We start from the raw sequence: 60948 nt of genomic DNA on the forward strand, positions 1-60948 counted from the left end.
GGTCAATAGAGAAATGCTGCTCGTGGTCTTATTTCACCTTGGATGCAGTAAGCCCATTTTCATCTTAAGTACAACATATCTCTTTCTCTGTAATACACTACATAAATTTTCTCTCAAAATGGCAGTGCCATCAAAAATTAAAATGCATAGTACAAAGCAAACAATATTGGAGCTACAAAAGCATGCTGATAATTCACGTGAACAGTTTTCAGTATTTACAGAAAGCATTGACTGATACAGTTCGCTGGCCTCATGAGCACTGTGTTAAATCATTAAAGTGTGAGCAGTCTTTATTTGTATTGTAATAATATTCTGTATCCCCAGCCCAGAACCCTGGTGTGCTCAGTGCTGTGCAAACAACCACCAAATCATGATCTGCATTTGAGCACGATTTTTTTTTCCTTTAAGAACTGATTTTGTCTTTGACAAGTCCTCATTTTTCTACATATTTTCAATTATTTTGAAGCATAAAATGACCTGCAGGCTACCAAATGGAAGTCAGAATTCCTCCACACAGCTCCTGCGTGAAACATTGAAGTAAGTTGAAGGGCCTAATTATTGCATATTTCAGAAAGGCCACTAGCCTGTCTAAATTTCACAATACATGAGCAATTGCATGCTTGGCTTTAGCTGATAAGAGATACTTGGCAACAGGACTGTTTCGTGCCTCTTGCTCCCCAGGAAAATGAGTGTGAAAATGTAATGGAAAAATCTTTTCCCCCAAAAGATTCTGAATTTAAGACCAAAGCTTTTTTTTTTTTTTTGTAGCAGCTGGTACTTATCACTGCCTCTTTAAACATGAAAGAAGCTTAAAAACAACAACAGAAGTAACCACAGCTTCTTAAGTTTCAGATGCCAATAAGCAGTAGGACCAGTGATTCAATATATCCCCCCCTTCTGTGGGTTGCCTTCAGCTTAAATCTTGTGGCCACACAGCAGGGCCATAATTTGTACTGCCATTAGAAGCAAACCCAGAGGATAAAGAAAAGACAGTAAAATTAAGTAAAATTAATGCTGTCATGTCTAATGTGGCGTCTCTCCAAAGTATTTTGTCTCATATTTAATTACACTTAAAAGTAAATTATATTTATATACTTGCTACAATTCAGTCAGAAAACAGGGGTAGGCTAGGATTTATTACAGAGAAATGTGCACTTGCAATACGTGGCAAGAAATTTTCAAGCACCTTTTCCTTGCAGATAGAGTCAAGGTACATTTTTGGCATGTGAAGGAAGAACATATCACCTGTGTCATCTTCTACAGAATGGAAAAAGAATACTAGTCATCTCAGCCACCTCCTACTTGACTTCCTTGACAACATCACTCACTGCTTTCCTCCCTATATAGCCAATCATTTTTCCAGTTCCTAAAACCTTCTTTTTACAAAGATTTTAACCACACTCATTCAGTCTTTATCTCACTGACCCTCTGCGGAACTTCTTGTCCCCTCATTTAAACCTCCTCACTACTTTCCCCCGATTTTTTCTTTTCTTTTCTTGTGCTTTCTCCTGCACTCCTGGTGATAAATTCAAAAGCTGATCTATGTTTAGCCATTTCTCAGCCATTTTCATATTTTCATCCATGCTGATAATTCTGTGCAAGACCTCCCACTTGAGCCAATTACTTATACTATTGCCTGTCTCTCAAATTCCTTCTCAAATGAGTTTTTTTTCAAATTAACTCCAGGACTTTGAAGAATAGCTACTCAACAGCACATGTTGATTTTCTTCACTCAAACTCCTAGCTGTGGTAGAGGTTAATGTCACCTAAGTTTAGCCAACTGACCAAAAAGCCTGCATTGAAAGTCTACATGCAGTAGGCTAGAGCTTGGTAGTTTTAAACTTCTTTACAAAACAAAAATGAAAGAGCCTCTGGGAGTCATTTCCATATTCTTAAGACCTGAGTCATGACTGGAGACAACGTCCCTCTTTCCCTCCATTGACTAGGAAGCAAGCTCCTGACACAGGTGTGGTGAAGATGAGCTGATGACTTCAAGAGCTTTTGAGAAATTCTTGGTGCATTTAAGAAATAAGATGTTATATAAAAGAGAATCATCATGATACCAGACTTTAGCTGCACTAAAAAGAAGAGCAGAAGCAACAACTGAATTTATGAGGCACCCTATTCTGTCAGTCTATGTTAGTCAGTCTTGCATCTCTCCTACTGTGTCAGGGACATAAGCAGAGAAACACTCAATTTTCTGAATCCTGAAAAGGTTCAAGCACAAATAAGGTACTGGGATGCCTGGCACTTGCAAAATTAAAACAATTCTGGCCTTGCATTGAATGCAATTTTATAATTTTTAATTAACATCCAAAAATCAATAAACTTTTAGAGTGCAGGTATAGTCAGGTTTGGAGAGCAGCTGAGTAGGGCGTTTCAATGTGAGGCTGAAATACTTACTTTCTGGCATCTGTATGTTGACAGGCATAACTCATCAGCAGAGCACACTGTGGAAACGAGCACCCAGCCTGACCTGAGTGGGAGGAGGCTGTGGAGTCAGGACCACATCACAGGAGATGGAGGCAAGACCCATATCTGCTCATGCAAACAAAAGGTTAACAGCTCATTATATTCCCCTCCAATAAAGCCACTCTTGATAAATGCAGAGTGATGCATCCTTAGAAATTAAGAAAAAAAAGTTACCAAAACAAGTCGATTTCAAATCCTGGACCATGGTACAAACAGATTTACAATCAGAAAATGTTCACCTGGTCATTTCTAAAAGTAAAAACGCTTGAAGATGCTCGATGCTCCTATGTCACTAGGGAAAGGCTGTATAAAAAGTACTTCTGTTTATTGTATTAGCATCCATTTTCATTAATACCCAAGACGGTATCATTTCACACACTAGAAGAAGTAATTGCCAAAAACATGCTTTCAAAAAACCTATCAATTGATCAAAAAGTGCTAATGAGATGAATCAACTTATGCAGACCAAGGGGAAATATGTTCATAATCCCCTTGCAGCTGGAAGAGACTGAGTACACAGCAGCCTACAGTTGTAGCAAAGCCCTTTTTTTTTTTGATAGTTATGTTCAAACATTCCTGCACCACTGCCATCTGCTGGCAAACAGAAAATACAAGTTTCACTTTAAAAAAAAAAATTAAAAAATTAGTAGTGTTAACCATGAAGTTGTAAGGCTGGAAAGGGAAGCATGGCTGGAAGTAAGGCACTTGCAAGGTCCAGGGCTGCGGCAAGGCACCTGCCTTCACCACACCACTGGAGACACCCCAAGCTTGGAAAGCACATCGCCTTCCGCCAGCGGCATCAGCAGCACAGAGAAATATTACTGCTCCCTCTTTAAAAGCATTCTCCTTCCCACAAGAAAAATCAAGTCTTAAATGTTCCTTCATCAAGGACAATGACAAAGCTCCTATTGACTCTTGCGGGAGCTACAGGTGACATTTAAAAAGCACTGACCTGTTGGGTAACGCTTTTTTTTTTTTAAACTGTTAAGATATGCGATCAAAAGAAGAAACAAAAAGACGAAGTACAATACAAAGTCAATACACCACAACATTTTCTTCCTCTTGCTATTCAGTTTAGATTTTCCATGAAATACAGAGGAGTCTCTGGTGACAGGCACAGCAATACATGACAGAAACCTCAACAGACTTTCCTGGTAGCTTTCTGAGTGCAAAAGCGCTACCTCATTTGCTCAAAATGTTTACAGTGCAAGTGCTTTATGATTTGCCCTGGACAAAAGGTGGGTTAGCTGATCAATACAGATTGGAACACCAGCAGTCAGCTTTTCTATGCATTTCTTTGGGATTAACTGATGAGAAGGAAAAACATTCAGTTCTGAAAACCCAGTTATCAGCCCCAAAAACAGAGCATCCTTCACAGCTTTAGAACTGGTTAAAAATTTTCAATTTAAAAGAAATGAGCCTTTAGATAGGATAGAAAAATAATCATAATCATAATTATTATTATTAGCAAATAATTTAAGGCCAACTCTGGGACTCTTTTTTGGGAATGAATGTAGATTTTGTGATTTAAAGAGTTCTCAGGATTTTTCAGTAGAACAAGATTGTGCCTTAGGAAACAAACAACAACCCCAAAACTTTAATCTATAAATTGACACATCTACATTATTCATATTATGACAGGATCTAGGAGACTTGGTCATGGACCAGGACTCCTTTTAGCAGTAAGACAATATAGAAACCTACAGAAAAAAAAAAAAAAGCACGCATCCTTGCCTTACCATGCAGGGTTTCTAAGGTAACAGAAGAATAAATACAACGAAGTCACAAATGGTGGATTCCATCCATCAGTTGGCCAGTGAATCATCCTGGCAGCAATGGGAAGATACCTCTGACCTGCCTTGGTTTCACATCACAGAATGCAGCAAGGTGTCCTGATGTCTTGCCATGGACAGTAGACACTACTTGGGGATGACTACTTTAAACTAGGCAGCTGTATAAAAGCCAGCTGAACCTCAGCTCATGGCGAGGGAAGTACAAGGAAGCCAGACGCTGCAGGTCAGCATCAACCTTTCTGGTCACATCACCTAACAATCCTTTATAAAGGCACGGAGAAGATGAAGATTTTGAAGGAGGGTATGGACATAAGTTGGTAGAATGAAAAAGAGTAATGGTATTTATATGAAAAATTAAAAGATAGAAAGAAATTGGCATCTTAAGCTACTTCAGAGGAAAAAGTTGGTATATTCACAGTGAAAGAAAGAAGGTAGGTAGGCTGGGAAGGAACTGTGAAATGAAGCTTGTGTGTGATATGCTAAAGAAGTGATAAAGTCTAAGCAATGGCCTGGCGAAAAAAAAAAAAATCTTTTCAGCTGTGTCCTGCACATTTGAATAGAGTAAGGCTGCAATTCCCATGCCCAGATAGATGTTATAATAACTGACACAGAAAATTAGAAAAAAATTTACCTGTGTAATTGGATTGAAAAGACCTTCTTTCTTGGAAATACCAGAAAAATCTTCAACAATTGGCTGTAACATGCAAGAGAGGCAAAAACGATACCCCCAAATATACCTTCCTTTATAAGTCTGAATGAAGTAAGAAAGTAAAGTTTCCTTCAGAGATAAAAATGGGACGTGTACGTGTGAATATGTAACAGAAAGGAAAGTTTGTCTTCTTTTTATATATTACATGTGTGCTTTATACATGTATATATAAATAAAACATGTTTGTATTTATATAAATATAAAGGCTATAAATATAGACCCTTTGGGGATTTGAGTTAACAATTGGACATTCATGAAGAGATATCACAAAGATGGAATGAGGGTTTTTTTCAGGTGGGGAGGAGAAGGTAGTTTGATAACAGAGAATAAGTTTGCAAGTGGAGAAATAAAAGCAATCTCTGACAAAAACAATTTAACTAAGACACCATTCATTTAAAAAAAAAAAAAAATTCCAAATGACATGTAGTCAAAGTCAGTCTTATCACTGCTAAAAACAGAACTAGGAAGAAATCATCAGGAGCCTGTGAGAGTCACTTATGAGGAGTACAAGGGAAAGAAGCAGAATAGGAAATGGCCTCACACAGAATTGGAAAAGAAAAGCTAAAGCGATAGCAGATAGGACTTCCAGTGATCTTAGAGAAGCCAAAGTGAGGATGGGAGGGAAAAACCCAAGAGCTGAGATCAGATGAGGAAATCAACTCTGATAGATCGACAGTCAGAGCAAGAAAGGGAGAGGTACCCAATGAGCAGTTCTAGAGAAGATGCTGTGATGGCTGGAAAGAGGGAATAGAGCAGTGGAGACAGAGGACACAGTTTGCTAAATAAGTTAGGTGGATGATATTTTGAGGAAAATTTGAAACAGGATTGTAGATCAAACTAAAATGTAAGAGAAAGAAAGCATGCAGCTAATATAGAGTGGGTACTTGATACCGAAATTAAATCTGAAGTATTAATTCCCATGCGAGTCAAAGGAAAGAATATCTACGGTTTAGTTTTTTGGCCTATGATCTCGGCAGTCTCAAGAGATCAAGACTTCTCTTTGCCCAGCAGCCCAGCTTCCATGATTAAATATTAAAGCGTGTGTGTAATGGAACATAACTAGATAAATGGAGCATCATAGAGAAGTAAACAAGCAATATGGCATTGAGCAGAAATCTTGCAAATGAGGGAGGAAAAATGTCAGTATTTTCTTTCGGTTTGGGTCTGGAGTCTATCCTGAATTTGAATTAAGTGTCAAGATGAAACATGAGTGTAGTTAATTATTTAAAGATATGATGCTTTGGGGGAAAGACTTGGTTTTTTGATAATTTGTGACTAACTTTCAATCTTTAAATTTTTTTATTACACTTCCTTTTGAATAATATTTTAAGCAGTGCATCCTCTGAAGTTCCCATGAGCTCCAATTTGAGTGTGGTAAATAACATGCTTTGGAACTCAGAAATAATCTTCCATATTCCAAATATTATAAACTTGAAAATGTTGGAACACTTTTTTTTTCCTCCTTTGTGCAGTTTCTTTTTCTTCTGATAACCTTGGGGAACTGTTTTGGATGTAATGGAGAATACTGTATCTCACTTGTTGTCTACTCATGCCCCTAAGCTCTATGACCAATAATAAAACAAGTACAAAACTACATCCTGTATTTTGAAAGTGTAATAAATGTTACAAATGCTCATCTAGATTAAGTATATTTTTTCCTAATTCCCTTATCAGTGTCAGAGCAAGTATGGATTTTTGGTTGATTATTTATTTCTAACACGGTTCATTTGGAGGGATTAGTTCACTCCCCAAACTGTGAAGCATTGCCCTTCCCATTCAGAAAGTGGCTAATCTAAGGCCTAAAACAGTTAAGTAATAACGTGACAGCAAATCTAATGTAGAAATTGCATCTCATGACGCTTCAGCTTCTACTCTGTCATTGGACTATATAACCTGATATCCAATGCGATGCAACCGACTGCAGCTCTTCCATCCCACTTTTTGAAAAGTAGTGCATTACTATGCAAGTAAAAGGTCCCTGGATCAAGTATTTAGAAAGCAGCTATCCCGACTGCATATCATCAGTATCCTTTTTCAAGTAAGTAACATGAGATATCTATTGCAACGAGTATGATAGTACTAAGTAACATCAGATGCATGATAAACTCTTCAACAGTAACTGGTTTAGACCTATTATTTGTAGTTAATCAGAGAAAGAAAACAAATTTCTGAAGGCAAAAAGCCTCATATTGTGCTTGGCCAATGGAAAATCTAACTTTGATGGGAACTTTATTTCTACTTATTGTTTTTATACCTACAAATGGTCAATAAAATGGTCCAGTTTCAAAAACCTCAGAATTCTTTGAAGACAAGAATGAATCAAATTAAACCAAACTTGACTATAACCAAACATTTCAATACTGAAACTAGTAGCAGCCTCTGGGAGAAGTAAACAGACCCAAACTTCATGCAACTGCATCTGGAATTGAGGTAGCACTCAGCCTTCTTTAATAACATAAAAGTTGAAGGATATTAAAGATCACATTGCCAAAGCTTCTGAGAAATCTAGTAGTAGACAGCAGTAGCCTTTGATGCCACTGGCACAAGTGAAATCTCAGCCTTTCTGAGGAGCAACATAGATCTCCAGCCATCAGAGCAACATTCTATTTTGGACATGAAGGTCTAGCTCAAAGAGCTAACAGCACACACCAGCTCAATATCTACAACAGGGGACCATGGTTTATGGACCCAGACCCCTTCCACAAGGTGCCAGACCCCAGAGTGGACTGACACTTTCAGTGCTTAACCGATCAGTATTATTGTGAATATAGCCGCAAGTTGGTTTGTTCATTTCTTTATTTGGTTATGCTTTTCTTTTTAATGCTTTGCTAATAAGCAGCTAAGTTGTCAAAGTTTGTAGAGTGACTTCCAACCTGATGATCTCAGTAGTGTACATCTGCCCACAGGAATAAAAGTGCCAACAAGATGAGTTGTTTATCTCTGGGCCCCAATAGCAGAATACAGCTACGAAGGTCAGACATTACATTTGCAAGAAGTGACAGAGTTTCAGCATCAACTTCATAATTTTAGCAGCTATAACTGAAAACTATCTAGACATGTGAATGGCAATAAGGACGGACAATTACATACGGGAAGATGAAGGTCATTGTAGTGTATAATACTATGTTGTTGTGTATATTACTACATGACAGCTGGAACCTAACAAGGTCAACCTGTCACCAAAAAAAAAAAAAAAAAAAATCTTAAGAAAGTAATTACAATGGACAGACATGCCAGAGTGCCCCAGCTTTCATTTGATGCTCTGTCTAGGAATTAAGGATGGCATGATTAGTGCATGATTAGTTTGCAGGAAAAAAAGAATGATATCAACAAAACTACTGAAGTAAAAAGAAAGGTTCATTCTACTGTTGTATCCTGGAAACCTGTGTATTAACCCAAACGTTGTTTAAAATAGCCATCAAAATTCCTCAACCTTCTTTTCTTCTCATTTATGATTACTTTGAAGATTTCTTTTTTAACTTATATGCTTTAAATTAATTGCAAGTTCTTAGAACTTCAGGTTATTAGATTTTTGCATTTTCAACTAAGGAGCTGTTTCAAATCAACTGTAAAAACCCATAGACAACAAATGATTGCCATAATTCTAAGAAGAAAATGACAACATGGCCAACATCCACCAGCAAATGGGTAACTTGAATGAGTGAATGGGAGCAAGAGTGAAAACAAATGGTAAAGATGGTATGAAGGTTGTTTTAGTTGAAAGCACTCTCTCATGCCATAAACATACATTAAACTAAGAAAATTAAAAAAAAAAGATTTCTCTCCTTTTGCAAACTCCATTTTATTAGCACTAGAAAATTTTCAAAATAAAAACATCAAGGAGATTAGGAATATCTGTAACTTGACTTTTAAAAGGTCTTTGCGAGCTTCTGAAAAATAAAATACACTTCTTAAATGATACTCGAGGTTCAGGCATTACACATTTAAGTAAAACATCAATAATCTCAATTAAAGAATTAGCTGGTATAACAGGATTTGAAATATAATTACTCTACAGAATGTAAATTTTAATTTTGATTCAAACAGGGTCTTAAACCGCAGTTTAAAAAAATTATTATTTCTTTAACCTAAAAAACTAATGTCCCAAGACCTCTGCACACCCATTTGAATGAACAGCAGCAGAAAATCTGTTAAGGCACATAAATTCGTGCCATTAGATTTCAGAAGGAGCAGTCTTTAAAAGGACAGAAGCCTACTGCCCCTTCCTTGCTACTCAATGCAAAATTCCGTTAATTTACAGCTGTGGCAGAGTTATTGAATTAAAAAAAATTTAAGAGAACAGTCATTCAGCCCAGCTCTAAATTTTGATAAGCCTAAATTTCACGAGTTTAGATGTTAATTCAATCTTTCAAAAAATTCAAAAGCAAGAACAAGTCCATGTTTTGATGCTCTGATTTCAGAGCAAATATCCAAATCCCGGCAAAACATAAGATTTTGGTTGAAGAAAACATAAGATTTTATTTTGAAGTCAGTTTGAGTACTTATAGTAACCTAAAACTCTGTGAATGCCCAGAATCTTGATTCTAATTGACTATGTTTTCTTTTCAGAGCTCTGCGCGTACAGATTTCTTCCTGGAAGTGTCATTTTGTTGTTTAGAACAAAGACTAATAGATTCAAGAAAACTAGAAGAATTTTTATCATTTCTGTTTCAAGAAAGCGATCATCATCTGTGGGTACAGAAATATTGCAGGACCATACCTAACAGCACACATCTCATTAATTGTACTGGAATCCTGTTGGGAAGTATGAATTTCTTCCTCTCCCCGGCGATTTGTTAACATAGAAGTCAGGGCTGGACTTCTGGATTATTTTTGACTGCACATGACTAATATCCACTTTAGAATCTCTTTATCTGACAGTTTGTGGAGTTAATTTAGATGCACTCAATACAACAGATACTACAACATGAAATCTCACACTTGGGTTTCTCAGCTGAGACGTTCCAGACATCAGCATTGAACCAAGCACTCAGCTTCCCCTCATCACAATTTTTATCAGTTCCATAGGACCTCAACCTGTTTACCCACTTTTCTTGGGTCTGGGCAGCCACCAGCCCTACCAGATACAGGTGCTGTGTGGTTATATTGCTTATCATTTACAACTGGAAACCATTTTGGTATCTTCCTCCATCACCTTCTATACTTAACCCTTTGTTCACACTATGTCCAGAAATCCCTTGCTCTGCTTCTTCCAAAAACAATACTACACAGCTGAGCACAGACAGCCCCAAGATCTCATGACTACCCATTTAGCATTTGGTAAAAATCACTCTCAGGTGATCCAGAAAAGTCTTCTGTCCTCCGTATAACAGTACCTGATGTTTGTCTTCATCCTTCTTGATATTTTCCTATTCCTGAAAAACTTCCTAAAGGAAATTTTGAACTAAATCTACCCTCAAGGGTTCAAGAAGCTGCTCTTTGAGCAGCAGTTTAGTCCACAGTTAATGATATCCAAAGCTGACAGAGGATGCAGACCTCCTCTTTAAAATAAGCCTGGTTACCACCTTTTTGCAGACCTTTCACCTCAGTTAGCAGCAACCAGACAAATTAATCTTATCCCTGCTAGCGAGGAGGTTTGCTGTGGCTCAGGAACTGGCATAAGCAGCACCCTGACTGCCAATACGGGCCCTCTCCCAGATGCAAATGCAACACATCACTACACCATAGTCAGTGGCACAGGCTACTGTAAGAGCAATCCAGGTACAAGGACAATCTAAGGAAGCTCAGACACCAGAAAACAGAAAAGTATTAAGACAACACAAATGCTATTTAAAAATTCTTCCCTTTTTGCAACACCTCTGTGCTGTAGCTCTTGAAGGAACACATACCACTTCTCATCTACTGCACAAGGGCTTTCCATGGATCTGGAAGTTGCAGACAGCAGATTTGGTTATACAATGCACTCCAAGGAGCTCATATTATGTGTAAACCCTTTGGCAGCTTAGTTTCCCATCTTTCTATGTTTTAAAACTACTGCCAGAGCTGACATACAGGTGTTGACCACTGCACAGAAGTGATAGGGTCAGCAAATCTGTCCCTCTGTCGTGGATGGAGTGAGAGAGAGATGCACTTCACTCATAAGACAGAAGCAATATGTTTATTGATGTAAGACGGTGAGTTGACAAAGTTCAATGGTAAACGCAACAGTAGTTTAACAAGATTCGATGGCAACGTACACTTGATTATTTACTGCATGGAGGACAGGGTCAGACAAAACTGTCAGGGAGACCCTCCCATTGAGTCACGAAGTTCAGAAAGGACCCCCTTGCTTTCTAAACTCCTTCTCAGAGAGGAGTCTAGGTGCGGCTGCATCCAATCCTAGTCCCAGGCTTGGTCAATGGTTTATGTCTAAAGGATTATATACGCCCAACCAATCCATTATATCACTTAGCAAAGATTTTGAAGTTTAGCATGCTATTATCACTTACCGAGGATCTGTTGCAGCAAGGAATCTCTCAACCTCGAGAAGTAACCTCAAGAGGCATCCCTACTCAAGGGGAGATCCTGGCGTGCAGCCAGGAGAGCTCAAAGGGCTCTTGGGCTGCCCACTATTTATGGGGGTAAGATGATTGACTCATAGTCATATTTACAAACTGACTGCAAATGTTAGTTTCTTCCAAACTTGGCTGGAGTCACACATTGATGAGCACTGTGGTTAGGTGAACGCATTGCCTATTGTGTTGTTATCTGCATCCATCAGATGCATTCATCACAGTCGCCACAGGTGATTATCGATTGAGCAGGGTTAGGGAAAAAAGTCAGGTCGGGGGCAGGGGGAGCACACCGTCACACTCTCCTTACAATACATTTAGTCTATAGGTGGTAGAGAACCAGAAATGCTAGCATGAAAACAACATCGAGCTGTCTGGCTGCAATTAGGGTTTCTAGCATGTCCATGAAGTCTCACTCCCATATGCATTTAAATTGTGGACTCTCATTTTTGTGCGTGTATATACAAGCCTAGGTTTTCTAAACTCAGAACATAGGCTTTGGTCCTGAATGCATTTTTATCTTCAGTTAAATCTCTTTCCACTGATGCCTAACAATCTTCAGTTAAATCTTTTCTTATTAAAGAAATATTTAATAATTTGCACTGAACTCTGGACTGATTTCAAAGATCTGACAGATTTATACAGATTTCTGTGCACTGGAACAATGACTAGGAACCATTCTTTAAGGGACATTGAGGTTTCCACTCTTCATATCCAAACACTAAGAACCTTCAGTGCCCTTTGATAACAAGATGGATCTGCACGCAGTCTGCCCACATAGGCAAATGTTAAAAGAAAATAAGTTTGTCGAGGTCCATTCCAACATCCATGTGTGTCAACAAACATCGGTAGCTCTAGAAGGTATACCAGAACAATTGTGAAGATGGGATGGCAAGAAAAGCATGAAACAGAAGTCTCCCCTCAAAAACAGGAGTAGTGTTCAAACACTGAATCAGCATTGTATCCTAGGTGTTTTCACGCAAAAAAATAACCTGTGAATTGAAGAATACCTGCTTTTTGAGACTGATGTGCATTCAGGATGTAACTAAACAGGAATCATCATGAAGAGTATACGTGATACTCTCACTACTCTCAAAACTAGAGAACAGGTATTGCATTATCATCTAGCTCTGGTTTACAGGAACTAAGATGCTTGGAGTAAAATCTCAACTGGCATCATCTGCTCCAGGCAGCTAGCTTCATCTTCCCACCTCCGCTTTCTCCTCCCACGCCACAGTTTATGCCGCACCGTTTGATTCAGGGAGCACATGCCTCAATATGTTTGTGGAGACGGCACGTAGCACTATGAGCTGGCATTTTTTGTTGTGGTTTCTAGCAGGTAATAATAAGAGTCAATAATAAGAATTTAAATGCCTTTTTCTTCTTACCTGTTTGCCACAGTCTATCTGTTAATAAGTTTTTTTAAACATGAAAACACATTTTGTGCACACATAGCTTGCTTTTGGAAAATTCTGTTAACATTCTCGCAAAGCCCACACAAGTCCAGGCACTGTGCAAACATATGGGAATATATACACTGAAGAAATACAAAACAGTAGAAAGAAATATCAGTGGATATAAAAGTGAGGCCAGTAATAAATACAGGTTAAAAATAATGCAGGTTTATAGTACAGATTTTAATAAACAATATTGCACATTCTAGTAGAGACTGTGTGCATGTGACAAACTGATGTCATTGATTGCTCCACAAAGTTACGTTCTCAGAATTTTAGAAAGCTTCCCAGAATGCTAATGTAATCAAATATCTAGCGCATCTCAGTACCACAAGTGGCACTCGTGTAAAATGTGTTGAACTACCATGGATTTTTTTTCCCCAAAAATTCTCATCTGTCTATTCAGCTAAATGTGAAGGGGAAAAGTTCTCTATGACGTGAAGTCCGGTGTGGGTTTTTTTTTTTTTCTCCTTAAAAGAGAAGCAAACAAACCGAATCTCAATGGCTCCCTCTGCTGTCACGTCTTAGATGTTTCATTATATTTGAAGTAGGTTTTTTTTTTTTTCCCCCCTGCCCCAGTCAGCGAATATCTGGTATTTTCACACATCATATTGTGTTCCAGCTCTGAAGAGTCAAAGACACCTTTATCCAAAAGTAAATTCCTCAAAGTGCAATTAAATACCTGCTTATCAAGGCTGGAACAGTACCATCCCTTCATGTTTGCACAGCAGCTATGCATAGTATCAGGAAAAAACGTTTATGAAGAATTTACCATCTTCGTCATCAGCTTTGGGGTCGAGCTAGATTTAACTGCAGAGAGAGAGATGGATTTTGTCTCTAACAAAGCCAGATCACTTTGCATGAAGCAACAGTATCAAAGAGTAACAAAAATTTCAAAGCTATGGGAACAGGTCCTAGCGATAGAACACGTTTCTCTTAAAACAAAAAATACTCCATAACCAATTATACAAGCTGGAGAGCTATACTGTCTCTAGCAAGCATTTTGTCTCACTCTTTGCCAGCCCCAAGAGACAGATGACGTTACCTGGCACAGGCAAGTGGCAAAGCAGGAATATCAAGGTGTGTCTTGCCACACAGCTGAGGAGGACTTGTCAGCCTCTTAGCATCATGGTAGGAAGCTTAATGACAAGCACTCCGTCGGGGACCTACCTCCAAGCCACAGAAGTCAACAGGTCCCTCAAAAGAACCAGAACCAGATGCCAAAATCTGCCCTCGCACTTAAAGAAATGAATAAAGAACTCTGATGTCATTTATTCCCAGCAATGTTAAAAAGGGAGTGCAATAAAAATCAAGTTTTCTGCAGCGCTCAGTCAAAACACAGAAGCGTAAGTTTAAGAGGAAAGCAAAATAACTTGAGTACTCCACTTTCTAGACAGCCTGTGAAAACCACCTCCCCAGGCACCCGTCGTGGGGAGGGAGGCGGCCGGGGGGGACCCGCTGGGCCAGCGCAGCGCTTCCCCTGCAAGCGCTGCTGCCGCCACCTCGGCCGCCCGGCAGAGGCACAGGCTGCCGAGACACATTCCCCTAATGCTTCCCTAAAGTATATTTGGTGCCTGAGGTTAATGGAACGACTGCAGGGAACATTTCCATACTAGTCACAGAATTTGCCCCGATTGCTTCCGTCTTCCTTCTACTCCGAACCCGATACCTCCCAAATCGGGAGCTATATTTACCCCTCGCACGCTGCAACATTTGATGGTCTCATGGTTCTAAATTAAGCAGCTTCTGTCATGCCCAGGACCAGCTGAAACCCTTCTCTGTCGGGTCTCCACATCAGACTTCTTGGTGCATTTGTGGTGTCCTGTCTAAACCATGCTTAGATGCACAGACTTAAATAGCCAGCGGTCATCTCGCTCATCTGATGGTAAAATTGAGATCACTGGATGTGCCACACTGTACTTATCCCACTTTTCATTTGGTATGTATTTAAACTGGTGGATGACAGTCTCTCTCTCTCTCTCTCCAAACTGCTAAGCTAACACTAACAGCTACAGTTTAATTTTGCCTAAAGATTATACCAGCTACATCTGTCTCAATCACCTTTCTCCGGGAAACATGCTAAAAATCATCATGTTTCCACTCTTTCCATATCCTTGGCAGAGCAAAACTATCCTCTAGGTTTCAAGTTTTGTTTTCTTTTTACTTTTTCCCAATACGTTTTTACCATTATGGTAGGCTAATTCACCTACTGGAAGCAAGTCTAGTTTATTCTTTGAAAAGCTATACAAACACCCTAATTTACTACTCTTTGTAAAGCTATACAAGCACTCTAATTTATTACTAATAAGCTCTCAGCATGAAATGGCTTTGCTCTAGACTAGCCCAGTCTCTAGGCTGGGCTCACACATCAAATTCTACCCATCCAAACTTAGATAATACCTCTGTCATCCCAGATTTAGCTTGAGGGTGGATCATCCTAATCTAACAAGAAAAATCTGAAAGAGCGTTTGAAATTTTTCAAGTGAAAGATGCCAAATAACATTAAGATAGCTCCATATTTAAAATCTCCCAGATGCCTTCAGTTAACAATCATGGTTCTTTGCTATCAAAGTCTATATCCAGTGAATTTAAGTTTGGTCTAATTTACCTAGATTGCAAGGACAAATGACTTCATCAGTTTATTACAGAGGTAGATACTATATACAGGCATCAGTGGAAAAAAATAACTTAGAATATCCAAAAAGTTAAAGATTCCTCATAAGGCACCTCATAGTGCTACCAAACACGTGAATATAACAGAGTGGTCCACACATTTACTTACTCCCCAGATTAAATCTTTGGACACTCATATTTGAAAGAAGTTGCATCTTTATTTCCTCCAGTTCTGCCCGACTGTTGCAGGCTTTCCGGTTTACTGGTATTACTTTTCTGACTGGCAGGCCTGGAAGAAGCAATTTTCATACAAGAATTGCTGATATCACAAAGCCAAAAAAACTTTTGGCCCCCTCATACCTGCCCCTTCACCATATCTGATGCTGGAAAGCAAGGGGGTAGAAAAGGAATAAAATTAGTTAATGCAAGCAGTTAGCAAGCCCATCCTCCGTGCTTTTTTATACAGGAGAGAGAACACAGCCTCCTAGAGCTCCTCTTGCATCTATTCCAAACTCTGCCTACAGAGCTGGAATAATTATCCAGACTTGGGATCAACTGAGTGTCAGAAAGTCTGAAACAAAAGAAGTTTGTGAAACTTATCTTTACAGTACTTGCATACTCAATTACTTTATTCCCTAACCCCTGCTAGGTCAAGAAGTGCCCACATGACTGACATGAAACCAAGGCATGAAGATTAAACGATGTTTGCTGTTCAACAGAAAGTCTGAGGTACCAAAACCAGAAGGCCAACTGTATCCTGGGCTGCATCAGAAGAAGCGTGGCCAGCAGATCAAGGAAGGTGATTCTGCCCCTCTGCTCTGCTCTGGTGAGACCCCACCTGGAGTACTGCGTCCAGCTCTGGAGCCCTCAGCACAGGAAAGACATGGACCTGTTGGAGCGGGTCCAGAGGGCCACGAAAATGATCAGGGGGATGGAACGCCTCTCCTATGAGGACACGCTGAGAGAGTTGGGGTTGTTCAGCCTGGAGGAGAGAAAGCACCAGGGGCACCTTATTGCACCTTTCAGTAAGGGGGGACTTACAAGAAAGATGGGGACAAACTTTTTACTAGGGCCTGTTGCAACAGGACAAGGGGTTTTAAACAATGGTTTTAAACTAAAAGAGGGTAGATTCAGACTAGATTTAAGGAAGAAATTTTTTACGATGAGGGTGGTGAAACACTGGAACAGGTTGCCCAGAGAGGTGGTAGATGCCCCATCCCTGGAAACATTCAAGGTCAGGTTGGACGGGGCTCTGAGCAACCTGATCTAGTTGAAGATGTCCCTGCTCATTGCAGGGGAGTTGGACTAGATGACCTTTAAAGGTCCCTCCCAACCCAAACTATTCTATGATTCTATGAAAATAGAAATAAAGACAACCCTGCCTCCTCCTTTTCTATAATGCTGTTTATCAGTGAATTAAGGCAGAAAACTGTGGATACCAAATCCTTTCATTTCACGACACTACAGAGGCACCTGTTGTCCCGCATAGGTATCGGATGAGGCAGTCATTTTGTTTGCTCGCCCGGTGGAGGTGGACTCTTGCACATTTGAACTGATCCTGCCCCAAACTCACCAGACATGAGCCAGCTGTCAGTCAGAAGCCTGCAGCAGGCCAGGGGTGCTGCTGAAGCTGGTCAGTCTGGCTGAGAGCAATCTGAGTAGCTAAGCTCATTGCTCTGACCCACACCCATGTGTGGATACTGCCCTGTAGGAGAAGTGGGCACACAGGCAGCAGAGGTGCATAACAAAGTTAACTAGATGAGCACTTGCACAGATAACAACCTAAGACCACAATGTATAAAAGGGACTTTTTCCATCCTAGCTTTCACTCTCTCGTACGTAATAAATTAACTTGGGTACAGACATCTTTATACCAGCATTAGAATAATCTGAACTCTGTGTAAATTATGGTACACTTGAAATTCCCAATCTGTTACAAAAAGGCTCTACCTCTGTAAATGAATGCTCAGGTTAAAATCTGTAGACTATAAGAGAGAATATCCAACAGCATCTCACCTCTGTTCCGGAAACAGAAGTTTCTGGAAGGAAAACCTGGATTCTTAAGCACCATTTATTTATTTCAGGAAGTATTTCCTCCAGCAATTATACTTCAGCTAAAACCAAAGGATTCAACTTTCCCCTGGGAACAGGTTTTCCTCTGCTAACTCCTGCAGGCCCTGACATGAGCATGAGGGAAGAAATCAATAGGGAAGAGCGAACCCAAGCCATTAACTAACCCCAAGTCAAGCACACTTTGTCTTTGTACAGGGACAGAAGCGCTTGATTCAGTGGGAGTGCAGCACCTGCCCCCATCTAACTCCTATATTTAGTTCTCTTGTAGGTTGCTTTCGTATGCTTCCTCTGGAATACCAAACACATTTAAAGATGGAAACTTCGACTAAATTCTCTCCAAAGGTAACTAATTGCTGGAGCTCGGAGGTGTTTTTCCAGGGGAAAACAGAGTGTGGAAAGTCTGCGGATAGTCCTTCTAGACACACCTAGTAACTGAAACTTGCCAACCGCATTTCTGTTGTGCAGTACAGATTTAATTTTGCAAAGTAAATGCCATTTTACCTGTAGAATAACATTCCATTTACCATCTTGATAATTTTTCGTATTTGGTTAAAGGTTCTTTTTAACAGAGAAAAATCCATGCTTAACTTAGTCCTTTTGAGGAAGTTCTCAATGGACTCTTTTGTTCCTGGCTGTAAAATGAGTCATGTTTCTACTGCAGATATATTAACAATTTAAAAAAAAATGTTTTGCTGTAAGATTTTCCTCCTTTTAAAGATTTTCTGCATCTATTCAACTTGCATTGAGCTATTTATATAACTCACAAATCATAAAGCAACTGAACTAATTCATCGAATTAAAAATCCAGAAAGGGTCCCGATTTAGAAAGTTGCAGCTAGCTGGAGGCTAGGAGAGCGCGCCGGAGGCAGCTTACGCTTTCCTTGCTTTTACGCTGTTCTTGAAGTGTTTCATCACTGGCTGTGGTCAGAGGCAGGATATCAGATTAGCCAGATCTTTGGTCTAATTGGCATATCCATTCTTATATGACACAATTTGTGGAATTTTTGATAGTAAAATATCTGCAAAAAGGGCTGGGTTAAAATTTCAAAATATTTTTGCAATGAACTTTTTGAACTTGTTAAAACTTAGGACTGAATTATCTTTTCATACTTTCTGGATCTCAGTTCAGGCAATAAAATGAAATTGTTTTATTTACATATTTCACGTATTTATTTTTAGGATCTTTTTTGAGCACAATGTTATGAATAATAAGACACATGAAGGTGTTTAAAGTACTTTGATTTAGAAAGAATCAGGAAAAAAAAATTGAGTGCAATTTAATACATCTTTTTTACATCCCACATTTTGGTTCATTTCTTTAGTTAGTGGGGTAGAAGACTCCTACACAGTTTTTTTTGGGTTTACATTACAGAAAGATTTTAATTTGAGCTGTATTGGGTATTAGCCTTGGTGACTTCACTGACCACAGACTTTGGGCTACACTTAAGCCTGTGAAGCTTTGTAATTAAAGAGAACATTGCCCCAGAACTTTCTGCAATATCAGAGAGTCCCATACAGATTGTGAGAACTACAAAATTGGATCCAAATCAGCCAACAGTGAGCCTTTTACTATTAGTAATGCGAGCTAGATGACAGGGGAAGGCTAAAACTGTCTTAAATCTCTCCTGCAAAATTTCATACTCAGAGGTGTAGTCTCTCTTAAGACTCAGCACTTCTGTTCTTGTCTTTGAAAAGCTGCACAGAGCTCATCCTTCTTTAAATTTTGCTAGCAAATTAGTGGGTAAATTACTTACCAACCTGGATCTTTCCCTCTTGACTTCCCTCCGCAGGCAGAAGTGATTCAAGGTCAAGCTCTTACCTTTGTGCAAAAAGGTGCAACCACCAGAGAATCGCAGCCATCCTGGGAGCAGGCACCCATACTTTCAACTCTTTCCTCCTACCTGCGTGATGAACTAACCGTGCTACTCTCCCAGTTCTTTTCTCCCAGTTCAATCAATCTTAAGACTGAAAAATCCCTAGTCACTATCAACAAATTTATTTCAAGATCCTTTTGCATCCATTTCTACACCCCCTCTATCTGCAGTTCATCCTGTACCTCCCCCACTAAACCCTTTTCAGTCCCTAATACTCCTCTACCTTCAGTGTCCTTTCCCTAGAGTTTCCATGTATCCCACCCATTACTGATTTCTATTTAACCCTTTTCCCTCTCCACAAAAAAAAACACCAAACAAACCCTAAAGAACAAGGTAATATATTTGCTGCCAGCACATTCTTCCCTCAGTCTGTCTTAATTACAAGCTTTCAAGTCCAGGGACACCCGTTTGTGAAGAGTCTAGTGCAAGTGTCTTACCCTTGGCATGTCCTTCAACTCTCCTGTAGAAATTGTGATTTATTATAACAGGATTATTACATTATCAATTAAATATAGATGAGTTGATGCCTGCTGGTCATTAACTAGGTATAAATGTAAGAATTACTGCATTACATTTTGCATTCTAGTTGAAGATCTGTTTCTCTAAAAATATGAACAGGAGAAATTTGCAGACGTTGTTTGCAGAAAGAAACATTAAATATCACATTCAAGATTACCTTTTGACTGCCAAATTAATAACAATTGCTTTTTCTCCAGCAGTGTTTTGATACCAGCATTTAAGAAAAATTAGCTAGCTTATTTAAATAAATCTTACCACACCGAATGACTTAAAAGTACAGCACAGTAAGTAGCTATTCTGTTTGGTACATCTCATCACACTATTATCCCAGTGCTTCATTAAAACATTAATTCCCAATCTATACCCATAGGGTATTTTTCTCCCTTGTTTCTCATGCATCGTTTGAAAGACAAATACTCTGCAGCAGGGATGGTCTCATTTGGGGTCTCTGGTAAGTCTCTGCCTCAGTGATACCTTAACTTCTGAGGAGCACAATTATAAAAAACAGCAGCTCATTTGATCTGAGATCTGATATAGGCGTAAGCTCTGTTTCAAGTCTCTTTTCACACGCTCATTTTGAAAAGTCAGCTGTATTATGTTCCAGGGTCACCCAGGTAGCAGCACCTCAGACTTGACAGTTCCCGTTAGACATTCCTTCATGGGCTGGTAGATGGCCTCTAAGCTCGCAAACTTCAAAACTCGTTTGTTCAAATATCTGCATTACACAAACTTTTTCCTGCACTGCCTGTAGATCTGTCTGGGGAATTTGAGGACGGAGGAGGAGGGAAGGACTGAGAAGTACTTTCCAACTTTAAAAAAAAAAAAAAAAAAAATTTGAAACTGAATTTCTCCCAACTGAAAAACAGCTTTTTATTCTTTGTAATCTTTAGAACTGTAGGTTTAAGATCAGCAAACTCCTTCAATTATTAAAAAAGAAAAATAAAACAAACAAACAAAAAACACCCCAAAAAAACCAAAGAAAAGCAAACCCACAACACAAACTTAGCTCCATACTGAACCAACATACAAATGCATAGTGAAAGAGAGCACATCTGGACAGTGTTTCCTCAATTTTTTTACCTTAGGCTTTGTTGGTGTGTTTGCTCCCTGCAGGTGGAAATATCACACAATTCCATCTGTTTCTCATTTTCTTGAAAGATTTCCCATTATCCCTCCCACTTGTTCCAACTGAATAAACCAACAGCTCATTGTTCTTTTACATGCCATAGGTATGATTAATTGAATTGCATGGAATGGGAGGAAAACATGAAAAGAAAAAGAAGGTAGAAAGTCAAAGTGTCCTTTCAAGTGAATTTTCTGTTGCAGAGAAAGCAGGTAGGCTTACTGAATGAGATTCAACTTCCTCAACAGTCACAATCTTACTCTTAGATCTAAAGAAAGACACTAAGTGAGAAACTCCATCATGGTGAAATGCTGCAGAAAAGCTGTATTTAAACAGAAACTTTTTCAGTCTACCTAAAAAGTCTTGAACACCGTTAAGACAGATTTGGCACAGAGAAAGCTAACTAGAACTTGCAAGAGAGTAAAGCAGTGAAAGTGTTCAAAACACAGCTTGTGTGGGAAACCTTCAGTATTTTTTTTAATCTACTGTAGAACTAACTTAATTGTATTTCATTATCATGTCATTTAATCAGTATGAGGATAAAAAATGATGCAACTTATCAGTATAGCCTGCTCCAAAGACTAGTATTCACAGAAATAAACTCGTAACTGCATAACTTCTTCAGATAAGCAACTTAAAATAAGCAAGACTAGAAAAACCACTGACCATGAAATCAGCTGGGGAAGTCTAGTAAACAGCAATGATGACTTGGGGCAGGGGAATGGCCTATGCACTGAACACAACTAACCTTCAAAGCCTTGGTAAATGTATGGCTTATTTAAAGAAAATGTGAAATAGGGAACCTTATACTGGAGCACAAATTAACTCTAAGACTGTAAACTGATGCAAGGCCAAGAGCAAAATCATAATGTTAAAAGTGGAAGAGATATGAGATAAAAGGAAGGGAAAAAAAAAAAACAAAACAAAAAACCAAACAAAACCAAACCAACCAAAACCCAAAAAAAAACACAAAAAAAAACCCCCAAACCCCAAGTAGACCAAATTAGGAGTTCAACTGGACTATATGAACATACTTAATTTTAATTCTTTGATCAAAAGATTCTTCCAGCATCTGAAAAGCTACACTGAAGCACAAGTGAAGAATCAACCTCACAACACTCTCTTGGCTGTTTAACATCCTTTGTCTTGTACAGCTATTAGTTCTCTTTGGTGTTCCAGCATTTCATCTACTTCCCAGGACAAGTATTCCTGTCTCCACCTTTGACTTTCAGTTTTCCAAAAAATCATCAATACTCACTAGCAACCCAAAGAGCGGATATGATAGTTATTTATTAACATTTAAAAGAAGCGTAAGTTTCAGGAACTAAAAACTTCTCTGAATTGTTCTGCATGTGGTATTCTTGAAATTAAAGATGATGATCAATACAACTGAAAGACCAAGTGTTATCATAAAATATGAAGTTGAATGGAATACAGCTCAAGTTAATAGCAATTAAGTTACATTAACTTGAAGAAATTAAATACAGTTTTACACATTTCCTGATGAAGCACCACACTCACAAGACCCAATGAAGCATCTTATGAGAAGTAAGCTGCAAACCAGTTAAGCAGTTCAAAACAAATTGGCAGCCAATTTAAGTAAAAAAAAAAAAAAGAAAAAAAATTACGGTAAGAATTTAGTAGCAATGTTTTCCAGAGAACTAGCAGAAGACGGATAGATTTAACATCCAATGTATTCCAGTCACACAGCACAAACATCTGAATTTTAACCAATTTAACAATTCTGTATTCCTGGAAAAAGAGGTCTCTGTCCTTTCATCCTCTATTTTACATAGCTGCTAATCTGAACTGATGCAAATACTTGTAAGATTCTTGGGTAATATTGAACAGCAGCTGCATATATCAATGCTTGCAAAATAAGATTTCAGCTTTTTTTTTTTTTTTAAACAGTAGATATACAATTACAGTAGATAATGAAAGATCCACAACTTTTATCTTACTCTTTTGCTGAAATCCAATAGCTTAGCTCAACCTAAAGCTAAACCTCCATTGAGCTTGCTCAAAAACTTAGTTTGGGAATTTTTATTCCTGGACTAAGCATAAAGCAATGATTTCTTTTTCTAACATCTGAGGTTCTTTCAGATGTTTGCAGAACAGGAAAGAAAGGATGCATAAATTCAGAGTTCAAGATTAAAGTGTAATGCTTCACATATAAGGGCACAAATCAAGACAGCTTGTTCACCTGAAAGCCCACAAGCTCAGCTTAAAATACAGTCATCAATCTAGAGTATCTAATTTCATTTTACATGAACATCCACTTCATTCTCAAGATGCACATAAACTTGTGCAGGCAGATGAAATGTTATAGTATCTCCGAGTGGATGAAATTCAAAACAGCAAAAAAAAGTAAAGTTTTTAAAGTGTTACAAACTAATTTTACAGGCAAAGGAAGTTAATTCAGTATTAAGATGACAAGTGCAAATGCACACAGGATATGCAAACAGCTTATAAGCTCTGACTGTTAACACATCGGTTATCACCACCACTAAAATGCAGAAGAACACTTAGAGTGGACCCTTGTATTTAAATAACTGTATGCCCTTTAAAATTCCAATGAAATCATGTCCCTTTCCACCTTCTGAACTAAAATGCGGCAGAGTTAACTTAAAAAACAACAACGGCATACACCACATGGGAGACTGAATTCATCCAGTTATTAAAGCAGTATTTCTCTATTTACATTGTGGCAAACAGGCTGAGACAGACCGAGACAAGTTAAGCTCAGCCAGGAGATTTCCTCTGTCCAGAGAAGGAAATAAGAGAAGTCAGGAACTTTTTTGTAGATTGTGAAAACAGCACCCAATGCCAGGCCTCCCTCATGGGCATCCAAAGGAAGCAGCAGACAAAAGACATGAAAGTGGAGTCTTCCCAGAAAGGGTATGGAATTGGGAAGGAATGCTTACTTAGATGGGAGAAAGAACCTCACTGCCGCTTGAATGTCTGACTAAGAACAGATTTCTGGAGGAAGATACTTAAAGACCCACCCATTTGCACTCTGCTTGCAGCGTGGCAAAACAGTTTCTTGTGAAATGCGTCGGGAAATTGATTGGAGTAGACATCCAACCGGTGTTTGACTTCTGTGTGTCGGATTTCCACTTGTGGGGAAGGACAAGGTCAGAAAAGAACAGGTAATACAAACATTATGCATCCCCTTATATTAATAAACAGCAAGTTTTATTAGTAACATTTGGCTTAGAGATCCCCGGACACTGAAAGTATCATTAATAAGAATGCTTCAGGATTATTATGTGACAAGAAATACTGTCAAAAGCCTGGATACAAATTTAACTTTGTGAACTGAAAGGTCCATATTCATCATATTAAAATGCACTTTATTAAAATATATAAAGTAGAACAGACAGTATAGAATAGATGTTTTGAGGAAAACATGTCAGCTGTATTGTAATTTTATATGAGGCTAAACTCATTTACTTAAATCCATAGAGAAATTCTTTCCTCTCCCATGCTAAACTATGGTGGACGTATCAGGCTGAAAATAGAATAAGTAAGGATGTGAACAGGTTACTTTCACTGAAACTTTCAAACAGATTGATAAGACCAAGCAGTCAATTGTCATGCCAAAGTATTCTCATCTAAGTTACCGTACTCTAATGCACACAAAACCAAAATTTAAATCAGGTTTTGCCGCAACTGAATGGAAAAGAACCGCTCTCAATCTCTCTGAATTTATCAGTATTACATGGCTCTTCACCTGGCAAAAGAATAAACAAGACACTGAAAAATTGGTGTGTATTTCCTTAACAAAGTGGTTGAAAAAATGAGTTCAAATGGCTTTGAAAATAACATAAAATACATTCCCAAAGGATGATTTGTATTTGAATGTCTGGAATTATTCGTTTAAAAATCAGTGCTGCAGAAAATTCAAAGACTGTCCACACTGGATTTTCACTGCGCTAGAACCAGCTTAAGTATTTAAGTATCCTTCTGGTGAAAGAGGCACCAATAATTTTGAAAAATTTAGGTAACTGCTACTTATAGAACTCAAAACACTGTTGCTTCAACTCAGTTTCAGCTAGGAAAGATGCACCAATACCTTGTACATCAAAATAGTTTGTTTAAAACTTCTTTTTTAAGGAATAGATTTCAAGTGTGTAAATTCTTCTATGATATAGAAAGCAATTCAAAAATAGAAGTTTGACTAAACAGTGACAAATATTTAAGATGCTTCCTCCTAAATATTAAGTTATTTGCACTTGACCAAGAGCTCAACATTATCTTTTGTTTGGTGCCACAGATTTGTCTAGGACAAGAATCATTTTGGCAAGGAGCTTTTGCATCTAAATTTTGCAGACAGTGCATTATGAAACTGCCAGAGTATCCAAAAAGAAGAAAACAGAGCAAGAGGATGTATAGAAGCAAGTATTTGATAAATTAAGCCTAGAATAGCAAAAGACATGAAGCAGTGAAATTTGTCCAGTTGTGAATATCAAGTTTTTCCCAATCCAAGTCCCTCAAAAGAAAGTAGTATCCATGTTTTCCTTAAGCCAGCAACTTGAGCATTCAACTGACAGGAATTATTTCTTGTGAAAGTCAAATACCAAAAAACCTATGTTAAAGATGCTGATGTTACAAAGTCAAGAGACACTCAAAGGTTAGCAAAGCTCATACAACTTTAATTTGTCCCACTTACATTGGTAGGACAAGCCTTTCAGCAATAACTTTTCTATATGAATTCTCCGGTCTCTTCAAAGTGGAAGAAGAGTCAAAATGGAAAATACTCGGCATTTCTTCCCTCCTCCTGGTATCACTAAATGTGTCTGATAACATCATATCTCACTGTACACTACCGAAATCTTACACTGAACACAGAATTGATTTTTTTTCTTGGGGAGCCTTTCCCAGTTTTAAACATTCTGCTGCATCTCTGGTTCATCAACCCACACGTGTGTAGTTATAGTGCAGCTAAGCCTATTCAACAGTGGGTACCTGCTTCTCAAAGGACAAATCTCCTTCCTTCCCCTCCCACCGTCTCCCTTCTAAACATCTAACCTCCCAGAGAACTGCTTAGACCATTAAACCAGCAAAAAACGTCTTGAACTGGCTCGGTATGGATCACAGGAAGACAAATGCTGACACAAAGGAGGAGGCATCAGGAACAGAAAAGGGGTTCCACTGACTCCTCCGTTAGCAAGTTAGCAAGCAGCCATTACAACAACTTCACTGTATTGAAAAATCAGACCAAAAAAATGTATTTCTACATTTATTTGAGATATTAAGCACCATTCCTTTTCTTTCTGGAGGAAAAGAACTCGTGCATAAGGAAGCTGAAGGCTAGAAGTTTCACATGTCCATTAACTAGTACAGCACTCCATAGCTGATTTTACAATGTTATATACTATTTTTACAGTACTTTATATGCACATAAAATTCCTTTTAATTTCAGCTGCACAAACTAAACCCTCAACAGTCGGCAAATCGGTCGCAACATGACTAACACCATCAGCAATGAAACTCTTCTATTTGTAGATCTGCTAACAATCCTGGAACAGTGTAAGAACTGTCACAGTTCTCTAAATGTGATCACCTCCTTCAGTCACAATCCTGTCTCATTTTCCAAGCTTTCAAAGTCTGCAACAGAGTGATGAACCCATTTTATACTAACCTGATTCAATCCAAGAGCAATGCTCATGCTATTAGAATAAAAGAGGGAAGGGGTAAAGCAGGAAATACTAACAAAGCCTGCAAACATATGAATACTGCAGTGGAAGCAAACTAAGGTTGCACATGCAATCAATTCCTGAATGCCTGACTCTAACAGTAGCTTTCTTTTAACTGGAAACTTCTGTGCATTTTCATAAGATATTTTTGTAACAAGGAAGCAGAAACATGCTGATCCTTTGAAGGATCATCAGAAGGATTACATTCTTTGGACTCACAACACTGACCTTTGCCACTTCAACTGATCAATGACAGTTGGAATAATAGGCAGTAATCCATAAATCAGCCAACAGAGGGAAACAAATAGCTATAAAACCTGTTAGCAAGAAACAGAAATGCATGGAAGCAGCAATTTTTGGGCTCAGGCCAAATTTCATAGGGTTTGGGCTTGAAACCTTTATCTCCTCGTCTCCTCTCACCATATGCATTTTGCTTATCCCTCCCTTACCCACTTGCTATTTGTTACACATCTGCATTTAAGTGAGATTGCTTCTTTTCTCAAAATACGGGAGCGGCTTCCCTTTTGAGCTTCCAGAAAATTGGCCGTAAAAATTAAGATTCATATCTTCTACTCCGCAGTCTCAAACAATATTTTAAATAATGAGCAAGAAATAAGTGTGTACTGAACTTTTTGTGTTTGCAAGGTTAGAAGAGTGCAAGGGGCTTAAGAAGAGAGAAAGTAAAATACAGCAAAATAGTCTGTATTTAAAACAAACCTTTGCCACTTAAGCTCCAGAACTTTGATTGCCAGAATCTGTAAATGTAGGACTCGAAACACAATACAAACATCTGTGTTGGACAGTAAGACATGAAACATGTTCAAATAATATGTGGTATTGCTATTTTAAGCTATAACATATCTGACTTCTACATTGCCGTTCTAAAAAGAGAAAGCTATCCCTGGAGTTCGGTACAGGCTGTTCAGTATTTTGTACAGTCAATACACCCGCTTAACATTTTTTTAATATTTTCTTCCAGCAGATAGAATGTGTTGCTGTATAAACTGAAACAAAAGATATAGTTTTTAGAAGTTAAGAACTAGTATAGAAATTATCCAGTTTAATACGCATTCTAAAATTCTTGTTGCATGGTTCTAACAAAAATCACGTTAACATGGCTACGAATATGTCATCTCCATGGATCAATTTTTCTCAAAATATTTTCGAATAGGGGAAAAAACACCTGGATGTTGGGACAATGAAACAAAAAAATTTAAGAAACAGAGTATATGCTTGCTAAACAAGAATTATGTTTATTTAGCTAGTGAATCACCTAGAGGAGTAAATCTTCACTTTCATGATAGCAATCTGTCAGGCTTGCAAACACCCAGAAATAGGAATTAAAGATTATTTTAAATGTAGTTATAAAGGTCATAAAAAGTCTGATTTAGACTGAGGTACATTTACTCAAAACTGAGATTCATTGAGTGGTAGCAAACAAACAGTTCCTCAGACAAATGCACTCTTTTCAGTATACATGTTACAGAAAAAAATAAAGAAATGTGCATTAACTGGTGGTGTCCACCGAGCTGCATATTAATATTCTCTTACACCAAACAGTTTGAAACAAGGGAAATGTCATTCTAATATAATTTTATGTTATGTTTCATTTGGCTAAACTGCAGCTTAAAGTTGCTTTGCCATATTAAAAGATTACTACAATAATTTTCACATGAACATTTAGACTTGAGTTTTACTCCAGGACTAAATATGGCATGATTTGCTTTTAATCTGTTGAATAGCTAAAAACTGACAATTAAAAAAACTACAACAAAGAAAAAATTAAGTTGAAGCAATGTGAATCTCACATCATTGAACCACTTCTAATGGTTAAATGTTAGTATTTAACAAATTCAAAGAGTTAATGAATCCTTGCATTCGTTCGGTCTCCTGTGCCTTAGCTAGGATGCATAAATACAAAAGACAGCAGATACTGGTAAAAGCTTCAGGACAGAAAGTGCTTGACGAAGGTACAGTTCTCAAGTGTGTTTGGTGAGAGAGTATAAGGGCAGATGCACTGATGAGAACCATTACAAGAAGAGTCAATTTTGTGTTAAAGTGTTCAAAGATGTCACCTTAAGCAGAAAAAAGCTTTAATAACGTCTTCTTAGACATATTAGGCATTTCCAGAGTCTACATCATTAGTGTTGTAATTCTAGCAGGACATCTCCATATAGTTATTGTTTGTTTCTATTTCTTTCCTGGAAAAAAAAAAAAACAACAAAAACAGAAAGGAAAATCATGTTAATACACACAGTTCAACATTATCTGCTTTCCTCTCATTAGAGCAGTTGCATTGCTTGCAACTGCAATTTCTCTAAATCAGCCAACAAGCATTCAAGGAAGAAGCTTCACTTTTTTTCTGGAACATGAAATATCTAGTTCAAGTCAACTTCTTAAAAAGAAACCCAGAAGCATACATCAAACTAAAAGGCAAATATGTTCCAAAAAAAAAGCTATCAAAAAGACGTTTTATAATGTTACTTTTAAATCACTTCCAATAAAATATATTGCACAAAGTGAACTGAGTAAGGAGACCAAGGGGCCTACAAACAAGGCAAGAAAGAGGGACCCTAAATCTTCTGCTTAACTTGTCAAAAAATGCTCTGCGTGAATATTTAATGTTCTACTCTCCATTCATTATATTCCTGAAAAAGTAAAGATCATATTCCCAGGTATCTCATTCAAAGCCCACTATAATAAAATGTTTCAATGTCCTTAAGATCAAAAGGTAAAGGAACAAGTTGCCCCAGTACCTCCTCCTCCATACAAACACATTGCTCAAATGGCGAGACAAAGAATTTAAAAAGAAAAGCCATCCATATTTTGTTTAGAAATTACTTTTAATAACAAAATGCAAAACCAGTAAGGTAGGAATGGCTGGAAAAAAACCACTTGAATGCAAGCCTGAGTTGCAGACAAGACCATATTCACTACAAAGCCCTCACAGCATTGCGAGATGGTGCATTTGGTGTAAAGGAACAAAGTGTGTTACTGTGTAATACAAACAACGATAAATAACTTTGTACAGTTATGGGCTAAAATACTAATTGCACTGTATCTCTATCAGGGACTAACAAATTCTTCCTCTGTATTACAAGTCTAACAGCGTAAATAACATTTTCAGTGTTTTATCATCATCCTCCATTTTCTCTTTGTTAAACATACACTTAGGCATTATGACTATCTCTAGGAAAAAAAAAAAACAGATCAATAAACTATATCTCATTGCCTTCATTACGTATCTTCTAGACTGTAAAAAGACACCATAGTTTGACCCTAAGAAACTAAGAATTTATCTTCCAATAGCATTTCCTTTCTTAATATGTAAAACTGAGCACGTTATATACATGTTTTAAAATACCTTCATGGAAGAGAGGTAGGTGCCCTCCCCCATTTAAAAGAGAACAAAAAACTCATTTCCAGTATTTTTATTATTATTGCATTACACAGCATGTTATAAATGGAACATAAACATAGCAGGGAAAACCAAAATAAACCAGGAGGCATTTGAACAATGATTTCAAAAGCACTCTATCTGATACCATGCTGAAATTTTATTATGCTAGAAACTATTTAGGAAAAGTGCAAATTAGTATTTGAACCCAAATAAATTCTGCCAAAAAGACACTATAATGAAAGAAGAGGATACATAACATTTATACTGGTTATTAGAGTAGAGCTGATGATCTAGTCCTCTCCAAGACAGACCTCCGAGTTGCTTCAAGATGAACACCAAGAAAGTAAAGCTCACACAGAGTTCTTGGTTACAATAAGCAGCTCACGGTCCCAGCAGCTCTACGTCTAAGACTGTACATTCTCTAGGGCAGAACTTCAACACATTTAAAGCGAGAGTGATACTTGCACTATTCTGCTAGAAATTATTTTTTCCTAGTTCAAAGAGACATGACTAATATTTGCATACTAAGATACTGCTCTTAAAATGTGAGATTGATAGTATCAGTCATTAATACAAACTGATACATTAACAGTGCATGTCTAGGCTGAAAACAGATGATCACTGGCCTCATGCCTCACTATGCATGTAAGGCATTCAAAAATAGCCTTCTCAGATTATTCCTCTACTATTAGGAGACTTCAACTGAAAGAACTGCACAAAGCGCTGAAAAACACTGTGGTATTAAGTAGTAGCCTATGAAACTGCGATGTTAAATAATGAAATATCAGTATTTTAATAATTTTGAATACTACCTACACACAAATAAAATCATCGGTTCCTGCCCATTTGGAAGTATTACATATGTAACCATTGAGTCAAGCTGTCTAGAAAGCCTCTCTGCAACTGCTGCACAGTAAACTGACCAACCTAGTGCTCAAAATGCATTTAAGTCCATAAAAATTGAAAGTAGAAAGGGAATGAAATCCTGACTACCTGCTTCCAATAGATGAAATTTATAATACTTCCTTTATTTCAAGTCCATTTTGAATTCTACAGAGGAAAAAGGCTTCAAAACAACACCAGCACACCCCTCCTGTAGTCTCAAAGTTATATATTACTACATTTATATTTAAATACTTAAAGCAGACATACAAAACTTGACATTTTTCAATGCAAGTGAATAGTACATTCTTCAGATATTGGTATCAGTGACATCTGGCACTCTGCACAGCAAAACGGACAGAGAGAAAACCCTATTTATTCAAAATGCAGGTAGTGGTATTGCACTTAAAAGCAAACTAAATCCCCCCACAGCTTCAAGTCAGATCACACTCGCTACCACTGCCTTTTCCTGTCTCAAAAAGTATTTCTCTTGTAGCTTTTGTTTGATTTTTTGTTTTTGTATAAACAGTGATTATAGACAAATTAGCAGAAGACTTCATCCCCAGCAGGTTTCTACCACCAGAGCAGGGGAAGTTTCCAGCGTACCGATTGGATTTCACTGCATTTCTCTTTCACCCAACATCTCTTATTTCTTAGATTCAGATGAGCAAAACCTTTGCCACATCTCTTGAAATGCTCTTGGATAAAAAGCCTCTCCAGTTAATTTAAGTTCCCTGCCAAAGGCCAGCTTCACTTCAGAACTCGCAACGGTGAGGTTACCTGGCTTTAGAGGGAGTTTATGAGCAGGACATGGAAATTAAGTACCATTCGAATTAGAACAATGTGGGAATGCAGCAGCTGGTTCAAGGTACCTGCCAGCTGCAGACCATGCAAATAACTTTCTACACAAACTGACAAAACCAAGTGAAGGTGAACCTAAAAATGCTTGGGCCTCGGAAACATGCATCAATCTAGTGCAAACAAAAATATGGAATTACCTTGGTCTGAACTGCGAGGCTGACTTACTTCCAAATTTCAGTTCTCTGAATTCAGGGCATTAACCGAATGATGCTGTGCTGAAAAGTAGCTGCAATGTAATTTATCCTCAGATTTAACAAAACCTCTATGCTATCAAAATTTCAAAATACAAAGCAATAAAAATGTTTCCTGATCCGATTTGAAAAAAAAAACTACCGAGATGCACACAACACTGACTTCTGGAATTTTTTTGTCAAAAAGAAAAGAAATTAAAGTGTCTCATTATTAGTAGCAAAAATGTAAATGGTAGCCTAACAACAACAACAAGCAGCAGCTACTACAGTCCTCAGCTGTATTTTTTTCTTCCCCAAGATCCAACACATTGAAGCTCAAGGTGAGGGAAGGTAGACCTGAAAGAAGGACTTTTGCTTTTTTTATAGCAGTTGCAAGTACAAGCATTTCAAGGTGTCCATTTTGAAAGCTATGCAGGATTGCAAACTTGCACAAGCAAACTGCAGATAGTTCCCACACACACTCACTTCCAGCACAATCAGCTATACTTGCAAAAAAACCCTAGAATTTTGCCAAACTTTTGCATCTTACTGCAATGTTTAATATGTTCATGCCTGAAGCTGAACATGCCCCTCTCCCAAGAGGTAGCATTCTCACAGCAGCTTCAGAAGGGAATGCGTAGCACATCTTAGTTCCTTCACGGCAAACTGCAATTTAATCTTCAGCTTAAAAGCCCTGCTCATCTGCAATGTAAGCTAACATGTCAGACTGCATTCTGTGAAGTGAGGCACAAGCAGACATCTCCTCTGCCAACTCCACTGCGTGGGCAGAAACACCTGGCAGAGGCAGAACAGACAGCTGTAGAGGTGGTGAGAAGAAGCCACAGCAAAGTTCATGAAAGCTCCTTTACTACTGGCATCAGCCATAATCTGCAGTTTATTGCACCCCGGTGTACCATTACAGCTATGACAGCGTAAACATTGACCTCAGCGCTTGAGAACCACAATGAAAAACAGATTACTGAGAAAACTGAGAAATGCTAGGAATAGTTTACTCCATTTATGACACAGATCTCATTGGCTGTTGACATAAACTACATTACTGAAACTTTAAAATTGTGTCAAATAAAGGTCCTTTTTAACTTCGCACTCTTGAATTTCAAACTAGAGGGGGTAAATCTCCTGAAGACGGAGATTACCTTAAAACCAGATAAAAATATTTAAATACATTTTTCTGAGAAGCACTTCTGGGAGTTCTGGGAAGATGGGAAAGAAGGATCAAATGGGAAGGATATCTAGAAGCCTTACATGGACCTAGAAATTTTTCCTGTGTAGATGCCATCCCCTCCCTAAACACTCATTTTCTCATATTCCTTATCCCAACATGAAAACGACAAGGCACAAATTAAAAATCAAAGTCAACATAGGAAGTTAAACGAGGTTTTACAACTCCAAAGCAGTTCCTTCTCCTGGTAAGCCTTATGAATTAATACTCATCTGAGACGCTCCTGCTGCAAATCATTTGAACTCCAGACAGTAAATAAGGCTTATATAAAGCATATAAATATTAAGACAGTCTGAAAAGCTACAAGACCTAGACTTCTAATTTATTTATTCTTCCTATTAGTTTTGATAGCGTTTTAATTATTTCAGTTTCTGAAACATACTTAGTAAAAATGTGAACACGTTACAGTAAAAAGGTAAATAAATTTAAATTTGAGCAAACACATGCATTGTTAGTAGAACATGGACAGACCATATTATTTTATTATGGTAACAATAAAGGCAGTAAGAACTTAATCCACATCTGAAATTCCACAGCACATTAAATAACAGGGTACGAACATTCAGAAGGCAGAGTTGGGGAAAGAAACCTAACTACTTTAAAGATACCATATGATAACACACAACGAAGAAAGGCTCTGCAGAAACCAAGCTTGAACTGCATGAGCCAGAAAAGCCCCTCCAATCTTGTTTTCCCAGGTGGATACTCTCAGTGATAGATTGGCCAATTCTAACTACAAGTAGCAAGTACTTCCTTTCAGTGCTGTACATTGTTAAACACTGAAATATAAGATTTTAATTAGCAGCCATTTCAGCAAGTTCATTAAAAAGTAAAAAAAAAAAAAAAAAAAATCAAGCTTCTAGATCCTCATTATTGTTTATTAACAATGCTGACAGTATAACATCAGCTTTTGAAGACTGACAACATATAACTTCTAACTACATTTATGGAAATTGCATTCAGTGATGATCATTGTCCCAGCAAAACGAGCAGAAAGATGACTCCGACACTTTTGTTAATTTTTCTCAGATGCCCATGGGCAATAACAACACGATCTTGTTTAATTGCTCTGCTAAGAAATCTATAGTAGCCTTGGAAGGGAAATGACATCCACTGCAGGGCCTACAAAATACACGGGGGAAGAACTTCTCAGACAATTTTTCTTTAAGCCTCACCACTCATTCTCTTTGCACATGTGTAACTCAAATTCCAGTCTGCCATGAGGAAACATGAACTTATTTTATCTTAGTTTCTCATTATATTCTATATGAAAGTGCAATGAACATGCAAGCTTATGTTTACTTTTTCACAACTGACTATAATCCCTAGGTACAGCAGCAAAACAATAATTATAATTACCTGTCAATATTGAGTACACTACCAGGCCTCTGAAAAGGTGCTCACAAAGAACTGGGCTCTAACAGCTCATCATCTGATATGAATTCTTATAATATATCATTTCAACTAGATGAATCTGAAGGTTAAAGCTGATCAATTTTGATACAAAACTTAAACAACCCTCGTTCAACTGAATCTACAGAAACAGCTGTACTACATATGCAAGATCTGTATGGTTTTGAAGTGCCATTTTTTCCAGCAAAGCACCACCAGCAATCTTCACTCAAGTTTCTGCTAACTAGCCCACCTGTGGCATGAATCAGTGAAGCAAGGATGAAGTACTGCGTGGAGAGTCACACAGGGTGCGACTTCCTTGCAATATGCAGGCATATTTCTTCCCTGCAAACTGCAGGAAAAGCACCAGTGTTCTAGTCAATTGGTTCTTATAAAGCAGTGCAATCTGAGGAGATGTAGCAGGAAGCAGAAGACTGCCGCATGAATTTTAACAGCTATTCATGTATACTCAAGGTTCTGTGGTTTTGCTCTGGAAGAAAAGATTTAGAATTACTCCTTTGCATTAAAAACCACACTTAAAAGACACAGCATTTAGAAAAGGTGGAGTTGTCACAAACCAAGCTCAATTCAAATTTGAAGTCTTGCCTTAGGTAGCTACCTTCATATTTAAGGACACTAAAGAATTAGATTCGAAAAATGGCTGGTCTCTTACTCGTTAAGGTAAACCATTTAGTTGATGTTCCTAGCTTTTCCAATAGGGGTCCCTATTTCACAGGAGAAATTGGTCTTTGAAATCCCAGAGTCAGGGAATTGAAAACCACTCCATAAAAAGGACTCCGTAGGCTTGATTTTGCAGGTAGGAATTTCAAGCCGAAAAGAAAAACATGACAAGATCCATACAAGTGTCGCTATAACCTAAGACCGCCTGTGAGTTTAATTACATTCCATCTCTTTCATTCAATAGTCCAATACCGCACTTTCCCTGTTGCAGCATCTTGTCCCTTACTAGAGAAAGGCAGGCCACACCACTACTCAAACTCTTACATAGTTACTCTATGCTATACCATATTTTAACATCGAGACCTCTCCGTACTATCCTCATCCTGTAATAAATTCTAAACACTACCTCTGAACAGAAATAATTTACCAAACGCACAGAAAACAGGCACATTTGAAATCCATGTGACTATAACAAGAGAACTTGCAGGTCATTTTTAAATGTCTCGAAAAGACTGAAGATGCAAAAGCAAATGAAGACACGGTAAATAAGCACACCATCATGGGATGAAAATTCTGGATCAGTATGTCTAAAATTATTCTAGCTCCAAAGAATCCTCTTCTCCCAAGACGAGGGGTACACAGTCATCTCACAATCATCAAAGGAGTAAAAACGTATCTTCTGTTTCTACTTTCTGACCATATTGTTTTTTCTTAAAGCAGATACGAGACCTGCAATATCATCTTCATTTATAAAGATGAAACTGTAGATAAACATCAAGTTCAAGGAAATTGTGAAATAACGGCCCTTGAAACATCATCAAAAGCATACAGGAAATGCACAAGTTTCTCAGAAGATATTACATAATCTGTTTTATTTACTGTTTTGAACCTCTTTTAGATGTAAATACACAAACTTTAAAAGGTTGTCTGGTACAACTATCATTTAACTACATAAAAAACACTGGTCAACTACTTTCCTTGACTTGTATGTATTTCCTTGACTGTGGATGTATCTATACCTGACTTTGACATCATAACCTAGTAGTTGATGGCTGGGGGCTAAGGGGAGGAGGAAATGTCTACAGTTCACTCTTCATGCATGTTTTCTCACTTCCCTCCTTCCTTTAAGATATTTTTAAGAAATATTAAATCAAGCATAAAGTCAGCAATGTCCTGGAGCAGAAAGGAGTTACACTGCTTAACACTGCAGCCTGATTATGACCCAATTATCAGAGAAACAGAAGTTACATTAGTATCAGAATGAGGGGAAAAAAATGAAATTACTCCTTTTGAGAGTCAGAAAGTTTTAGCTATATCAGCATTCCTATTACAAGACATGTAGTACAACAGGAGAAAGCTAACATTTTAAATGCTTATTTACCTGCCATTTAAAGGCTTCCTGAAAAGTAAAAATTCCAAATGCAAATTAGATATACACAAATATACTGAATTCCTCTATCTTCTCCCGGAAAAAAATTAATTAATTTTCTGAACTATCTCACTAAGAAAACCATCTAAAGTATTCTACAGTTACGTGGCACCAATCTTTTTTTCCATTATATGCTACAAAAGTAGAATTCTGCACTAAAAAGCACCAAACGAAGTCCTAGGACAACAGGTAATTGCAGGTTAACAAGCCATCATCTGAGGGTGAGGAAACTGTAATCTTCCAACAACTGTGTTTTTAATCAGAGCCACATTTCATTTTGATCCATATATTTACTGAAGATCAGGCACAAAACTACTAATACAGTTTTTTTTTTTCTTTTCAATACCTTTTATTTTCCTAATGTAATTATGTGCTCTCAAATGGCATATTTTAAGACTTCTGTTCCTTTTTTTTTAGATCTTATTGCTACTGCTTTCTGTTGAAAGACAATCAAACACGTTTTTAAATAATCTGCACACAAATATGCACATTTACACAAAGCAGCAGCTCCAGCTAAGCACTAATGCAATTTCAGATTATTTCAATATACTACTGACAGAACTCCTGAAGAACATCGCTGATTTCTTTGCTCCTTTGGTGAAAGAACACAGCACTTTTACGTTTAAAATAGGACACTGGAACCTGAGTCATAAGAGAAATGTGAATGACTACTGTACAAATTTGTTTCCAACCCCAATTGTAGATACTTTACCCACACCAGGGTCACACCAAACAGTGGTAGACACTAGAGTTCTAATATTTACGCTTAGAGAGACTATTCATAGTCATTTGCAAGTAACCTTTATCAAATAGCAAAGTTACTGAAGTTTCATGTTAATCACAGACTATTCATTGCACTTTTATAAGTATACTGCCATATTTTAATAAAACATACTGCTAGGTCATATTGGAAATTAATTATTGATCCTCCTGAGTTGTTAAGATTAAATTTTTACAACCAATTATTTTAAAATAAGTTAGCTGGAATGACGAACAGTTATAAAGTAAATTAAATCCATAAATCATATGCTGTTTACTATGTTTAGATCACTGGCTCTATGCAAGTTTCTTACCACCTATGCAACAACAAAACATTAATTGAACTTTAAGGAACATGTAAATGACTACTGCTGCTTGATGCATTTAATATTTTATTAACAGCAATAAGCACATTTTTCATGACAGAAACACTAGAAACAAAGTGATTGCCACAGCTGCTACAGAAAATGGGCATGAACTTAATTTACACGGTTCTACTGGCAGTAGAAAGTGCTCTAATTTAAATACAGCTCCATAAAAGCCTAGCTGGCGCTAGGTAATAAAGGATTATTCAATTAACCATAAACCCGAGCTGACAATACTAACTGTTGCATTTCCAAACTATTATTGAATCATAAAAGAGTTAACAACTGTATATTTACAATTTAAAGACAGGTAGTTTGTACACTGTGTGATAAACGAAGATACCTACAGGTTTACAATCAACACTCAATCGTAAGAGAATGATAAAGATGAACTCTTAGTAGCTGTCATTAGTTTAATTTGGTCTTCCTATATTTTAAGTACATATTCATTTGCTTAAGGCATATCTCAAATCCATCTACAAAGAGATAACCTCACAACCAGACAGGCAGCTCTAAAGTAATTTTTTATAATTTGTCACAAAATTTGTATGATGCTGTAGAAGAATCAATGTCTATTTTGCAAGTATCTTGACAAGTATGTTTTCTCCCAATAGTATTGGGAAAGGTAACTGTTAACAGAGGAATGCAGCGTTCAGTGCTTGAGTCATACAGATACTGTATGTTTCCCTGTAGGTATTAAAGGAAACAGTAATGTTACTTTATTACACAAATATGCATAATCACAGTCATTTAGTTAGGCCCCTACTAAATGCTGAATTTAGTACTTTGAATTTTAAGTTTAGCATACATAGAAACACTAGCAATAATCTATGTTCCCCCTCTCCATTATATTTTGTGGCTTTCATCTACTACAGAGGGAACAAAACCACAAATAAAACACATTATCTCCCTGAGTTGCTAGGGCATGTCTGAATGCTGACTCTTTTGATAAGTTTTTTCACAGAAGTAGATGCTTTAGAAGCAAACCAGTTATTTGTGCAGTGTCTTAAAATATCAAAACTTAAAAAAATACTGAAACATGACAGCTACAGAGAAACATGATAACCTTAGTCCTTCTGAAACATTACCAAAATCACAGTGAAGTTGTACTAAAGCCTGAAAAAGTCAAAGTTTTCCCCTTACATGGAATATTAGTTAAGAATGTGGCCTGTCCTCCCACCACCAAGATGGCAGGAAGTAAAAATACTGATTTAGGGCATATTCAGTTTTCTTTTTAGAAAAAAAATTCAAAAGGCATTACAGACCCCACTGGGATATTCATCTTGCCACCAAACAATAAAAAACTTCCAACGTGACAATTTATTGCAGAGCTGCGCAATAAAACCACAAAATTTATTTTGGGTATGCATGACACTGGTCTATATGAGGTGCAACATGTGTGTTGAAGGATCAGGAATGTACAAGAGGGGTGGAACCACTGCAGCACTAGAAACCTAAGAGCAGTAAGGAGGCTGTGAAGCAGGTGAAATTCTTACGCAGCCAGAATTATGGCAGTTTCAAGAAGTGAACAAATTCAGACTTCACATCCCACAAGGCCCCTAATTAGCATAAACCCTAGACTTTTGGTTTTTTATTCAGTAGGTGGTGTGACAGGATGAATAGAGAGCACTACCACCAAACTGCAAACTCCCATTTCTGAATACTTGCACATCATCTAACTGGTACAATAGTTCCTGAAATGTTTCTAACCATGAAACAAATCATACATTTACAAGCAAGCCTGGAAAGAAAATAAATATAGCAAAAGTAAACATTGTGGCCAATGGTGAACATAAGTGTTATTAGTAGGGAGAGTACACACAAGACAAAGCAGACATGTACTATAAAATAACTTGAATTAAATGCCTTTTTCCCTTGCCTGTTTTTCTGAAATACTGACCTCCAAAACTAAAGGTTTCTCTACAGATTTGTCATAGGTATACTTTTCTTTGCAGAAATGAACTACACATTTCTTTTTTTAGGAAATGCACTATGAGAAATGTCCCAAAAAATTATTCTGACACTGTACAAGTCATCACTATATCACTTCTGTGTTTCACAATTGTACAAAAGAAAAATTGAATTACGGGGAAAACCTTCTTTTCACTGTAATCATGCTGTTAAGATTTTGTTAAAGCAGAATTTGAATTGAAATGTTACATAAAGTAAGCTTCTCCTGTAATTTCAGGATTTTTGTGATATCCAGAAACCATAAAAATCTAAACTAGAAGACTTCAATTACAGATAATACACTCAATTCAGTTTTTGTTTACTTTGAAGAGTAAAACATGTCAGAAGTCCCTTATGCAGGCCTATGTTAGTACTGTGGTTAAACACATGCCTGTGTTAACAAAACAAGTTACAAGAACTGAAATCTTTTCATTAAGAGCCAGCTATATCAAGTACAGACACCTTGGGTAAAAAGCACCACTTTCTGATTCAACATTCACACACAGAAATTCTAGGTGTATGAAAAACAAGGTTTCCAAAACCAGAAAAAACAGGAGAGCTACTATAACGACATTGATTTCTTACCCTACGCATGGCTTCCTCCTCCTCTTGACGCTTCTCATAATGTGCAAAGTCATCAAAGATTGAGGTGGTATGCTTGAAAGTAGCAATTATTTTAAGCACTTGCTTGGCTTTTTCTAGGGGTACCTCTTGAGTGTCCCTCGAATTGGTAACCGGTTTGTTGTCATTGTTTTCCAAGCGAATATGCCGCAGTTGGTTATTGGGAACGTCTTTGACAAAGATCCATTTGACATCAAACTTCCCCTTCCACTTATCCTGAGACCAGACACCAGCATATGCATTGTAGTCCACAACAGACTTCATCTCAGCCACTCCACAGAAGTGTCCACTGCCATTCACACTGAAGAGTAAATAGAGTGGGCCTTTTCCATTCAGGGAACGGTAAGCAGCATCCAAGCGCTTATTACCATGTTCGGTACTACACCAGATAGAGTACTTAATGGAGCGATGAATATCGTCCTCTGAATAACTTTTGATTATAAACACACGTCCATTCTTCAGATTCCAATCGAAGTCTTTGGGATTGTAGTTGTTTATGGCCTTTAGTTTCTCCAGCACTGGGTGCACTTCCACACCAGAAGGCGAGGAGCTGACGGATACAACACCTAAACCAAAGTTCTCACTACCAGCTCCATTGTTCTGGCTGAAGCCCACACCCCTGTTACGAGGAGCTACCCAACGGTTTTGCAGCTGTTGCTGCTGCAACTGGTGAGGCTGGGCCTGCTGCTGAGGTCCTTGTTGCTGTTGTGGTTGCTGTGGCTGAGGCTGCTGTTGAGGCAGTTGGCTTTGCACCAGTGGTGGTGGTTGAATTAATGGCTGAGGCTGCTGGATTATAGTCTGAGGAGGCAGTACTGGTTGGGCTGGGGGTGCTTTTACCACTGACCCTTTGTCATCCCAAGTTCCAATATTCATGTTGTGTTTTATAGGTGGTGGTGGTACAGCAGGGCCCCCAATGCCCACATTACCTTTAGGCTTGAGTTTCGGCTGAGGTTTAGCAGGCTTCCTTGCAATGGCAGCCCATGAGGTTGGTTTAGGTGCTGAACTGCTAACTGGGGGCACGCTGTTTGCTGCAATGCTTGTCATACCTGTACTGCTCAGAGCTGAACCTACAGTTTTTGTTACAGCAGCCGTCATATCTCCACCAATTTTCAGTCCAGTCATGCCTTGCTCAATGCTACTAATCCCAGGCACCTTGCTCAGAGTATCACTGCCAAATCCAGCCTGTCCATCTGCTATGGCTCTCCCAAGAGAACTGGGTGGATAGCCATAGCTGCTGCTGTAAGCAGAGCTTTGCGTTGATTGTCCCTGAGATCCACTTGTCCCCCATGTAGAGAAGTCTGCATTCCCAGGAAAAAAATTAAATCCATGCTGCCCGAGAAATGGAGGGGTATTTCCTAATGCCCCAGGCTGACTAAATACACCATCAGGTATGTAATGATGTTCACCATTACTCATCTGTCCATAAGTTGTCAAGTATGGCATTGGAGGGTCGCCTGCAGTTGACCATGCTGCTTCGCCTAAAGAGTATGGAAATCCAATGGATGGAGCATAATAACTAGGCATATATGGGTCTGACATTGGTGGATAGCTGTTACTCTGCAAGAAAATAAAACAAAAATTAGCAATATAGACAATTATGCTCAGGTCAAAAAAAACTGTAAAACATTTTTAAGGATTATGAATGCATTTGGAACTTCCACCATTCCTCCGAGCATAAAAGATGAACAAGGTATGTATTAGATATGGTCATTTTTTCCTCAAGAGACGTTTTCAAAGCACTAAAGAGCCCCATTTTTTCTAAGATATTATCTTTATTTTCAGTTACTGAGCTAGGCTTAAAATGCCTCCATGTCAACAGTATCAAGAAAATAATAAGCTACTTTAAAAAACAAGTCATAACAACTGTAGTTTCATAAATACAGAAAAATAGCTGTAACTATGATTTAAAGGTTTGGCATTCTTAGTTTTTTGTCAAATTTCTCATTTCTAATTGGAGACACCTGCCAGAATATTACAGTGAAAAGGATGCAAGGATGCCTGTTTGTTTCAGGAGGAACAACAATCAAACCATAACACTTCCACACTATTGAGAATGGGCATTAAGTATAATCTGTGGCCTAGTAGAACAAAGTTTGCTAGCTAAATTCAAATTCCACTCCCAAGACTCCTGGAAAAATCACAGCATTTACTTCTTGAGAAGATAAAGCTCCAAGACATTTGAAGGACTACCCCCATACAACTTCTGATGATGTTTTGGGGAAAAAACTGCACATTATCATTCTCTAGCTGATGCCTCCTTAATGTTGTATTATTTGGAAAAAAATGGGAAGGCAAGCAAAATTCTCAAAGCCTTTTAATAATTTGCACTTTCTCCCTCTCTCAAGACAGCTACAACTTACAAACTTAACGAATATTATCTTTTGACTACAGAGACAATTCACAGCTCTGAAAATAAGTCATTAACTTCCTGGCAGAAGAGTTATACCAAGCTGTAGTAATATTAAGCTTCAATCTATCATGCCATCAACTGTGAGCTACTTCTACCAACTTCAGAGGAAATCATGTCCAAGCAGTTAATATTTTCTCAGAGCCAATGAAACTGTTGTTTTGAACTCATCCAATATATGATGATTTTGTCATAAATTTAAGGTGCGGGGTTTTGTTTTGTGGTTTGTGTTGTTTTTTTGGGGTTGTTTTTTTCCTCAAGCTTCTTGTAACTGCATCCTTCTGAAATCAGAGCACAAGCACAAGAGCAGGAGACATCAGAGCATACTTTTTAACTGAATCTTTTCCAGAATTATTAATAAGACTTTACCTGTTTAAGATACCGTATGATAAGACAAGATACAATATTCAGGCAAGTAAGCATTGCTAAGAAATATCATCCAAAAATTAATTAAGTCTGGAAGTCAGTTGAACTCTAAAATTAACTTCAAGATAGTAAACAATGTTCACTTACCTGATTTGTCTGACTACTTAGATATGGCTCAAAATCATCATCATTTACTGCATCCTTTTGATGAATCGAACCGTTTTGTACTGAAACTAAAAGTAAATCTGTATTAGGTATACTCTCTGGAAGATCTATGATGCACTTTTAATCTAGACAACACTTCTTAATCGCCTGTACATTGAAATACTTCTACTTGTGCTTTGTTGAGACTTAACATATTATTGTTAAGCACCGCTTTGTTAAATTTAAAGAAAATAGCTCATTCTGTTGATGACCCCGATCAGATCTCAGGAGAGGTCTGGAAAGATGGCAATCAGAGCAGACTATTCCTGACTATTCTTTCCTGAGCTCCACAGACAGAGGAAAAACTATTGGCACACCTTATTTGCACATGCAGTAAATCCAGCGTTTCCAGAAGTACCAGACCAAGTGCAAATGTGCAGACCAACCAGATTAGACATATTCAATAGGTTCAGGGAAGGTTGCAACATACAGCTTTCTCCTGCCAGGAGGAAAGTCAGTTACCCACCAAGACAACCATGAAAGGCACCACTATTCAGCTATTTAATTCTGTATTTCCTACAAATATTATACTGTACTGCATTAGTGGCATTTCTGAAGCTCAGAGGGTACAAAGCAAGACAGAAACAAGAGCTAAAGTCCCCAAGGGTGATTACAATCCTTTCCCAACATATATGCCACTACATGCTGGAATCTCTTCCTACCTGCTCTTCTTGGCCTCCTATTACCTTTAATTTCATCTAAGGCATTACACCTACCTGGGATTTTCCAGCTGCTCAAATTACTTGAGGTAATCTCTCCACCCTCCCCCAGGCTACTATTCAAACAAAGTCAAATTGCACAAATTTCTACTAAGATCCACTGTTTTCCATGGTGCAAAGCAGAACATGGACTTAAACCAGCAATTTGCAATTATACAACTTCAAGATGAAGACCTCTTCTCAAAAATAAATTACTGCTTTTCCGAATGCAATTTTTTTGTTATTTATCAAATAGGTTCAGTGGAAAAAAAAAACAAACAAACAAGTTTTAGAGTGATCAGTAAGGTGCACTGAGAAACCACGACAGCAGAAGTTACAACAAACTAGCAGATTTTCTGACAGCTGGAGACACTGTGTTAGGAACTGACTCCTTGGTTTCCCTCTTTTAGCAAAAGCTTCTGAAAAGTATATGCAACCATGTAACTAAACCTTCAACTTTGCTGAAGTTAGTGTTTAAGAGTGGGTTTTTTTCTGTTTCATTGGGGTTTTTTTTTTGCCACCCAAAGATCACATTGCAAACGAAGTGGTGCCTGGACCAAGTTACTCCAATTTTTTTCCACATTTGACTTTAAAAAAAACTGCCTTCAAGGAACGAAACTAGCTGAAAAAAATGACAAAAGAATAGATATAATCACAAAGAATAACCAAAAATCTTCAGACAGCTAAAAATTCACAATTTAACACAGAACAACAGAAGATTTTTTTCAAAGCAAATATCTGGGAAGGAAGAAGGCAACTCATGTTTCGAACACCTTCTTGGAGTTTTAAAAGTCAGAACTCTTGACACTTCAGTTATTACTAACTGGCACAGTGTGTTTGTATACTAGCTACAGCCAAACATGATGAGCAATGGTGAGCATGATGGGTTTTAAAACTTGATAGAACAATATTCCTAATTAAATACCAAACTTAAATTAACATTAGGTGTTGCAATTTTTTTTCCATAAATAAATAGTTTCAGTTAAGGTCATTAATCATCCTGAATTTACGCACAAGGGTAACATATTAACGAGCTGGAACGCTATATTCCTCTTTATATTTGGCCCAGTCACACAGGGGATGAGCCTCAAAATCTTTTGTCCATGCCATATCCATTGCTTAGACATAACCAAATAGTATGGAGAGCAGAATTCTCAAATACATTTCTGTTATAATGAAAAACATAGACGGCGACATACAAGTTCCTTAAAAGCATGCAATCACAAATAAAGGAATAAACAGCTGCATGTCAAGACTAGAATCCTATCAAAATTAATCTCCTCATACTGACAGCTAATCTTCATAAAACGTGCATCTGCTGTGTTTATTGTTTCAGACGTATCTAAAGGTCACTTAAGACAGAATTATTTTTGGTCTGCCATTAGAACTAATATAGAATGTTCTTGTAAGTGTATCTTCTTTCTTATTCATTCTGTATTGAGATCTTAAGTCAGTGACACAAAACGGTTCTACACTGACATCTTTCCTAGTAAATATATACTTTTCCCAGTGAAATAACATCACTAGAAGTGTGTTTCTTTGGCTTTTCATTCTAACTTTACATAATGTGTTAATAAGGAAGAATGTAGCCCACACACACATTTAACAAGAGCAAACAGATTAAGATGCATGCCTCATTCCCAAAATCTCACATTAAGTGCTCCAACTAAACAGGGCAGTGATGAAGAATACTAATTGAAACTAATCTACAGTTACTAAAAATATCTGTATCAGTCCAACCCTGAAAATACCATATACTTCCGCAAACACTGTGAAAACATACAATGTAATTAGATATTGGGAAGAAACAACTCATCAAATAAAGGAACTTAAGGCTTATATTCTTTTAACTGCTACTATCCTTTGAATAACCACTTGCAAAATACACAAATGATGGCCAAAGGCATAAGAATAAATTTTTCATTAGAAGAAGCCGTTAAACCTCGATTAATGTGGAGAATAAATACTAAAAGAAACACTAACATTTCATTCTTGTTTTAAACCTAATGCTTACATTTAAACCTTCTACAAAACCAAAAATTACATACATATATATGTGAACACAAGTCAGCACTTTCCTATCACAGGTGTGATACACTGGCACAACAAACAAAAGGGAAAAAAAAAAAAAGAGTTTCAGGAATGCCACTTTCTCCCCCACACCATCCCCCTGTAAGACATCATTTGATTGATGTCAGTTCTGATGTTTCATGTCAACTGTACAGTAGTTGACAACTAGAATTAGAAAACTTTCAAGACAGGATAATTCACTCATTCAAGTCTCTGAAATACCAACATTAATATCTGATACAACAGATGGATAGTACTGTTGTACACACTAGAACTCCAATCCCACAGATTCTGGTCAAGGGAAACAGCACGGTACATCAATTTATAATCAACTAGAATAAAGCATCAAAAACATTTTACTAGACAATGCAAATCAGCTACCTCCCAATATCATTTGCAGGTCCAATATTTTTTGTTTCAGTATGAAAAATACTCTATTTCCATGCATACACCCCTTACACTGCTCACTCATACTCTCTCATATGCTCTATCAGACATGTGGACAGTAACCTTTTTACTATCCTCTTTAACATTATTGCTCTTATGCACATAAGAGCAATAGAACCAACAGAACCAACTTCAGATTAGTCTGTTAACTCAGTATCACATCTTCCCTCGAAGCTCCTTTAAGCTGGGACCTATCATGACACCTGAAAAAGAGTACTGTCTGCTAACACGTGGTCAGTAAGGATTGCTGATACTGACTTAATTTATCCTACTGAAAAAGTCTCTAACCCAAAGCCAACTACTCGTGCAACACTGTGCTACCATCTTCAATCTCCTAGCCCTTTATTCTAATGTTAAACCCTAACTTAGTTTCATTAAATAGATGTTACACCAAATAATTTAACAGAATGGAGGAGATTATTGGTTTATTTCACTATAGTTTTCATTTAGGTCATATTCTCACCAAGAGAATACATAGTAAGTATCCATTATTTAAAAGGATGCACTCCATAAAAATCCAACCTCAGAAATGCAAAAATCTCTTCCTTACATAGCAAACTAAGAGATGTGTTTCGATTCAAACATTCTGCACCATTTACAAATTATAGCACACAAAAATATGCTAACATAAATAAGTTAAAGTAAAGCTGACTCATGCATTTTCACTATTAAACAAGCTGCAATGTAACACCCAAATAGTGTTACACTCAAATAGAAACGCTTAATACTTCCACTCCAATTCATATATATGCAATATAGTTCAAAAACTACTTGTATGATTCCCTAATAGATGCATCTCACTAATCTCACTAAAACTGAGATATAGTAATTCAAAGAACATGAAGCACAAACTACTTGCTAAAACGCATCTGACTCTTCTTCTCATTTAAGGGCAACATAGAAGCTATAAACACAAACTATTTCAAAGACACAAAGAAATAGTTAAAAGCTGCAGTTTGGGGAAAAAAAGGTAGAAGTATTAGAATATGAGAGAACAGGTATTCAAGAATGACGAAACTGAGAAGGTCTGAGGAGGTAAACACAAGTTCATTTTTCTCTGAATGCAGAGAAATTAAAAGGAACAGGCCAAATTCAGCAAGATTCAGGAACAATGTGTCACTTCATAAGTGATATATGTAACAAAAAGCAGATAATCTGCTCAGATTAATAGAATAGAGCTAATAGAATCTGACAGAATTACAGAATAAGTACACTGTGGATAACATTAAATGACAGTTCACAGAGAACGATTAGATCAGTTCAGATAATGAACAGCAGGGTGCAAAGAGTACATGAGCTCCAAAAAAAAAGTTTCTTATCTGCGTGAAGAAATAATAAGCATATTAACACACGAAGGTAGCTGTGTGCATGCATAGCTCAGCTTGCTGAGCGCCTAAGAATTCAATGGGCACAAGTGTACTGATTAGGCAAAAAGAATTCCAAATAGAATATTAGTCTTCATATCAAAGATAACAAATTTCAGACCAGAAATAAATTGCAAGATATAATCTGAGATGCTGTTTATGACAGACTTGCCAAGAATTTTAGAGACAATACTAAGTAGTTAGTTCCTTGTTTCTGTGGGAGAGAAGAAACCCCATTGAGTATGGTATTTAAAAACCAAGATGTTGACAGAAACCTAAAAAAAAGTAGAAAAGTACAAGGCCTACAAACACTAAGAGAATACTCTATACTGATGCTAAAATGAAAAGAAAAGCCCACAAAATTTCTGAGAATAAGGAAGGTGATGTGTTCTCCTCACAGATATGAGTAACTAAATAGTCACGTGGCTGTTGTCTCACAAGCTAAGGAAGCTATTCAAAAGATTCTTCCTGATGATTCTAGTACACCGATTCTATTCACTGCACAGAAAGGCCCAAGGTGTACTGTTAAAGATATTATACAAGCATATCACAAAGTCAGCCAAAAAGAAAGAGCTATGTTATCATCCAACTTCTGACATTAATCTTCATTTGCAAAATAAAACATTTTAGATTGATGCACCGCTGTGCCACAGTAAAAATGCTGGGAAATAACATTTTGGCACACAATTTCCTGTTATCTTGCTCTGAAATAAAAGACATCCTATAGCTACCTTCTCTTCCCACGATTGTCTGAAGACACATTAACCTCCATAAACAGCAATATTAGAGATTTATACAGAAATACAAGGAATCAACTTACCTTTATTTCCCTGTCCTTTAGGTCTCTGTACATAGGAAAGTGGGGGAAAAAAAGCAAAACAAGTTCAGTTAGAATCCTCTAATGTTTACTTCAGGATAATTCCACTTATTTGCCAATTCTGCTCTTTTCAACTTAAATACCAGTTTAAAATATTATTTAAAACATGCTATTATAAAAATATTACAATATTATATAAAATAATAAAACATTACAAAAAACCCAACAAAATAATTTTAAAATTGAAATAATTTCACCAAAACCACTGTAATAATCTAGTCCTTCACAGCATGCGAAACTTAACTGGTGTTGAAAACCTGAGCAACAAATGAATTTTGACTGCCCCCCCCAAGAAATATAAGCAATAAACAAATCATAGAGTAAAAGAAAAAAGAAAGTTAGTAGCTTAAGATTACTGCCAGTACTAGAACTTCATTAGAACTTCATTATCATATACCATCTTTTAAGTTGCCTGATGGTTACTTATCAGAGAATAAGAACCTTCAATGCCTTGCTTTTTAGATCTACAAAGGAATATACAGTGATACTGTAAGCTGATCTATGAGTTGTGCATTCCTCGTCTAGGCAATTATATTGAGAAAATGATACAGTCTGTATGAAGCTTTCACACAAGGAAATAATACCTTAAGGAGGTTTGGTTTTTTTTTTTTTTTAGGATTAGTCATTACAAAACACTGTTAATCTGTCATGCACTAAGAATCACTGTAACAGTACAAGTTACAATATCCTTAATTCCTCTATAACAAAATAAAATAGCTTAGAAAAACAAAAGCTAGCCCATGAAAATCTAATTCACCTTCTCACATACGTACAACTAAGCATGAGTGGGTCTCCTGGCTCCATCATTCTCTAACAATCCTGAAAAACTCAGTATTCAGAGGTTTGAAAGTTTAGGGGGCAACCACCTCCATCTTGCTTTTATGTGCATCTGTCTCAGTTACCATAAGACTGTTTTACGCTGCTCCAACTAAAGTGGCACTGGTTAGTCACCTCCCTCTCCCAAAACCAGAGAAAAATCTCTGTAACCTTAAAAACCCCAACCACCTCATCTTTTGGTATGAATCTAATCCAGACAAAAAGGCATGCAGAGACCAACAAGAGACATAGAACTAAAAAAGTTGGGAAGAAGCCTTTGTGGAAGACAGAGAAATAAAAAGCTAAGAGATCACTGAGCTAGAAATAAGTGCATAAAAGGAAACTGGAGAGCATGCACAGAGACAAAAGAAACAAAACATTAAAGGCAGAGAGAGAAAATAAAAGGGGGCAGGAGACTGCAGGGCCAAAACTTTTGGGGAGTGGCAGAGAGGCCCACGGAGGAAGCAGAGACCAAGACAGAAGAGCTACCAGCCAGAAAGAAAGGCCGGCAGAGGCCTAGCAAAGATAAAAAAGCAACAAACTCTGGGCTCCGTGAAGAACCAACTAAAAAAGTGCAGCACAGCGCATGGGGAGAACCAGAGAAGAGCTAGAAGAAGCGGAGGCCGCGGGGAAGGAGCAGAAACCAGAAGCCCGAAGGGAGAAGGGGTGGGTGAGGAGAGAGAAAGGCACGAAGAGAAAGGATGCGGTAACGAGGAGCCAGAGAGAATTCGGGGCGCGCAGGGGAGCTGGGCGCCGCGGGGAGCCCGGCACCAAGGCGCTCCCGGAGCGGAGAGAGGAACCGGGAGCCCGGAGGGGCTTGGCCGGGGCGGGCTCGCTTGCGGGACGAGAACACACAAAGGGGACGGGCCGAGCGGGGGGGCCGAGCCGGCAGGACGGCGGGCCGGGGGGCGCGGGGCTGAGCGCCGGCGGGCCCTGCGGGCGGAGAGGCGGAGCGGCTCTGGCGCGGATCAGCGGTTATAAATAGGGGCTGCCGGGGCTGGGAAAGGGGCCCGCCATCCCGGGCGCCGCCGGCTCGGATTGATCGCCGCTCTCCATGGCGGCGGGGAGGGAAGGAGGGAGGGAGGAGGCCGCGAACCGCGCCGCCCCGGCGGCGAGGGAAGGTGCAGGTGGCCGCCCGGCCGCCGCCCCCCCCGCCGGGGCTAACGACGAGCCAGGGAAGAGGAAAGGGCAGGGAGCGGGCGGCCGCCCCCCCCCCCGCCCCGCGGCCGGTACCTGGTCGACGCTGGTGGCTGACATTCTTCACGGGGAGCCGCGATCCCCTCGCTCCGCTCCACCTGGGCCTCGAGTGATTCCGCACGCCGGGGCCGCTCGCCCGCCCGCCCGCCGCGCCGCTCGCCTCCGCCGCCTCCTCCCCGCCGCCGCCTGATTGTCGCCGCCGCCTGGGCTCGCTGCTGCCGCCGCCGATCGGGTTCCCGCTGGAAGGAGCCGGACGGACGGACGCAGCGCCGCTTCCCCCCCCTGCTCTGGGCTCCGCTTCCCCACAATGGCGGACGGGCTCCGGCTCCCACTTCCGCTCCGCGGCGCCCTGACCTTCCGCTCCCCCTCCGCCGGCGTCGCCACTGACCTTTCCCTTCCCGTCCCCGCCTCCATGTCACGTGGGGAGGGAAAGAGCCCCGCGCGCGCCCGCCGCCAGCGACTCCGATGGCGCGGGGGTGGGGCCTGCGGCGCCTGGCGGGGAGTGCGCATGCGCATGGTGGGGCGCAGGCGGAAGGAGTCGGCGCCTCTCTCCCCCTCCCCGTCAGCCACGGAGTGCGCATGCTCCGAGGGGGCCAGCTGAGGAATGCTCGGGGAGGGGGCGAGAACTAACGTTAATTGGCCCCGCTCCACTGCGCATGCGCTGGAGAGCAGCGAGGGGTGTGGGGTGCGCGTGCGCGGGAGGCGGTCGGCGGCAGCAGCAGCAGCACCGGCTCTGGCAGTGCCGTGAGGGGTCTCTGCCCGGCGGCCGTTAGCGGCCGTTGCTGGTGGTTACTGCTCGGCATTCTCCCACCGTCGCCCCTGCCCGCCGTCTCCTCCTTGGGTCCTGCCGCGGGCAGACGCGGCCCTGCTGCCTCCTCCGCGACACCTCCGCTCGGAGTTGTACGCGGTGGCCTAGGACGGGTCGCCGTTGCCGCACGGCGCTGCGGTGCGCTGCCCGGCGCTGCGGTGCGCTGCCCGGCGCTGCGGTGCGCTGCCCGGCGCTGCGGTGCGCTGCCCGGCGCTGGAGCCTGGGCTGCGTATAGCCTCCGACCGGGTGTACTTGTGGATGGTGGGGTTACCTGCTTGTAACGTTTATGCGTGCAGCCCTCGTCCGCTTCGCTGGCCTGCATTTGGATGTCTCTGCTTTGTTACAGGTTTGGTGGGAGAGCAAATAATGATTTGGCAAATGCGTTTTTGTGTATGTAGCTGCTTTCACCTCCATCGTTAATGAAGTACACAGGCCTTAATCAGTGTAAACACAAGTTCAGCAACTGAATAGGGAGTTCCTGTAGCATGGAACTATCAATAAAAGCCAAGACGGCTCCAAAAATCCCTGGAGAGAGCTAAGCATTTGTAAAACTGTATGTGAAAAGTCAGTGTAGTAGTTACTATGCTGCTTAAGAGTTTTGAGGAGAGAATGCTTTAAATCCCATACCACTTGTGTAAACATGCCTGTCAGGGCAATGGGAAGGTACATCCTTCAAGACTTTCAGTCCGAGTCCCTTTTGAAACTTGGTGCACGTGTTTTTTCTTCACAAAGTTAAAGGGTGTCTTTTATTTTTTAGCAGTTGCACAAAGTGATCCTGGGAAATAATCTAAGTAAGTAACAGTTCTGGATGAAAGAGGTTATAGTGGATAATCATTTCTTACTATTGTCAAAAAGTGAACGTCATACTGGAAGTTAACCAAAACTGGTGTAGGTAAGACTTGCAGAGTGCTCATTTACTCTGTTGTAGTGCAGTCTAATTTTGACAACCACCCATCAAGAAACATGCCAGAGTCCAGAGAAAAGCAACAAGGATGATGAAAGGTCTGGAAAATGGGTTCTAAAAGAAAAGATTGAAAGAAATGGCCTTGGTTGGACTAGAAGGAGAAGAGTGAGGGCTGATATGAAGAAAGACATCAAATATTTTTATGCATAACAGAAAGTGATAATTCCTGTCTGCATTCTTTCTAACAGCACAAAATATGGATTTAAACTGCAGCTGGTAAGGTTAAAGTTAATCTTCTCTTATGACACCTGGATGAACTAGTTGACCTTTAGAAGATCTGCAGACTTGACTTTGGATAGGACTCCTTTAAAACACTGTCAAAGCAAGTAAGACTTGCACCCTCATCTCTCTAGCACCACAGTTACAAAGCAGGTGGGATCCTTAGATTCAGTCTTTCAAATCATATTTCTTTCCCTTTTTTCCTGTTTTCCTACTCCATAGGCAGCTATGGCATAAGGGGTACCTTCTACCTTCTTGGTAGAAGTGGTTCTAGTTTACATACAAAAAATAAAGATTGAGTAGGCAGAGGAAAAGTAAAAGTAAGTCAAACAGAGCACAGGCACTTAGGTGGAAAGAGTGCCCATGTTAGATAGTCTCCTTACCAACAAGCTAGACAGGCATTTCTACCTTTGGTTTGTTGGGGTTTTTTTGTTTGTTTTCGTGGCATCTTTTATCCTTATTTCCTTTAACTACAGTGAAATAACTTCAACCCCAGAATACTTTTTGGTGTGGTGATGAGAATACTGCCATTAGAACTGTGGGTTCTATTCTCTTCCCACTGAGGAGAGAATTCAGATCTCAACATTCCTTAGGTGATGGGGACTACTGGCCATGGGTAAGTCCCACAAAGTTAGATGTTGAATATGGCATTGAAAATTCCAGTTTTGATCTTAAAGACCTAAACTTGACATCAGGAACACTAGATGAGAATCTGCCACATAGCCACATAAGCCCATTAGGGAATCTGGGCCAATGAAACAGCAGGTTTTAAACCATCTGGTTCATAGCACCTTGCCAGTTGTCAGGAAGGGTTTTAAACACTGCTCCTCTTATAGAAGTACTGTTTTGCCTTTGAGAAAGTGCTGGCCCCTAGTGACTTAATAGCACCTATTCAGTTGAATATGCAATGCAGTAGTGGAATAAATAAAAGCAGTAGGAATTTTGAGTTCAATTTATAATGGTTGCTGTGATTTGTGTGACAAAAATCCAATGTGCTGCAAATATTTCCAGTTTTTCATAATGTTGGTATCTCTGCTGCAAAGTGATTCTACGTTGCTCCTCCTTATCTATACCATTAGGAATGTGGTAGACTGAAAATTATCCTTAAAGAGAGTGCAATTCAGCAGGATTCCAGTCTGCATTGCAAGCTTTACAAAGTCTTAGGCTCAAATGAACCTTTTTGATGGGGAATAATGCAAGCCTCTGAGAACTTGCTGGAATGCTCTGTGGCAATTATTTCTGCAATACTATAGTTCAAGTTCCGGCCTTATGTGGCTCTAGAGACTTTGGAAATATATATGGTTTGTTTTTCAAAATACTTTTAGACCTCTTTCTTTCCCCTCTAATTTTTCATCGTCTAATAGTTACGTTCAGGAATGTCATTTGTGATCTGAACTACGATAGTTTGATTCCACCACCCTTTGCCATCAGATTATCATATTGAAGATTTGCATTATCCATGTGCATGACTTGCAGAGTTGGTGCAGATGGAGCTATGTCTACGCCACTATGCCGTCAGTTCTCCAACTGGACTTAATTGGACAGGGAGCGCCAACCAGCAGTAACATTCTCTTCAAGACTCCAATTCCTTGTGGTTATTTGAAATGCATACGGAACGGATGTGTGCTCGTGACCCTGAAAAGGCCCTTCTAGAAATGTAGCTCTAGACTACAACAGAGCTCAGGAGGAGGACAGTTCCCATTGTTTAACCATGAAATCAGTAGGCCTTTATCAAAGTCTTCCCTATTACATTCAACAAAACCTTTTGGATTTTTCCATTACTGCTTTCAGGGTAGTGATTGTGCCAACTTAATGGCAAACTTAAAAGGCAAAAGGATGACTGCATTTACCCTTTTGAGATACATTTTTCCCTTTAGCTTCACTGGACAAAACCAAAAGAATATATGTATTTTAAAAAGTAGGAAAACTTTACGGTAATAACTTCTTTGAAAATGATTGAGATTTAAGACACAAGTTCTTAAGTGCTCAGAAAATGTAGCGAGGATTCTTTTCTTAGCCAGTAAAATGTAAAAAAGACCAAGTCCAACTAACCATTATTTTCTCATACGTCTCAAAGGCTGTCACTGGACTGTAAAACAGGTGCTTTGGCTACAGATAGAAAGTGGCCCCAAGACTCTTACAAACTAATACCAGACAACAGACAAACTGTAAATAGCATGATGCCTATGTTTCTCAGTGTAGCTTAACAACTCAAAAAGATTATGAAAATACTTGTTAAATAAGTAGAAAATACATGCTACTAGTGTTCTTCTGTTTCTACTGCCTCAAAAAATATATTTAAAAAAATATATCAGTGGATTATGATCTAGTGTTGGTGAAAGACCTTCTCCAAGCAGTAAGATGGACTAGGTGGCCTCCAGATCTCCCCACCAACCAACTTTTTCGTGATTTTCTGGGATTGAGAGAGTCTGTGGATGGTTGATAAGACAAAGTCAAAGCTCAGGTATAGGTCACTGCTGAGGAACTTGCCTTCCAGAGCGTCCCAGTTATTAGCACACCTCCAGCTGCACCTTGGCATTACACCTGTGCTCCCTGGCTCTGGGTTCAGGAGACTGGGCCACCCCACTTCATCTGGCATGAAGGATCACCACATTGGTGAAAATCCTCATAACGCAGCTACCAATGAGTGAAAAACAGAGCTCAGCTGCAGATAAATAAATTACTTCCCTCTCTGTGTGTGAGATTTAATAGTTCCGAGCTATTAAGAATAGGAGTATGTAAAGACTTTATCATTTAGTTGGTCGTAATTAAATAACTACATGCTCTGCACCCTGTGTGAAATTCAATCCTATGCTGAAGACCAGGGCAGGTCGCAGATTCCAGCAAGCATTCTTTTCCAAGGTTTAGTTTTGAATAGTGCATTAGCATGTATGGAGTGGGGAATTTCAAAATATGCCACAGGCATTCTGGAAAATACACTGACCATAAAAGAGTGATAAAGTTGTACAATATGTTAATGCTGTTGATGCACTTCTTGGGAATGAGGAAATACAGGCTTGCACTTATGAAAGAGTTTGAAGAAAAACATTGTAGGAAAGGACTGCAAAATTGTATGAAAGGACTGTAAATGATCTTAGAATAAAATTATAATTGATGGACAATTAAAGAGAATGTAATAGCTAACACTGTGACAGAGTTAAGCAGCTAAGTTAGTGTATGCTGTCTTTAAAAAAGAGATGCTGGTGTTTAAACAATGATGATTTCACCTCCTAGCTACTTTGATTTTATTTCCTGTGTTATCCAGTGTGTTATTTTTTATGGGCTCTATTATCTGGGAGCATGAGGTAAGACAGGAGCTTTCCACACAGGCAAGCTCTTTTCCAGATATATACTAATGTAAAGTATTAGTATATTTGATAACAGTGTGTGCTAACTATTTGGCTTAAGGGAGCATGTAGTCACATATCACAGTAGGCTGGGTCCACAGGAATGATTAGTTGCTGACAGATCTTCTCTCATTTGGGAGAAGCTCATGTCTTTTTCACAGGATTCTGTGTTTTCCATTTTTGCTCAAGAAGTCCTGCAAGTTTGCTCTTTATAGAATGAGGGTTTTGGCTCTGTTCCCAGTTTCCATTCCACATCCTATTCCATTAATCTGATTTCTAAACTTGGAAAATTTTTATCAGTTTTATAACCTTATAAAACTGTCTAAAATCCTACTGTCAGTGATGCTTCCATTTTCTTTCCTAGATACTTCTTGCTATGTAGTTTGTTAGCGGTTAGATTCAAAAGTCGTATAGCATAATGTTGTAGGAGATGTTAGCTGCTAACCAGAAGAGGAACAGGAAGGATATCTCCAGTGCTAGCTCCAAGCTAGCTTGCTCTGACAGATCCTGAGAAAGTAATCCCTCTCCCCAAACCCTGTACCTGTGTCTAGACCCTGCTATCTATACAGGTATGTCTATGCAAGATGAGTCCTCTGTTAATGTTCTTAAACCATTTATATAATTATCGGATGTTGTCAAAATCCATTATTTATGTGAGTGTTTAATGTCTACAACACCTACCTGAATCTCCATTGTGCTCCATAAAATCTACTGAAATTTAAAACAGTATGGTATGCTTCCTATCAGAAGCAATATTTTTCAGGCCATACTTTTTTACTTTGGGTTATTTCTCCACACTTCTTTTTTCCCAAGAAAGTTGAACAAACCCCCACCAAGTAAGGGTGCAATAAGGCAGTAAGTGAAGATTGTGTGTTACTACTTGTCGCTCTGTATTCCTTACAAGAATTGATTTATTTTCAGCCATGCCTTACTGTAAAATAGCAAGTTAAATCTAGACTGTTTAGTGTAAAATGGGTGAAAAATACTTTCAGTATACAAAAGTTAGAACTAAGAGCTTTTTTTTTCTGAATATAGATTAATTGAATAAATAAATATCAAATACAGCTGACTTAACTAATGACCTGATGGAACCCATAACCCATTGGCTATTGTGAATCCATTTTTATTTTAACAGCCTCATTAAAGGGAAATACACAATCCTTTCTACATCCTTATATTTCATTCCAGACACAGAAGCTGTCCATTTTTTTAAGGCTTTTCATTATCCTATGTAATCAAATGTCTGATCAGCTGCTGGATCAACACCATTAATTCTAGTCCACTCAAAAGTGTCTCCAGCGCAGAGAGCTCAGGATTATTTTTTCTGAGCATTTATTTCTGCTTCTAGTTCTTTCACTAATTTCTGTTTGCCACTGTTTTGATCTTCAGCCATCAGTAACTGCATCTCGTAAATGGTTATGCTGATTCTGGCATGACAGTACTTTCTCTTATTGTTGACACTTCGCAGTATTCTTTCTATTTTATATTTTAGTTGCCTGATCGTGGCCATCTCTATTCCCTAATCTTAATTGCAAGGTCTGCACTGGCTAGCCCCCTAATTAGACAAGGCACAAGTACTCAGGTGCTCAAGGTTTGGTCCCAGTCCTGAGTCAGGGCAAACTCAGTTTACTTTAGGCTGACAACCCATCACTTTAAAGATCTCAATATTTTAATATTTTCAATCAAATCTCAGTTTCTTGCAACCATAAGTCTGAAGTCTTGCTGAAAAATGCTCTTCATAGGTAATATTTAATGCATGAATTATAGACGTTATGATGCAATGCTCAGATCCAATACAGAATTTAAAATAAGTTACCATCCCTCCATACTTCAAAACCAATAAAAGTATTAATAAACTTACTGTATTGATTCATGTTATATTATTTTTATTTTAGGAAATTGCATAGATAGTAGGCCTATCAAGTGTCTCTAAGCATAATATACTACATTTTAAAAATGATATACTTGCATAATTATATAGCCACATTTTACTGACCAGTGAACAAGATTAGAAGTACCTTCTTTCTTTGGTTACTTATTTTCCATTATTAAAATAATGACATTTCAGTCTTTCTCTCTCACTTGGTTTCATTTATAAGCAGAAATTAATTTTTCTTTACTCAAGGAATTCTGATCATTAAAGGACATCTCTCTCTTAATGTTTTGGGCCTAATGAGTTGGGAAGAGAATGTCCTATGCTGAAGCTCAATAAGAGCCAAATTTTGTACACGGAACAGCTCAACAGACTAGTATTTTTTCACCTTTATTAATTTAGCGTTTTCAGAGCTGTTGCGACTTGCTATTAACAAGCAATCAAATAGAAACATTTAAAGAGGGGAAACTGACAGCTGTCATTCCTACCTTCAAAAGCAAAAATATTTTGCTAATCGCTTTTTTTTTGGTGTCTTTTAAATAGATCCACTAGGTGGTGCTTGAAATAAGCTACCCCGGTCTGACTTGCTCAGGGTTGCCAAGCCCATCTCAGAAATCTAAGGGCAACTGGAAATTATTGTGGCTGTGAAATGTTAAACTATAATTTATTAGTCAAAAGTCCAACAGGAATATTCTTGGCAACAGGAATAAGATTGCTATCCTAAGTGCTATCCAAAAGTTCCTCCTTTTCCAAAATCGAGTTTTCTCTTTCAGAAGTAAAACTAGGTGTTCACCATTATGGAGATGTACTGCTCTCCATTATAAATTTCAGTGTTTCTTCATTTCTGATACTCTCAAAATAGATCATTTTCCATTAGTATTTTTGGCATTTGAAGAAGTTTATGTCCAGACTCAAAGTGATTTGGATAAGTAGTTCTTTAAATATATTAAGTAAAGACAAAGCTTGGCATTACCCAAGTGCCTCATCAGTCTTGAAAGAAGTTTAACTTCCAATGAGAAATGAAGGAAGACTGGTGTGATGTTACTGCGCGTGGCCGGGGGAAGGGGCAGGAAGGCACGCATGGCCAGTTATGCAGGTATGAATTATGGACACTGTGCCAAATTCCTCGTGGAAGAGACTGAGGCTTTTCTCAAGTTATTCTTTAGCCATTTGCTGTGCAATCACTCTTCCTAATGCAAACCAACTTTTCAGAGCTTTGAAAAAAGCACAGTCGCTACAGACTTCTCGGTCAGCTATGCACTAGTCAGTTGCCTGATATTCCCCTGCCTTTCAATCTGACAGTACAAGCTTCTAGCATAATTATTTGTTCCTGACGTTGGTTCTGTAACAAAAAGGGTGTTAGTCCTGTCAAACACTTGCCCAACACCCCGGTGGGAGCTCCGGAGCCCCTCCAGCTGCCAGGAGAAGCTGTAACACCTTCAGCCCTTGGGCCACTACGATGTCCTCTCCCTCTGCCTTGAAGGTGAAATTCTGGCGATCCAGGCTTCACTTGGCATGTGGCTTTGAGGGAAATGCCACTCAAAAGGCATTACTCCGTTCTTTGCAGACCCCAGGAGAACAAACTCCTCTAACCCATATGGCGAGCAGGGAATAGACGGAGAAGGAGAGGGAGGAAACACGATGAACGTGTTCCTATCCTTTTTGCTTGCCTACAGTGGCAGGTAGGTGGCCGAGGGCAGCTGCCCGGGCCATACCCTCGCAGTGCTGACACTCGCACAGCCCGTGCAAGTCTTGCCCGAGAAGTAGGCCAGCCAAGGTAAGACCCATGAGAGGGCTCTGATTGCCAGGGCAGGTCTAGGAGGGCTTCAGTTTTGGGGAGAGCTGAAGTGGGGGATCCCGGTGGGAAAGTGAAGGTAATACTGAGGGCTAGGGAGGAATCGGAGGTGGTGCAAGAGCAGCTATTGAGGGTTAGGAAATTGGAAGTAACCACAGTTGGAATAGTTTAAGAGACACAGGACAAATTTAGAGTAAGCCACGCTTCTGTTGTTCATAGAAAAAATGTTTCAAATTAATGCTGATGCGGGGTATGAAGGAAAAGCACGTGTGAATTGCCAGTGGAAGAGACTTTAGATAGCCTATTATAGAAGTGCACATGTGAGCCCAGAGAATTCAGACCTAGTTATTAATACATGCACTGCAGTCAAAGGTAATATGTCTTTTAGGTATAACGAAAAGTCTGTTTTGCTCACGGCCGAAGCACAAAGGCTCTTTTCACCACAAGGAAGCAGAGTAAGATACGTACACTAGGGTGATGTACATGAGAAGCTAATCTTTCACCCTTAGTATGCCTACATCATGTCAGGTATTTTTCATGTTTAAAACATAGTCCCTGAAGAAACAGCCTAAGGATATTGATCTCACAGAAAAAAAAGAAGGATTTGGGTCACTGGAAAGATACAGAGAAGAAATTAATCATAAACTCAGCGTTTTGTGCAAAGATGATTTATAGGACATGAAAAAATAGGCTTAATTATCTGCAATGCATCTTGGAATAATGCTGATATCAGTAATCTGAAATATGCGGATTAGAAAATGTTAGTGCAACCCTCAATTAATAGGAAGCTGATAGTTCAAAGGCTTCCTCCTTTTCTTTTTCTTTGTTACTGTAGTTCTGAAATGATACATGAGTTTTGTATATATACTGTTTTCTTTCTTCAGTTTGTTGTTGCTGCTTAA

At 38.8% G+C, this 60948-nt stretch overlaps 1 protein-coding gene and 1 long non-coding RNA gene across 5 annotated transcripts; one reads left to right on the forward strand and one right to left on the reverse strand.

Moving 5' to 3' along the window:
• Window positions 1-28069: 28069 nt before the first annotated feature.
• YTHDF3 (YTH N6-methyladenosine RNA binding protein F3) lies at window positions 28070-51483 on the reverse strand. 4 transcript variants are annotated; one of them, XM_075141767.1, is made up of 5 exons: window positions 51077-51183; window positions 48971-48995; window positions 43515-43600; window positions 40559-42151; window positions 28070-29042 (listed from the first exon to the last, which is right to left on the reverse strand). In XM_075141767.1, the coding sequence occupies exons 1-5, from the start codon at window positions 51098-51100 to the stop codon at window positions 29019-29021; spliced, it is 1752 nt and encodes a 583-aa protein (XP_074997868.1). In that variant the 5' UTR covers window positions 51101-51183; the 3' UTR covers window positions 28070-29018. The 4 variants fall into 4 exon arrangements, with proteins under 4 accessions (XP_074997868.1, XP_074997869.1, XP_074997867.1 ...); XM_075141766.1 differs by lacking the exon at window positions 28070-29042 and adding an exon at window positions 31404-38710; XM_075141769.1 differs by lacking the exon at window positions 28070-29042 and adding an exon at window positions 32376-32949.
• Window positions 51484-51764: 281 nt separating this feature from the next.
• On the forward strand, window positions 51765-60082 carry LOC142078741 (uncharacterized). Its single transcript, XR_012672339.1, has 3 exons — window positions 51765-53647; window positions 59607-59734; window positions 59819-60082. It is a non-coding gene; the product is annotated as an uncharacterized LOC142078741 (long non-coding RNA).
• Window positions 60083-60948: the final 866 nt, after the last annotated feature.

This window comes from Calonectris borealis, chromosome 2 (assembly GCF_964195595.1).
Source record: "Calonectris borealis chromosome 2, bCalBor7.hap1.2, whole genome shotgun sequence".
In the NCBI taxonomy this organism is placed as follows: Eukaryota; Metazoa; Chordata; class Aves; order Procellariiformes; family Procellariidae; genus Calonectris; species Calonectris borealis.

Coding starts and splice junctions, on each gene's coding strand:
- YTHDF3 (XM_075141766.1), bottom strand. CDS start 51,100: ATGTCAGCCACCAGCGTCGACCAG. Junction 42,152..43,514: donor TAAGTAGTCAGACAAATCAG/GTAAGTGAACAT, acceptor ATTTTCTTGCAG/AGTAACAGCTATCCACCAAT. Junction 38,711..40,558: donor AGGAGGAAGCCATGCGTAGG/GTAAGAAATCAA, acceptor TAATACCTACAG/GGAAACATACAGTATCTGTA.